The sequence below is a fragment of the Mya arenaria genome, chromosome 7 (assembly GCF_026914265.1).
Source record: "Mya arenaria isolate MELC-2E11 chromosome 7, ASM2691426v1".
Taxonomy (NCBI): Eukaryota; Metazoa; Mollusca; class Bivalvia; order Myida; family Myidae; genus Mya; species Mya arenaria.
In genome coordinates this window covers 1,505,791-1,577,879 of record NC_069128.1, presented here as the reverse complement: position 1 = coordinate 1,577,879, position 72,089 = coordinate 1,505,791, and the positions used below count along the sequence as shown (strand labels likewise).

At 33.3% G+C, this 72,089-nt stretch overlaps 3 protein-coding genes across 3 annotated transcripts; all 3 read left to right on the top strand.

Moving 5' to 3' along the window:
• Positions 1 to 19,430: 19,430 nt before the first annotated feature.
• On the top strand, positions 19,431 to 20,625 carry LOC128240395 (uncharacterized). Its single transcript, XM_052957033.1, has 3 exons — positions 19,431 to 19,592; positions 20,018 to 20,146; positions 20,513 to 20,625. The coding sequence occupies exons 1-3, from the start codon at positions 19,431 to 19,433 to the stop codon at positions 20,558 to 20,560; spliced, it is 339 nt and encodes a 112-aa protein (XP_052812993.1). The 3' UTR covers positions 20,561 to 20,625.
• Positions 20,626 to 39,736: 19,111 nt separating this feature from the next.
• Positions 39,737 to 47,615, top strand: LOC128240394 (uncharacterized). Its single transcript, XM_052957032.1, has 6 exons — positions 39,737 to 39,773; positions 40,328 to 41,668; positions 42,461 to 42,558; positions 42,842 to 42,900; positions 45,769 to 45,966; positions 47,417 to 47,615. Exons 1-6 carry the CDS (start codon positions 39,737 to 39,739, stop codon positions 47,613 to 47,615), a joined length of 1,932 nt encoding a protein of 643 aa, XP_052812992.1.
• A 204-nt stretch (positions 47,616 to 47,819) lies between these two features.
• LOC128240393 (mucin-5AC-like) lies at positions 47,820 to 59,301 on the top strand. Its single transcript, XM_052957031.1, has 3 exons — positions 47,820 to 47,942; positions 57,032 to 57,047; positions 57,842 to 59,301. Exons 1-3 carry the CDS (start codon positions 47,820 to 47,822, stop codon positions 59,299 to 59,301), a joined length of 1,599 nt encoding a protein of 532 aa, XP_052812991.1.
• Positions 59,302 to 72,089: the final 12,788 nt, after the last annotated feature.

Below are 72,089 nucleotides of genomic sequence, written 5' to 3'. Positions count from 1 at the left end.
ATTAAAGCAAATTATAAACAGTCCGTTGTTCAGTTTTTACGCTTCATTGTTTGAACGTACCGTTAACATTAATCGCGTTCAACGATGGGGTCAACCATGATCTTCTTAAAAGATATTTCGTTGATATTATAAAACTGGGCTTCTCCCTGTATTTGTTTGTTGTACTCGAGCATATGTTCAAATTTTACATGTTGCGGTACAATACTTTTTTATAACAATAAATATTTTTGCTGCATGTCATTAGTAACAAAACTATTTTTAAAGTTTGTTAACACTATAATACCTAATTCGTTAAATGTGTGTATTTTCGGTGTAGAAATGGGAGTATTCTTTGCGACTATGACGTCATTTGCAAAGGGGATGTGAACTTGATGAAAATAGCTACAACTACAGCAAACATGGGAAAGGCACATCAATCAATGGACTTTACCTTTTGTCAGAACTGCAGCGTGGTTGTAAATAGAACAGCTATCGCACAAGCTATACATACTGGTGACATTTATATCTTTATAGTCACAGATTACCGTAGAATGTTAACATTAACGAAATATCTAAAGGATTGAACGCAGTTGTGTATATTCGAGTAAACAAAGCAAGTCATTTTAGATAAATGAAATGTACCAATTGCATTAAAGGGGTATTTACGCTAGTATATCCTTTACCAGACCCCGGCGTATATTCGATACGAACAATTCAGCGTTGAAATAATACATAATGGTATATGTAAACATGTACGAAATCATTATTTTAAACTAGACAAGTGTTTTGCTCTATGAGGCAAAGCATCTTACTGTTTTGTCTGTTTTATTGGTACAAAGCTTATTTATAATTATTCTACATCACAATTGTAGCTGACCAAAAGAGAACAACGGATGTGTGTTCAAACTGCATAGATGGCGAAAGATGTGTTATAGATTTACAAAAAGGTGAGGTTCATTGTATAGACCCTTGCAAAGAATTGGACAATGGAGGATGCAAAAACGATGGTGAATGTTACTTTGATAGAAAGGCAAACTCTACAAAATGTAGGTATGTACTAAATATAAACTGCAAATTGATAAAATGCTGGTAAAATAGCACAGTGCTTTAAATTTGTTCATTCTTAGGGGTAAAGACGTGACGTTGTTCAAAATTAAAATTAATTAACTCAATTTATTAGTCAATTTGATATATTTTGCCAAAATGCTGGCTTATTACTTTAGATGCATTGTATACTTCGAAGAAATGGAGCTTGTACTTTCTTTAACGATATTTTAATAATTGTTTATCGATTACACATGCTCAATTCGGTTGCAAATTATTTGAACTTTGGTAAAATAAATCAGTTTTATTAAAGTCTCATATGCAAATATTGTGTTTAGATGCCAAAGTGACAGTGACCATTTTGTTTACTCTGGAGAACATTGTGAAATTGCTGTTGAGAGACTGTCCCTGTCGTCAACGTACATCGCTGCGATTGCTGGTGGATCAGGGGGTGCAATCGTCGTAGTTCTGTCAGTGGTCATTGTTTGTCTTATCCTACGAAAGAAGAAGCAGAAGGATGTTGACAAAAATGAAAGGTAAGAAACAGGTTGACATCACATATGTCAATGATAAATTATGTATCAAACATGTATCATGTTTGGATATTATCACAGTACAAACCCAGCAACAAATAAAATATGATCTCATTTTACGGTAGACCGGTAGACACACGTACTGCCGTAGCAGTCTGCACATCTTTTCTTATATGAAACTATTTTATGCATGCTGTTGAATTGTCGACGGAAATAACAGCCTAGCAAATAGTATCGCCGTAAATGTACATCTTCTACAGTATGAGCATGGAGGAGTTCGGTCGATCTCTTACAAAAGGTGGCCTGCGTCTGTCTTCTGATATGTATCCGAGAAAACGCGAGGACACATTAACGGTTGAAGGGAAAGAACACAAGATCATCACCGACAGCCGGGGAAACGAGGTTATCATTTTATTTTAACAAATGATTTTATGATAAAGATTTTCCCAACACCAAACGTTTATTTTTTAATGAGCAACTGAGTTTTACAGAGTTTATTATTCCAAAAATAGATCATGTGATATACAATAAATAAAAAAAAAACAAGATCTACAAGTTAGAATTAAATAGCACACTTAATGAAGATATTTTTTAAGAGCGATGCGTTATTAGAGTATAAACACAAACAATTGCGTTATTATGATTTTACACCGAGCAACAGTTGCATACAATTTCCAGGAAAACACTCAATGCCATATCGTACAGATGTTAAATGAACACGTCCTCAGAAAGAAATAGTTGCAAAAACTCATAAATCAGTTAGCTTAAATCGAACAATAATCCGCCATTTAGTTCCGGACTGGTCATGGTACTCAATACTAACATGTTAGGTAGGAGTGATGCATTATTAGAGCATATTTCTATCCAAAGTAAAGCACAATAGTATTACAATTTCTGTAAAGCGCGCATGGTACATCCAATGCAACTAGCTCCGCACTGGTCATGTCTATGAACACAATTCCGCAGAAAGTATTTACGTTTGACCCTTATTGGCCTGCATTATCTAAAACTATATTAAAGGCAAAGAAACGATACTGTTTATTACTAGATTAAGATGTAAACCTTTGGATGTCATTATATTGTTTCATCAGATATTTTGTCCGTAGGTGTATATGTACCAGCCGAATCCAGAAGACATTCAACGACAGTCTTCCTCGCGTGTGACGTCATCGGAGAGAGACTACAGCAGGCCAAGGACTGTATCTGTGTATGACTACATCGACACCGAATCAAGGGTAAGACGTACATCAAACAATAGCTTTATAGCTGCACTCTCACAGATATACCGTTTTTACTTCTTTTTTTCGTCTTGGAAAGAGTAAATTCTTGCGTAAATATTTGCAAACCAATGATATTAGATTGCTGACAAAAGATCAGATGGTAGCTCGTCATATTTCCGTTCGAAACTTAATGTTTTATGGCTTAAACCGTTTATAACGGATGAAGAAAAAGTCAGAAAACATCTTTTTTGAACATAATTTTCAAAATATATGATCTAATTTTTTGTCATGAGTCTTATATAACTGGTTTCCATGCATTTTCGCAACGCTTGGCTCGTTCCAAGAAAAAATAAAAAGTTGTCAAAACTTTCAGTCTGTGAGAGTGCAGCTTTAAAATACATTTCATAAAAAATAAGAAAAGAATTTCTGTTGCATACAATGGAACACTTACCACAATATATCTTGATAAAGAGTGTATAATTGATATACATAAAAAATCCTAGTATAAAATGATATTGCCTAAAATGGTATATTTATATAATTGAAAAATACAATATTATGTATAATAAAAATGTATGTATTTAACACGTCTGTAAATAACAATCTCGTCGCTTATTGCTGCTTAAAAATTTGTCTTGAATACCTACACATTACTGCACCCTTTTATAATTGTGTATCTTGTACAAGCAAGTCAATTAGGTTATTTAGTTTGATGCTGTTTGTTTTCAGTGTGAGATTCAACGGCCAATTCTACGCCCAAATGTCAACAGAATATAAACCACTTAAAATCATATTCCATAGAAGCATAATATTCATAGTGCAGGACTACAGTGCAAACATTGTGTATTTAAAAAGTGATAATGATATCACAATTACGTATTGACAACGTATCACATTTGGAACTATAGTCATGTTTTGCATCTGTCATATGTATTATAATCAGGATTTATAGTCAAAGTGAACACATATCTAGTGATCAATATTGATGTAGCAAATAACAGAAATGGCATTAGCAATATTACATATACTCGTATGTTTCATGTTAATATTGAGATAATTAATATATTGATTATTCTGTTGATGTATGTTATTGTTTGATGTGTATTGATGTTATATGAATGTATATCAATATTTTATTAGTAAAATAAAGTTGTCACGCTAGTCGCTAGGTTACCTAGAATGGAGTTAGTCGTAATCACGAGGGGTTAAGACAGTTATACAAGGAATTCATTTTGAGGAAATGCGGGATTTTGAGATAAATGTGCTGTTACGATTATATACAAAAAAAATAATTTTATCATTCCTTGTTTTTATCATTTATCATTTACAAAGGAAAATCCTTTTTGCCTCTCACCAAGAAAGAATATTTCTGTTTAAATTCATTTTATTTATACTTTCGTCAAACCTCAAAATATAATATCAACGATTTTTATAGGCACCAACGTGGGTTGTCAGTTTGGCCAAACGCGTCAACAATTGTACAATTACGGTTAAATCTATGATATATTTTATTACGTTAATTGTTAAGTGCAAGATAGGAACATTGTAAATCCTCCAGGCTTCTTACTTAGTAGTTCATGTATTTTTATTAAATACCGGGTATTTTTTAATTCCATGGATATATTCTTGTTAACGATAGCTCCTGAATTGCAGTTTCAACGAATACATGAACCTGCGACCAAAATGTCAAGATTGCATCTAGTATTATCGATTTTCCGGAAATCCCCGGAGACTTGCGGAATTTCCCGCCAATGTCCGTGTATTAATATTTATGCACATAGACGAAGTGCTCTCCCTAATATTAAGACCTGGCATTGTCCTACAAAAGCTGTCCTGGGTGTACGCTGCTATTAAAAAACGTCATCGAACTTGATTTATAGTGCTTAAATTTTAAACAGTTCTAGATAGGTTCTTTTGAAATTCTGAAAGCCAGAACTACAGGGTAAATTGCTTCAGTAACTGACTGTGAAATGAACGCACATAGACAACATCATGAACATGCACATGTTAGATTACTTGTGCTCCATTACGACTATAAAACACATGTGTCGCAAAGATGTAGAGAGTTGGCTTGAAAAACCTCGTTCACAAAACTGCTAGCCAAATAATCTGAAATGTTGTCTTTTTATAAATAAATAAACATACTAAATTCATAACAATGAAAAGGACAAAGTGTTCTAGACTTAATCATGAATTTTACAACTTTATGTGACCTGGATCTAGTTTTAAATCTACCAAGCCTGTTCAATACTTTGGCGTCTGTGTGACACGATGCAAACAGTGTATAGTAACTGTGAGAATAAACACTAGAAACATATTGACAGGTGAAACCAATAATCGAAAATTCTTTAACCTAGAGTATCCCCAGGAATCAAAAATAGGCAATACCACACCAATATTTAAAAAGGATGATGTGATTGATGCAAAAATAGAGGGAAATCACTCTAATTGGCATTCTAGCCAAAATCTATTTTAACATTTTACTAAACAGATTTACAAAAGGGTCAGCTGAGAAGGAGAAGCTTACTTATAATCAATTCGGTTTCGAAAAGGGAAGTCTATATCGGACTGTATTTCAATTTTTCTTTCAATTATTTCCAAACCTTAAGAAGTTCAGTTGTACTGTGTTTTAAATGGGTTTTAACAATGTTTTGGTGGCATTGATCACGATTCATGAAATTAAAATGTAAGTATCCAGTTTGTTTATGCGCTTAAAGGGATGTTTAATTATTTTAAGTCGTGTATGAGATCCCCGTTTTTCAACGCTTATTCCACTTGGGTGAAACAGGGGTACCCCAGTTCACCTCTATTGGCGATGTTCTGTATTAACGACTTAATGAATAATGTAAATTTAAATTAAGCTGGGTGATTTCACTAGTCTAAGAGATAATGCAAATAATTTTAACATACTTATTTATATTTATTTAACCATAAGCAAACTTAACATTTACATCATCAAACAGATACCTTTTATGGTCAACATTTCATTAGTTCTTGGGATTGGGGTTCTCAATTCTTTATGTAACATATTGTTAGGATCCTGACATTCATAACACATTCAATGGGACAGTGGACCAAAATTTTGTAATATGCACATCTTTCATAGATTTAAACGTCAAAAATAATTTGTAATTTGAAATAACATTTTACTTCGCTTGCTCCAACATAATTTTTAAAGAACTTATATCATGTAAAACTACAAGGTTCAATGTGCAAATTGACAATATTTTTTTTCATTCTTTACAATGTGATATCAATTTATTTCCAAACCTTTTTAATTAGGTATTTGCGGATTTACTTAGCGGTAAATTTCAAGTTATACTATTGATATCGTCATCATGCATAATAACATATCTCTGCAGATTAAGATTTAAACTAGGTCTGACCGTTGATCTATTCTCGCATTAAGGTCACCAGTCACGATGACGTCACCAAGAAGATTTTAACAACGGATGTCACTAACAATATTGTCAAAAAAGCGAAATTATAGATGAGGCAGACACTCATACTTATGTTTCCATAAGACAAGTATTCTTGTGAAAGCTGGATTAAACTAATCCAGCCAATGTCCTACCATATATTTTCATTAGCCGATACCAATGGACTTAGGAGACGCCCGAAAGTGTTAAGTTATTGACGAGGGAATAATTGTTACTTGCTGATTCATTAACAGTAGAGTTGCCTACCCTTCCTCATTTTATACATTTTATATTCATTTGTCAGTCAATTGCGTCGAGGTATAAAGTGTTACGGAATATATACCGCTGTTGCAGACAATATTCATACTCCTGATTTTTTTTCACTTATACAGAGCTCCGCTCAGCAACTTAAGAGTTTCCATTTATATAAAAAAAACACATTCTATTCGCCTCTGTAGAAAGTCATATGTGTTTATCCAAATAAATGGAAATAAAACTAGTTATTTATGTGTGCTGCCATATTTCAGTAATTGTCACGCAAAGAGTACATTCTTAGTTTTGGATTCTTCTTGATTATATCTTCTTCAAACGGAAGGTGGTACATGTATGTTAGAAACTGTTGTGCAATATGTTAGTCCAAATGCCTACACAAATTATAATTAAAGTTATAAACAAACCTCTGACAAAAATCATTAGTTAAGTTGAAATCAATAAGTGTTCATAACTGACAATAGGACAATGAGTTAACTTTGAATAGATTATTTCCATCGTATTCGAATTTTTGTCAGTTTTCGATGAGATAAAGATTAAAATTAAATGCCCACATAAAATGTTTTGAATCTAATTTGGTGTGACGCATAATTAAAACACATTGATTAAAAAACATATCACATATTTACATGTAAGTTATTAAAATGTGTAATAAATCAATTTTATACACTTGAAACATCATTTAAAAACATGGATTATATATGCGATACAATGAACATTTATGTTATTTATAAACTAAAACTTTAAGTATTCAACATCGTGAATGGTTAAACAAATCTAATATCCTGTTTAATTAACTAAATTACAACATTTCTTACACAGAAAAGTAATATAATATTACTATACTTATTTGAGAAAGTGCCTCGTATACATTTTGATAAAGGGCGTTTACATCATGGTACTACGTTGTAGTTCACTCTTTAGGATTGTTCTTATCGATATTTTCCAACATATGCGATAAGAAGAAACTTTACATGGCAATCTATTCTATTAAATAAGGTTTCTATATCGGCCTTTTGCAAGCAGGTTAACAAAGTTATATTCAACATATTACTGATACTGATTTAAATGTACGAAAATTTAGTGATATGGAAGCTCTTATAACGTCAGTTGTTTGAGTAAGTGAACATTCAAAATAAAGGATTGAATACATATGAGTAAAAGTGAGTATATTAAATTCATTACAATAGACATGGACTGATCTGTAGCTTTTTGCATATATACTGAAATCCCATCTTATGGTACGCGAGATTCAAGGAATATGTAGGCAGTATAAGGGACTCACAAAGTCGACACACTGTACTCGAAATAGCTCGTAAATGAGATAGGGCACAACAAATTTGAAGCTTTAATTGAATGGGCCGATGTCTGGCTCTAATTGTTGTAAATATTTTCTGGTACGTAAGATTCTTAATTTTTATCACAATCGGGGCCAATAATGTCTTTGAAAATCATTATGCGCGTTGAATCAGTTTTCACGTGCATATACACTATATAAGGACACCAGGGGTTTCCACACCATTGTTTTGAAATCGTTCAGATAGGTCAGAGATTCTTAAGAAAAAGAAATCTCTAAATAAGTGTTATGGATTATTGAAGACAGGGGACTTACGTTGAACTTTTGAAAACTCTTCTTGTCGGGAAAATTAAACGTTCAAAGAGTATCAGCTAAGTAATATCTGTAAGGTAAGCCCTTTCAGACTTTGGACTATTATTTAAATTCTTGATTGTCACTTTTCTCAATAAAACGTAAACAAGTAACGGATTTAACCTATACCGAAGGGTCCTATTAGTACTTTTAATGACACTCACGACATCAAATCACATTTGTTTTTGTTGCTTGAAAATTAATTAAGTAAATGTTGACAAACTAGTTTAAATCTCCAAGAGAGAAATATGCATCGATCCAAACTTCGCATTATGTTTTAAATCAGCTTTAAATCCATTACGCACCAAGTCTAGACAATTGCCATCAATAGACAGGTTCACATGAAAGAAATGCTAACGACTATTTCTTTATCTTCCTATGTTATCTGAAATGAGACTCTTGTCCGATGAGTGTTAAGTATAAAGCAAATTGCAGTTACGGAAATCACAGAGCAATTTCATTGATAAACATCTGCTTCGACATTCAGTATGTACTCATTTGCTTTGTTGTTGCATTAACACATAAATATACAATTTAAAAATCAATAATGTACAATTATTGAAATAACGTCCAAATATTGTTTGGTGACTATTACATTTAAATCTCAGACGTATATGTATTAGCAGAAGAATAAATGCAGCCGTATGTGACAATTTAAATGTGTGTGTATGTGTGTGTGTGTGTGTGTGTGTGCGTGCGTGCGTGCGTGCGTGCGTGCGTGCGTGCGTGCGTGCGTGCGCGCGCGTGTGTGTGTGTGTTAATAACGTTTCCTGCAATAATTAAGAAAGAGAGTAAGATATTTTCCATTTTCTACGATAAGTACAGTCAAGCAAAGCTGTACAATTGGTAAATTAGGTAAAAGTGATTACATTTGACATTACGACCGTAGTGCATATTACATCCATCTCCATCGAGATATAGTGTTTTGCAATTTGATATTTGTATGCACTTACCTCATACAATTAGGTTTTGAGAATTAACGCAAACTATCTACGGAGTCTGCAATTTATGTTTAAAGCTAACGTGCATGATCATCATTCACACATTTCTTATGTATCATTTTGTATTTTGTTGTTGTCAACGGTCATATTTCATTGTATTTGTGCCATCAAGCACACTTTTCACAACTACAAAGGCCTTTTTATATATTTTTTTTTACTTATTTCATTTTGGAAAAGGATGATGTAAGCTCGCAAATCCAGCTGTGTCTTTGCCCTTCAATTGAGTGATATTTTTATGTTAGTGTAACTAACTAATGTTCTCAGAATAAAAACCTGAAACAACTATTCTTCATGTTCAACCGAGTGTAAATTAATAATCGTTATTTTCAACAATAAACGTAAGCAAACGGTCAACATGGCACACCCATCTTTTCCATTACGATTGCGATTGATTAGATATGCGAACTGCAAACAAGGTAATATTGAGAAATAGAATAAATGATAACGTGAACGGTGTAGGATTGTATGACACTTAAATAACTCTTATTTGGTACACTAATTAGTACAAGTCTTCACTTATATTAACTGAACTACCTTATCTGTAAAGCAGGGAGAACGATAAAGTCATTAGAATGCAATAAGAAAAAGAAAAGTGATACATTATTTATTTATGATATCCCAAATTAAAATATTTGCAACGTAAGATTCTGGTTCTGGCAAGGCAGCGTTTTTGGTTTAATATGAAACGCAATTATTTATCGATAAAGAAAATTATCAAAAAAGAAGACCAATTTATTTTACTATCCCGCAAGTATATTGAAAAGGTATATTTAAGGCAAAATCTGTTGAAACTAGTAAGAATATTAAAATTTATATCATAAATGATTCTAAACTTGGACTAGTAGTTAAAATGTGTTATCAAATTACTTAAAGAAAACATGATAGTAATTTGAATTTTAGAAGTCAACATTTTGGATCAAGTGATGACCTTGAACATTGACTTATCTAAAGGACTGAATGCAGTGCTTCTATTTCTGCATACTCTATCTTTAGGGGCGAAACTGATACTCGCACTGTAACATAATCGCTGTAAAAATAGATAATAAGATAGTTCTCTTGATTTATATTTGTTTGTATTAAATACATTTAAGCTAAATAACTGTCAACTGTGACATAGTGTTGACATGTGTAAGGGTCTTTAGCTCTCCTAACCAGGTGTCACGTGGCTGCGACTTAGTTGTGTTGTAACCATGACTCACTATCTCGTTTTCTGACGTAGATATAGTGGCAACAACGCTGAGAAAACTATTTCGTTGGGACGACATAGTTAGTCGTGTCCATTACATAACTAAGTTGTTACCACCAGATATCTATGTAGTACGTCATGGCCGCGACATATCAAAGTGGCACTCGTATTTAAAATCAATACATACGCATGTATATCAACAAATGCTACATAAGTGAACATAGCGTTGAGATTAAATATGTCACCTCTATATATGCCACCGTATGTTTTGATTTTAGAATGGACTTTTTTGCTCTGATCATGTATTTTTATTTCATACGAACTTTTCATACATTTGTAGAAACTGCATTTGGCTTCCCATTCCTTTCCATTGTGCATATACTTCATATATATATAGTTGCCAGTTTTTATAGGAGTAATTTAACGACTTGTTTGGCATATATTTTCTGATTTTAATTTTTTGTAATAAATATCATTAGTTTATAAACAATTTCAATGCGTTTGCTGTATATCTATATATAAATATCTATAAATAACCATGATATGCATGCACGAATAATCATTGTTTCGTAGTTTTAACAACATTTTCTTCTTATTTCAAAGGTTATATTTTTTCTTAAATGAACTTTTCATTTTCTTACAGAATATTTACCATGCGATTTTGTCAGTTACAGACGTTCTTTATCTTAGGTAAGTCATGTAAAGTACTTGTTCAGGACTTAACCAGAAGTAAAAGGGGCACAAATAGGTTGATGCAAACAAAATATAAAAAATACCGCATTACTATTTATTATCATTTGAATTTAGTGATTCAAACATAAAAAATGATATGTGTACAGAAAAAATATAAAAGCTTTTATAAATTAATTGCTACGTCACAAATTCTCCAGTAAAAAGGCGCCATAGAATGGCTTATTTATTTATGCATCCAATAACCATATGTTTGTACTTAAAATTTTGGTTCGCATTAATCTATATTATGCCTCTTTAATTTAAGAAAACATAATTTGCAACAGTATATGTATAGAAATATACATTTAACGATGAACATGAGACTCTGCTTAAACAACTGTTTACTTATTATGAAACCAGAGAGATTATAAGTCGCTGGGTTAGGTCAAAAGATACCAAAACCTTCCATATTTTAATATTATTTGGTTCCCTCTGGCATAAGCCCCATACAATTCAATAGGATAAGTAAACCGCCAGAATAATCCATTTGAACAGTTACAGGTTCTAGGCTTTATGTACTGTGTACTGTTTGACATCTATTTATGACCATTACTAGTTGTTGACTTGTTTAGGCATAAAGATATGCTATATTTCATTTACATAACCCTGGGTCATGTTTCCATGTATTACAAAACATCATGTACTAACTCTGTGTTGTGACACGCTTTGGCTCCAAAGTAGCCTAGGTCTAATTAGATACGTCTTATTGTTTAAAATTTTAAACATATTAATAATAGTATCATAACGTTTCAGCTTCTGCTTTTTATGGAATATACAGAGTAACTTCATTGCAACATGGAGATGTTTGTACATGCAATACACAAAGCCCTTCAACAAAATCAAGCTCATCCTCTACGTTCCCTTCTACGACTCAAAAGCTTACTACTTCTACAAGCAAAAATGAAACAACTACAACTCTACCAGATACAACTACCACATCACTGACTTCTACTACCACTTTTCCAGATACAACTACTACATCAGCGACTTCTTCTACCACTCTACCAGACACAACTATCACATCACCGACTTCTACCACTCTACCAGATACAACCGCCACATCACCGACTTCTACTACCACTCTAGCAGAAACAACTACCACATCACCGACTTCTACTACCACACTTCCAGATACAACTACCACATCACCGACCTCTACTACCACTCTACCAGATACAACTACCACATCACCGACTTCTTGTACCACTCTTCCAGAAACAACTACCACAGCACCGACTTCTATTACCACTCCATCAGATACAACTACAACAGCAACGACTTCTACTACCACTGAAACAGATACAACTACAACAGCACCGACTTCTACTACCACTCTTCCAGATACAACTACCACATCACCGACTTCTACTACCACTCTACCAGATACAACTACCACATCACCGACTTCTACTACCACTCCACCAGATACAACTACAACAGCACCGACTTATACTACCACTCTTCCAGATACAACAACTACAGCACCGACTTCTACTACAACTCTTTCAGATACAACTACTACAGCACCGACTTCTACTACCACTGAACCAGATACAACTACCACTGCACCGACTTCTACTACCACTCCACCAGATACAACTACCACTGCACCGACTTCTACTACCACTGCACCAGATACAACTACCACTGCACCGACTTCTACTACCACTCCACCAGATACAACTACCACTGCACCGACTTCTACTACCATTGTACCAGATACAACTACAACAGGACCGACTTCTGCTACCATTAATGTAACAACTATTAGAAAAAAAAGAAGCGGGATGCAAACGAGAGAGAACGATCTGGTTTTTGGAGAAATGGGCATTGTGATTGCAATAAACATGCATCTTCAAGTTTCAATATCGGTAAAGAATATTTTACGCATAAATATTTTTGTATTTATATGTAAAAACATTTATATGGGTGAGTATATGAGCGATTTTAAACGTTCTGTCATAAATATTACAAATTCAAACATCTGATTATAAAATACCCAAGACATGACTGTTTGCAATAATTTACAATTTCTTTTAAACGTCTTTCCACAAAAAGAACTGTTTTTGGCGCATAGTCATTTGCTTGACAAATCATGATATTTCCTTAGAAACCACGGGTTTCTTTCCGATTCATTTCGACTACTTTCTTTGTGTCCGTCTTAAACGTTTAATGTTTCAAAACTTAAATGAATCCTCAATTGTTTCTTAATTGTTCCATCAAGATTCCCGGTTCGGAAAACAACTTGTATAATCAGCTAGTCGGAATATTGATATGTTAATTGTGGGTGTCATTTAATAATGTACTTTTGTTGACAAATTTAGTAAACTAAATGCGCATTGCATGTTCTGACTTGTAAACATGTTTTTTACGCAATTGTAGATATATCTCTTTGCATTTTCAGTATTGCTTCCTGAAATTTCATTTGATTAAAGAACCCACATGAAACAGCTAATGCAAATGAACGTCCAAAGACCAAAGCATCAAGCGATGCGGCTCAAATATGTTATAGTGCCCATCTGAATCGTTGTGTTTTGCACTTTAAGTAATTGACACTTGTTATCAATACGTTTTACCGTTTTTGAAATAAATTGAAGTGGCAAACAACTGCAGTAAAATAATAACGTATAGTTTTCGATTTTGTTTTATAATTTGGACAAAAAATACTCCTGGTATAGATACATAATAATTTTCCTTTAAGGTAGTGTAACCGTCTCCATACAGCTGCAATTATCATTAACAAAAGCGACGTTTAATGAATCGATGAAGTTGACATACGAACTTGAATTTAAAGACCTGGTTCGTACAATGCCCTTCTAGCAATGTTTTATCGTGTGCTTATTACTAGAAGCTAACAAGTTTTAGTACGCTCTATCATTAACTAAACCTCATTAATAGGAGAACATAAATATAGTTTGATTTTGAGAATTGTGTATAATAGAGAACACCTACTCTATACAACAGCTAAGTCATACGTTTGAAATGTATAACCTTCAAATGGTAAACATATTAAAGTAAACAATATGATTTGTTAGTAGTACGGATATAAGTTTCTTTTATTATTGATTATTTTCAGCTCACTCAGTTATACAAAAATACGGACAAGTTTCAACGAATAAACATAATAGACGTGAAGTAAGTCCAATATGCTTACAAATATAAACATAACATTAACGAGATACATATTCAAAATTATAAAGCGCTCGATTTATGACACAGTATTAAAGCATGCTTGTAAATTGTAGTATCGTGCCAACGAGGATAACGTTTTTCACCATAGTATGTGACAAAACGTCCGACAAATTCACTTTCAGTCTTTGATTGTAAGAAGCAAGTCGACGGTTTTAAACAGAAACATATACACACAGCGTTTATAAAATGTCTTATTCATGTAACCTGCAATGTAAATGAATTAAACCAATCGTTTGAATCTAAATAAAAGCAGTACATTAATTTGAACAGTACTTATCTACATTTATCTATGTCTTCCCTAATTTGTCATACGTTATAAGCACGAAATTGGAACGAAAAAATGTCATGCAAATTGACATTAAATAAAGTGAATTTTGAACGAATTTTACCGGAAAAGTTTAAATAAAATATCATCAGCCTCGAGTTGAATACGGATCCACGGATCAAACAGCAGTTTCAGTCACACTTCTTTCGGTTGATATAATTTTATACGTATTTTTTACTAAATAGCTACCTGGCCAATGATTCCGAGTCAAAAAAGCATTTATATATTGTTATTAAACTTTATCATAAATCATATCATCATTTTTGAATGAAATATTATAAATGAAGTGAATTACTTAATGAAAGTAACAGTGTAAGTATAAAAATAATATTAAAACATATTTAAAACATAAATGCCTTTTGAAAAATGAAAATATATAGTAAAAAAGCAACATTGAATTTATGGCAATAGCAAAGTTACGACGTAGTGCGCTCAAAATTAAGATTATTTTTTCGGTTTTGTTGCATTTTGTAATTGCGTTCAATGCATTTTTATTTTTATTTTGAGGATTAAATTTTTTTTAAATAAATCATTCAAAAACGTAATTTCACATCACGTATTTCGAAATGGATAAAACAAATACTACTGCAGAGAAAAGCCCAAAAGTCTATCATTTAACCTCTTTTTAAAATTAGAATGCAATACAGACAGGGTCATATGTTAACACTGTAAGGACCACCAGCAGAGAAAGAGTATCTGCAACAAAAATTATGACAACAAAGTTTATCAACTTACCATTTTACAAACTTTGTGATATGGCAATCAGTTATATAATTTATTAAATACAGAATTAGAAGTAATATATAATGTCTAAAGTTCAATACACAAATTCACTAATCTGGTTTTTATAATTGTCTGCATATTTGATCCAACACAGTAAATGAGCACTAATTAAATCCACCAACGCCTTTATTCCCACAAAAGATTGTAATGTAATTCTCACAGAATCATTTAATTAAATATAATCATTAAGACTTTTTCTAGCACTACACAAACTTTTATGAACACTGATTAACTTTTAAAGAAAACGTAGTATTAAACACCAAATCAGTTTACCAAGATTTACCAAATGAACATATTCAAGAGTATTCGGAATGTTCTTTAAAATTCTAGAGACGTATTGTTTATTGTGTATTCATGTTCTGTTCTTGAACAACCCAAACAACTTTTTACAACATGTCAATCAATCTGAACAAAGGTCACCATACAGATGTTCATTAACATTTTACTATTTTTAAAAATACATTTACATATCATGTCAAACACTGATACATACCATGCTGTGTGTGTTTTTCTTTGTAGAAAGGGAAGTATTGTCTGTGACTATGAAGTCATTTGCCAAGGAGACGTAAATCTCACGGATATAAAGAAAACTACAATTGGCATGGCAGATGCAGATCATCATACGAATTTTAATTTTTGCAAGGATTGTGCCCTGGCTGTAAATAGAACGTCTATCGAACACGCTTTGCAGAATGGTAATGTAATTTCTCAGTTGCCGCCGTACAATTATTGAATAATTCTTTAAAATATTCATTTCATATCACATCGTCAAGTTCGCAGTGACGATGGGGGTGTAAGAATAAATAGACTGTTGTTGTCCAATGAGTTGCATATTTCAATGTAAAGTAGAGCAGTATCTAAAATAAAACTATTGGTACAAAATCTGACAAATGAAGAATGCAAAAACAAATTTAATTCGTCAAACACGTTTGAGCTGGCTTATTAGCTTAAAAGATGCATAAAATATTGATTTTAATATATCCCTTGCTATATCCTTGTATTACATTGTGTTATTACAAAACAATTTTAGCGGAGCAAAAGAGGACTTCGACTGCGTGTTCGAACTGTATAATTGGCGAAATATGTGTTCTTAAGTTAGACAAAGGCAATGTTCAGTGTATTGACCCTTGTAAAACAACTAATAACGGCGGATGCATTAACGATGGTGTATGCTACTTCGACAGACGAACAAATTCTACGCAGTGCAGGTAAATATTCTGAACATGCCAATTTAACTCTTTTAATTGCTAAGGAGAGAGACATGAGCCTATATAGTAAGTGCCTATTGATGGAAAGTTATATATCTCGTATATTTATAAGAATGTATCCATTTCTAAAACGCACGCGTGAAATATGATATAATTTACGTGTTCTATAATGTCTTAGTATGCTCGTGAAATAATTGCGTATATTGTCCTACAGTGCATAGGATTAGAGTAAAAGTTTAACAACACATGGATGGAAAATAGACAGAATATAATTTATATATAGTATTGCTTAACTGATTGTTTCGCAGCCCTGGTACGACCAGTGGATTCGTAATTAAAGAAACAGATCATAGTTATGATTGTGCATTAATGTTCTTAGTACAAAAACATATAACGGTATAATATATAATATGTATAATATATTAATAGTTGCGATTTATATTCAAATATTGTGTTTAGATGCCCTAGTAACGATGACCGTTTTGTTTACTCTGGGGAACATTGCGAAACGACTGTTGAGAAAATGTCCCTGTCGTCAACGTACATCGCTGCAATATCTGGTGGAACAGGGGGAGCAATTATCGTAGTTTTGTCAGTGGTCATTGTTTATCTTATCGTAAGAAAAAAGAACCAGAAAAATGTTGACAAAAATGACGAAAATGACAGGTAAGGGACACAGCATTTTAATTAGTGATAAATTATGTATCAAACACGTATTATGTTTTTTGAAACTATCACATACGTATACGTAAATCGTGTTGGAAAATGGAGAACAAACAGAGTAACAAAATAACAAACATCTCATTTTACCCTAGACACATGTAATATCATAGTTTGAGATCAACTAATATTAAACTAGTTTATCTAAGTTGTCGGCGGATATAATTGCATAGCGAAAATTGACGTTGTAAATGTACACCTTCTACAGTACGAACATGGATGAGTTTGGTCGATCTCTAACAAAAGGCGGTCTGCGCCTGTCTTCCGATATGTATCCTAGAAAACGCGAGGACACATTAACGGTTGAAGGGAAAGAACACAAGATCATCACCGACAGCCGGGGAAACGAGGTTATAATTTTCTTTTAATACGTGATATTACGATGAAGATTTTCTCAGCACCAAAACCTATCTATGTTTTTTATCTTTTTATGCGCATCTAAGTTGTAAAGAGTTTATTATTCCCTTAATAAAAATCTTCAAGAGTAATGCATTGTAAGAGTATAATTTATTCTAAAGTAAAGCAAAATAGTATTACAATCTCTGTAAATCACTCATTGTTCATCAAATACAACATGTTTTAAAACCTGAACAATGTCTTTTGTCAACATTCACGTTTCAGTATTGTTTCCTCTACATCGAAGATATTTGCCTTTACATGTACACACAATAATATACAGAGTGCATATACGTATTTCATGTACTTGTAAGATAGACTGCTTTTCTCGGAGCGTGTGCTTCAATAATCTATAATAGTCAGCTGATCATAGGGGGTCAAACGTAAGTTCGTTTTTTTGTGGATTTTTTTTGCACATCTATATTAAGAGGGGCACAGCTCTTATTAGACCACCAGTACCGTTCCACCGTTGAACCAAATGTTAAATAAAAAACTGTTTGGTTTATTTTATCCCTGTATTGTATACTTAATTGCTTCAGTACAGTCTCCATCAATACTTTATATAACTGAATCTTTCTGGAAGCCGCGTCGTGTTGACGTTGCTACATAATTAAGGTATTTGGATCGGCTACTTGGTATAACAAATGCATATGCCGTTCTTGTTATGGTAGAGCTAATGTCGGGCAAGTAATGTTTTTGGGCTTTAATTTGCCTTTTGTTATAATCATTATCCGTTGTTACACCTCTTGTCTTGCTTACACCAATATTTACACACACAAGTGTGATATTTTGATTTTACAACAAGCAAACTACATTAAAATTCAACGAGAAACAATAAAAGTGTTCAAACATGATAATTGTCATATGGCCATATAGAAGCAATGTTAAATGCACACGCCATCGGAAAGAAATAGATGCGATACCTCGTATGATGTCCGTTTTTTGGGTCAATTTGGGCGAAGTTAAAAATTATCATCATTATGTTTGAGTAACAAATTGCCTTTTGTTACTAATATTTAAAATGGTTGCAGCTCGAGTCTTTGCTTACTCTTATACACACACACACACACGCACGCACGCACGCACGCACGCACGCACGCACGCACGCACCCCCCCCCCCCCCCCACACACACACACACAATTAGTTGTGTAATTCTGATTTTACACCGAGCAAAAACTGCATACAATTTCTACGGCCATCACTAAAGGCCATATTGTACCGATGATAAAAGCACGCGTCACCAGAAAGAAGCAGTTGCAAGAACTCATCAATTATTTAGCTATAATAAAAAAATCCGACATTTAGTTACACACTGGTCATGGTACTCAATCAAATTCTGCAAAAAGTAATTAGGTTTGACTCCTGTCGGCTTGCATTATTTTTATTTTATTTTATTAAACAATTTTAAAGGCAAAGACATGATACTGTATTATAATAAATTGAGATATAAACTTTGAATATCATTTTCATGTTTCATCATATATTTATTCCGTAGGTGTATATGTACCAGCCTGATCCAGAAGACATTCGACGACAGCCTTCCTTGCGTGTGACGTCATCGGAGAGAGACTTCAGCATACCAAGGAAAGTCTCGTAAATCGTGTTCGAAAAAAAGAATACAACCACAGTAGTAAAAAAAAACAAAGCATCTCATTTTCCCCTTGTCACCCGTTATATCATAGCATAGTTTGAGACTTACTTATATGAAATTAGTTTAAATACGTTGTTGATTTGTCGACGTATATAATTGCATAGCGAATATTCACGTTGAAAATGTGCTTATTCTCCTACAGAATAAACATTGAGGAGTTCGGTCGATTTCATACAAAAAGCGGCCTGCGTATGTCCTCCGATAAGTATCCGAAAAAACGCGAGGACACATTAACGGTTGAATGGAAAGTACACAAGATAATCAACGACAGCCGGGGAAACGAGGTTATAATTTTCTTTTAACAAGTGATCTTACGCTGAAGATTTTCTCAACACAAAAACCTACCTATTTTTATGAGCATCTGTTTTTACAGAGTTTATTATTCCAAATATTGAGCATACGAGTTAATATAAAACGAAAAAGGAACATCTTAGGTAAGAGTGATGCATTATTAGAGCATATTTCAATCTAAAGTAAATCACAATTGTATTACGATCTCTGTAAAGCACTCGTGGTACAAACAATGCAACTAGTTCCGCACTGGTCATGCCCCTCATTAAAATTCCGTAAAATGTATTTACGTTTGACCCCCATTTGCTTGCCTTATCTAAAACTATATAAAATGTAATGACACGATACTGTTCGTTAGTATATTAAGACACAAACCTTTGGATGTCATTATATTGTTTCATCAGATATTTTTCCGTAGGTGTATATGTACCAGCCGAATCCAGAAGACATTCGACGACAGCCTTCCTCGCGTGTGTCTTCATCGGAGAGAGACTTCAGTAGGCCAAGGACTGTATCTGTGTATGACTACATCGACACCGAATCAAGGGTAAGACGTACATCCAATAATAACTTTAAAATACATTGCAAAAAAATAAGAACAGTATTTCTGTTGCATACAATGGAACATTTACTACAATATATCTTGATAAAGACTGTATAATTGATATACACAAAAATCATAGTATAAAATTGTACTACTTAAAATGGTATATTTATTTAATTGAAATATACAATTTTGTGTATGATAAAAGTGTATGTATTTATTTATAACAATTCAGTGAATTACAATCTCGTCGTTTGTTGTTGCTTATTTGTCTTGAATACCACCTACACATTACTGCACCCTTTTATAATTTTGTATCTTGTTTTAACAAAACAATAAGGTTATTTAGTTTGATGCTGTTTTTTTCAGTGTGAGATTCAACGGCCAATTCTATGCCCAAATGTCAACAGAATATAAACCACTTAAAATCATATTCCATAAAAGCATAATATTCATTCAGTGCAGGACTACATTGCAAACATTGTGTACTTAAAATATATCATACTTAGGTATTGAAAACGTATCACATTTGAAACTATTGTCATTTCTTGCATCTGTCGTATGTATTATAATCAGGATTTATAGTCAAAGTGAACACATATGTAGAGATCATTATTGATATAGTTATTAACAAATATGGCATAAGCAATATTACATTCACTCTTATGATTCATATTAATATTGAAATAATTAACATTTTGATTAATCTGTTGATGTATGTTATTGTTATATGTAATGATGTTGTATGAACGCATATTAATATTTTATTAGTAAATAAAGTTGTCACGCTAGTCGCTAGGTTATCAAGAATGGAGTTAGTCGTAGTCACGAGGTGATTAGACAGTTATACAAGGTGTTCTTTTTGAGGAAATGCGGGATTGTAGGATATATGTGCTGTTACGATTATATACAAAATAAATAATTTAACATTCGTTGTTTTGGTCATTTATCATTAACATAAGAATACCTTTTTTGCTTCTCACCGAGAAAGAATAGTTTTGTTTAGAATATTTTATTTATACTTTTGTCAAAACTCAAGAAAATAATATTAACGATTTTTATAGGCACCAACGTGGCGTGTCAGTTTGGCCAAACGCGATTATATACAAAATAAATAATTTTGCTATTCATCGTTTTTTAATGATTTATCATTAACATAAGAATACCTTTTTTGCTTCTCACCGAGAAAGAATATTTTTGTTTAGAATATTTTATTTATACTTTCGTCAAAACTCAAGAAAATAATATACACGATTTTTATAGGCACCAACGTGGCGTGTCAGTTTGGCCAAACGCGTCAACAATTGTACAATTAACATTAAATCTATGATATATTTCATTACGTTAAGTGTTAGGTGCAAGATGGGAACATTGTTAATCCTCCAGGCGTCTTGAAACTTTATTTAAAAACATGGATTATATATGCAACGCTACAATGAACAATAATGATAAACTAAAAATATGAGTATTCAACATCGTGAATGTTTAATTAATTCTTATATCCGGTTTAATTTATAAAATTACAACAATTCTTAAACAGAAAGGTAATATGATACTATACTAATTTGAGAAAAGTGCCTTGCATACAATTTGATAAATGGGCGTTTACAACTTGGTGCTACATGATAGTTTACTCTTTATGATTGTTGTTATCAACATATGATAATGATTTAAATATACGAACAATTCGTGATAAGGGAGCTCATATAACGTCAGTTAATTGAATAAGAGACATTCGAAATAAAGGAGTAAATATATGAGTAATATTGAGTATATTATTTTAATTACAATATACATGGGCTGAAATCCCATCTTATGATACGCGAGATTCAGGGAATATGTAGGCATTATAAGGGACTCGAAATAGCTCGTTAATGAGATAATGAGATAGGGCACAACAAATTTGAAGTTTTCATCTAATGGACCGATGTCTGGCGCTTATAGTCGTAAATAATATTTGGTACGTAAGATTCTTTAATTGGATCACATTCGGGGCCAAAACTGTCTTTGAGAATCATTATTCGCGTTGAATCAGTTTTGCACGTGCATACAAACTATTAATGGTCAACAGGGGTGTTCCACATCATTGTTTGGAAGTCGTTCAGATAGGTCAGAGATTCTTAAGAAAAAGAAATCCCTAAAAAATTGTTGAGGAGCCAGGCCACTTACGTTGAACTACTAGAACTCTTCTTACCGGGAAAAATTTACGCCCAAAGAGCGTACTGGTCTTGAAATTTAGCACTCTCGATTTCCTACGTTACCCCAACCTCGGTTCATATATGACGTAATTGCGTCACCGCTTCCATTCGCCTACAAGGCTAATTTACACTATAAAATGCCTTGAAAAATGCCTAAAACTGGGGTGTGCGCCGCCGAAGATATCTCAGCATCAATGCACTTGCTGCGGCTGCTACGAAATATTATATTTAGGGGACGCTCTAACCTACAAGATGCACCTGTCGGGTAGCCAGGGATGATATTTTTTCAACGGTTACCAACGCGTCAAAGTATGATCAAATTCGAAACAATTCTAGGTTCCCACGTTAACCGTATGGGCGGGCCCAGGTGACGTTAAGTGACGGAAAGTGACAGCATACCTGTCTGAAGTAAGAACGTAGTCCCCAAGACATTTGCCTTCTAAGAAAAACGCGACCGGTCCCAGCCTTCTAGGTCGTCTAACTTAGCGGATCTAGGATCCCGAGTTAACCGTATTGGCGGGTCCAGATAGCGTTAAGTGATGTTAAGTGACAGCATACCTGTCAACGCAAAAGTGTTCAAAAACGCGATTCGATTTTCCCACGTTAACCGTATGGGAGGGCCCAGGTGACAGCCGGTGACGTAAAGTGACGTCATATCGGTCTGAACTAAGAACCTTGTCACCATGCCAGCCTCCTAACGTGCCCGGTTCCAGCCTTCTACGTAAACGCGAAAGTGTTCTAAAACGCGAAACGAGGTCCCCACGTTAACCGTAGGGGATGGCCCAGGTGACAGCCGGTGACGTCATATCGGTCTGAAGTAAGAACGTAGTCACCATCCAAGCCGCCGTCTTAGACGATCTCGCCTGGTCCCAGCCTTGTACGTCAACTCAAAAGTGTTTAAAAACGCGAAACGAGTTCCCCAAGTTAACCGTTTGGGAGGGCCCAGGTGACAGCCAGTGACGTAAAGCGACGTCATATCGGTCTGAAGTAAAAACGTAGTCACCATGCCAAAAGACGAACGCGCCCGGTCCCAGCATTCTACGTCAACGCGAAAGTGTTCAAAAACGCGATTCGATTTTCCTACGTTAACCGTATGGGAGGGCTCAGGTGACAGCCGGTTACGTTAAGTGACTTCATATCGGTCTGAACTAAGAACGTAGTCACCATGCCAGCCGCCGTCTTAGACGAAAGCGCCCGGTCCCAGCCTTCTACGTCAACGCAAAAGTGTTCAAAAACGCGATTCGATTTTACCACGTTAACCGTATGGGAGGGCCAAGGTGACAGCCGGTGACGTTAAGTGACGTCATATCGGTCTGAACTAAGAACATACTCACCATGCCAGCCGCCGTCTAAGATGAACGCGCCCGGTCCCAGCCTTCTACGTCAACGTTTAAGTGTTCAAAAACGCTAAACGATGTCCACACGATATCAGTCTGAAGTAGGAACGTAGTCACCATGCCATTCGCCGTTTAAGACGAACGCAACCGGTCCCAGCCTTCTACGTCAACGCGAAATTGTTTAAAAACGCGATTCCATTTTCGATTCTACATGGAAAAATTGGTCCCAGCCTGATCACGTGTAGGGATTCTGAGATATCTTCGAGATTTCTAACCTCATTTTAGGGCATTTTATGCTGCATTTTAGCTATAAAATAACCTTATAGACGAATGGAAATGGAAAAAGGGCCACTAGCCCATGACATCCGACATCACTTTAAAATATTCTTGTAATTGAATATATCTTAATCGATTAGAATACGATACATGTTTGTAAGAGTGATATTGTATTAAAGTGATATTTTTGTCATATCCATTTGTGCGATGTTTCGATTGAATTACTAAAAGAATAAAATTTAACCAAAGTCAAGACAGTATGGAATCGTTAAACAAGCCAAGTTAACATGATTGACATGAAAAACAACTTTATTATATTTCTTATCTGAAATCACACTCTTGAGTCTTGAGTGTGTACTTGAAACGGTCTGTTTCCATCCATTTGTGTCAACACATTCATTTTTAACCCTGAATGGACATTTTAAATGTGTTTGCATACCGAAGACATTGTATTCTAATTAAATTGGAAAAAAATAGTTATTTAAATTTTGTCCACTGTCATGATCTTTTTATTCCAATGCCTGTATAACTTTAAAGAACATCTGAAGTTTTAAACCGTTTCTTAATTCTTTTCAACTTACCAGTGGACATTTCTGTCCTATTGTAAACAAAATAAGCAGTGGACTGATAGCATTTAGTCGAAATTGGGTAACACTGCGACATTTGTGGTACATTATAAAGAGTATGGCTGGATCTTGAGCGCGGCACAGCATTTCCTCCATTATAGAATCGAGGAAGTACTGCGCCTCCAAACAATACAACCGTGTTCAAGTGAACGTTAATGAACACGTGTTTACCGAAATATGCATAAGGACATTAACTACAACACAGTGCTCAGTTGTAAAATTCATTCAGCTTACTTACTGTTTTTCTCTGTCTAGTTGTTACTTGGCAATACGTCATACTGTCGGATATTAAAATATTAGTAAAATATATTGGTATGATTTGCTTGCATGTGTATAAATGAACCACGAGCAGAACTCACTATTTGTAAGAAAGCATGTTTTTTTCCTACAGTTCCTCTGAGCAATGGAGTATCTAACTGGCGTGTATAGCATTAAGTTTTGCATCCATCTCGACTGCTAATGGTCGGTTCACGCTGTCTGTTGACTGTTTCTTCGTTGCAAAATTAATTTGTGAACTCGATTGTACTACCTGGTTGTCGAGAATGCTTTGCTAAATATATATGTTGTCCGGTTAGCGCACTCGCTTCTCACCTAGGCGACCCGGGTTCGATTCCCGGATCGGGCGCATGTGAGTTTGGCTCGTGGTCACCAAGCCGGACAAGTGGGTTTTCTCCGGGTTCTCCGGTGTCAGAATGGGCTGACTTTCATATATCTGATTATAATATCGTTATCGTTATTTGTTGATTTCAACACAGCCGTTACGCAATGACTCAATATGGCACACCCTTTTTAGCAAAAAAGGTTGTAATCTGATAAGATACAATCGATGTGTAAACAGGGCAACAAGGAAATCTTGAACAATTTAATAACGTAAATGGATAGCAATTCAATGATAGTTTAGCTGTCAAACTTTTGAAAGTGTATCCATAAATTACAGGAAATAATTACTTAGAGTGACTGTCTGTGAGTACCTTTTTTATTAACATTTAAAGCGTTATAGTTATGGTATCGTTCTATTCTCAAAACTGAATGAAAAATGAATATGTCATGGTCATATATACACCAATAACCTACCAAGAAGTCCACAAACCTTTGATTTATTATAACATAATTCTATAGCAGATAATCAATTTAAACTCTCATTGTGAAATATCATTGTTCGAAAAATCAAGTTGTAATAGAACTGTTAATTGAAACAAATACACAAGTAAGTTTTCCTTAATATTTAATTATTTGTTAATGAATACTTACTATTTTTTTATTGTTTAAGATTAAATATACAGTCCCTTCCCAATCATTGTGGGGGATGTGTATCACACGATACAGTACTTCCAAAGTATTATGTTGTAAACTGTTCCAGGCCTTTAACATGTTACAAACATACAAAATATTCACGCGGTATAAATCAAACATTTTCAAATAAGGGTTCACAATTTCTGCTATTGTGGTAAAACCAGAATTATCAAACGACAATATCGTTTGCCCCAACGTGCAAGTGAAAGTTACTGGCAAATAAACGTGCACATGTAGGCTACTTGTATATCATCATGCACGTGTAGGCTACTTGTATATTAACCGTACATGTGTGGGCTACTTGTATATTAACCGTACATGTGTGGGCTACTTGTATATTACCAAACATGTTTAGGCTACTTGTATATTAACCGTACATGTGTGGGCTACTTGTATATTAACCGTACATGTGTGGGCTACTTGTATATTAACCGTACATGTGTGGGCTACTTGTATATTACCAAACATGTTTAGGCTACTTGTATATTACAGTGTACGTGTGGGCTACTTGTACATAGCCATGTACGTGTATGCTACTTGTATATTAACGCGCGCGTGTAGGCTACTTGTACATTAACTTGTACCTGTAGGATAGATGTATATAAATGTGCATGTGTAAACTACTTGTATATTTAAATGCACGGGTAAGGTACCTGTGATTTACAATGCACGTTTCGGATATGTGTACATACACGGGCATGTACATGCTACTTGTACATTGAAACTCCCGTGTAGACTTTGTATAGATATCATCTTTTGCTTGTAGAATACTTGTACATTAACGAGCACATGTGGAATACGTGTACGTTACCGTGCATGCGTAGTGTACTCGTTCATTCACTTACAAGTGTAAGCTACTTGTTGATAAGTATATAACTCACGAATGGGTAGAATGCCTACGTTTACGGCCGTTAGTGTAGTACGTATAATTTTGTTATGCGTGAACGTATCTAACATAATTAAACATAGGCAAAACATGAATAAAATGTACAAAATAACTAGAATAACTATTTGTAAGTGTGCGTGGAATTCGTGTTTAGACTGACATTCGCAGGTAAGTGTCTTATTACCGGACGAACCAAACTTCCTTTGTTTTGGAATACATTGTGTTATGTATCAAATTTATTTATAAAATCCATTTTGGCAAATTTCTCCTCTTGTACCACAAACTTTAACTTTTTAAATTATAAAACACAATCAATGAGCGCAAACATGCACTTATCTTGCAACGTTAATGTGAAAAGTGTGTATATAAATAAAATGACCATTTTTTTTATCTTGTTTATATTATGGTAATGTTTAGAAGTAGTTCGTCGGATCCAATGTTATGATAAAGCAGATAGTTACACGCTTCTTATAACTATTTTACCACAGTAACAAACGTCGACCCAAATGAAGGCATTATTCAAACATGTGTTCAGTTTACCTACCACACTAAGCATGAATATCTATTAGTTAACAAGTTACATGTAATAATGACTCATTCTGATATAATTGTGAATTGGAAATAGTAATCTATGCTAAATAGCAACCATCAAACCACTCTTGCATCATCGTAGGTAAATATTGTTCAAGTTTCTTTTCCCGGAGAATTGTCAGTGAAATAAAACTGATATTTCACTTAACAAGTAGATGTGTTTCACTGTTATGATATTTTAGCCGAATTTGACTTTCAAATCGACTGTCATGAATAGTTCATATCATTGGTATCCCTTCGTCATTATCAAAAGTTATAATAGTCTTGAAATACAGCTTTTGTTGTTCACTAGTTGAAAAATATTGCGATCTTACACTGAAACAAACAATTATCCTTAATATATTTCCCTTGTTTGCATATAAAGCAAAATGTCCAAAAGAGCTGCGTTACTATTCAAATATATGTCGATGTTTGCTAATTACCAAATACAGGGGTTGTCTTAATAGTACTCTAATTCAATAAGGCACCAACAAATTATTTGTTTTTATATCGACTTAAAATGTGACCTGTTGCAGTGCAATACGAATGTATTTAAAATAAGCTACAGTAACCGCTGGAATAAGATTAATTTGACATACATGAAATAGTTCAGGATGTCCGATTATCGTGATTTCAAATATATAATGAAGCAGGCTATAAAACAAACTTGCAATCAGGCCAAGGGAAGAAATTACCAAAAACCATGTTAACAGTAAAAATAATGTATATAAGTTAAGTGGAAACAAAAGACAGTTAATTTGGCCTTATATACAATGTAATAAAGTTATTATCTTCCATGCTTTTCGATGAAATATGGAGTTTTATCAGTGAAATAACAACGCTAAAATATCAATTTGATATTTCAACTACAAAATAAGGAGTGATAATATCAACTTTCGGAACTACTTTTAAAATTCATTGTAGTTACTCCCTCAAAACAGAACACTTCACTTTGAACCAGAAAATGTTGAAAAATAAAATATAAGCTGCGGGAATCATGAAGCAGTCTGATCGTTAAAATAAAATCTGGGTAATCGGTTCGTTATTAACTAAAATGATGACCAGCTAGCTGACATTATAAAAATAGAGATAAACTGCTGAACAGGTGAAAAATGGCTGAAGAAATATATAAAAAAAGTGAAATGAAAAGGTTTGAAGAGTAAGTTTATTTTTTATGTTTTGTTATAAAGTAATTGTATCAGAACAGTTTGCTGTTTTTAAGCTATTACTTTTGTTTTAGTATTGTAAATGATTACGTGATTGGCCGATCCAAACCAAAAAAAAAGAAAGACCACGGCGTATGACTCAGGCAGATTACCGTTGATTACCGAGTAAGTGCGACTGTAACCTGATGAAGGAAAATCACATAACATATGAGGAATGCCAAAATCATTACAAAATGTCTGGATCATAACTCAATTGCAATAAGAAACATTTTCTGGACATTTTCTTTCATACACAATGCACTGCCAAGTATAAAGCATTCAGGCGTATTAAAGCTGCTTTCTCACAGATTGAACGTTTTGACAACTATTTTTAAAAATAATCTTGGAACGAGCCAATTTCTGCAAAATTCCAAGGAAATCAGTTAAATAACACTGCTGACAAAAGTCAGATCGCATATTTTTATATTTAAGTTCAAAAATTGAAGTTTAATGCTTATTTCCTAAACTGTAAGTAACGGTTTAGGCCATAAAACATTAATTTGCGAACGGAAATATATAAATCTACGATCTGATTTTTTGTCAGCAATCTTATGCTATTGGTTTGCAGATATCTACGCAAAAAAATGCTCTTTCCAAGACAAAAAGAAAATAGTTGTAAAAATGGGAAATCTGTGAGAGTGCAGCTTTAAGTAGTTCAATACAGACCCTACATTACAAACATGAGTTGTATATAATGTACTATTCCCGCCAAACCAAATGCATCAAACAACATGACACTGGACATGTTTATAAAGTTTATGTATACGATTTCTTTCTAAAAATGCGAGACCTTGGCGCACAATCACTGTTGATCGCATCACCCACGCACTTTTTATTCCCTGTATGTATTGATGTATTTAAGCATTGCCTTCAACCTATGTCAATTGTGAACGAAATGAACATACTTATATCAGTGGTTTATACATATACATCTGACTCAAGACTCTGAGCTGACATAACTAAAACAAACGGAGAAATCTTCACACACTTTCCTGCGTTAGATAACTACGCAGAACATAGCAGACCACCATTCATCGCTTAAAGCGCTTTGATTGGAGTAAAGTAAAGAATTTTGGATTCATCCACGATGTATAGCTATGCATTCCCCGGACACTATATGGGAGGGGAACATAGGAAAGACCTTTGAAGTCGGATTGTGGTGATGATCTCACATATCACTTGAATATGTCTAAGAAACACCTACATCTACACGAAATGAACTGTTAAGATTGTAATATATGTATGTTGTTCTCGAGATGTCAACTTGCAAACACATACATCGAACATACATAACTTCCCATTAAGGTAAAACAAATAGGTGGGTTGAGCCTTGCATGTTTGTTTCATATCTATTTAATCCATTATGTTTTTAAGAAATTGATTGTAGTTCGTTTTGAATGTCATTACTTTATATATTCAAAGTTTACAAGGGAATCTCAAAAATGTACTATTATACAATTGTTATCGTATTAGTCGTGAACTATGTTGTCATATTGAAAAAATATATTATTGACGGAGGCGCCAACTGTTTTATTATACGATATGATGCCGCATTATCTATTATCACGTCATGTTTTAAACTGGTTTCGGTCTATAAATAGGCCGGTCAATATGGCGTTCGTAAAGTGATTTTTCCTGCCATATTAGGTAGTCATATGACAAACTGAATCCGGTCCATAAAAAGACAGGTAGGTCAATATGGCAATAGTGCAGTAATTATGATCGAATGAATTATCAAATATTTTGCAAGTAGTACTGATCGAAATAATTTTCAGATATTTTGCAAATAGCAGTGAAGGAATGAGATGTCAGACACTTTTAACGTATTATGAATTATATATAAAACAAGGATATCCTATCTTATTTTAAGGCAATGTAGAAAAAGTACATATATCTTAACGAGAAAAGACACACATCGATTAAACATCCAAGTATGTTGAATCCCAATGATTATTTATGGTTTTATAGACCTGCAACCAACATATCAACAGTTTTCCCTGGTAAAATTCCATGCCATTCGCCTTCGAACAAAAAAAGGTGTTTATCCCAACCCATGGAAATAAAACTACACGTGCATGCATGTTTGTCAGAGTATAAATAATGTTTCGCCAAAACTATAATGTTTCGCCAAAACTATATGTGTAAGTTTTACATTTTACCATAAATATATATCTTTATCTAATCAAATAAATGCATATAGAAATGGAATGGACGATAAGACATGAACATCAAATATAATTTTGTCAAAACAGCCGTGTGATGTGACGATGGAAATGGCATAACAAAGCCATAAACATAATCCAGAAAAAATCAAATATGAATATATCTTAATCAAAGGGAATATGATAAATGCATGTAAGAATGGAGATGACGATAGGGCCTGATCATCATTTTTTGTCAAAATCAGCCGTGTGATGTGACGATTGAAATGGCTAAACAAAGCCATAAACAAAAAAGCAAAGTCCCTGAAAAATTCAAACATTAAACAAAGTCAGGTGACATAAATTATCTGCAGAAATAGAACTCATGAGTGTTAACTTAAAAAAATATTTTTGCCATTCCAATCCCCGTTTCGACAGCTTAACACCATCAAAGGTGTTTATGTGAATATAGTATGTGAATATCTTATGTTTTGTTCTGACATGAAACGATCGGACGAATCGTCTGTATGTTTGTTACATTATAATTCTATAAAAATGTTATAAAGTTGATACTGAGAGCAAAGATGTTTCTTCGAAACTTAGCAGGATCGCGGTTACTTTTGGTTTTTGACACGATACCTGCGCACCGTAATTAAACTTAACTTAGGAAATGACTTGCGATCATCCAGGTTAAACAATGTCAACAAAACTTGTACAGCAGATACGTTAAGTTACTTAATTATGAACACATGGCTGCCATCTACTTTTGGGTGATTGTCTAAAATAAAGCGAACTTTTAGGTGATGTCCTTTGTAGAAGAGATATCCATTTAATTTAGGGCTTAAATTACATGGTTCTTCACGATAATCAACTATTTATGATGTTTGGTATCTTTACTTAAACCACACAAACGGCAAGTACCGTAAAAGACAATCTTCTTTCATGTCAAAAAAATAGCTCATCGAACTAATGTTTTTTTGGTCTCAAATACCCGACTATAAATAAACATTCTTTTATCTTGTATTTTGTATCTTTTTATCGAATAAGGTTTCGATCCGATTGGATAGTGCCGCATTTGTTACAGGTCAACAAAGGAATATTGAGCATGATACTGAAAATTAAAAAATAAAAATATACAAGCACATCACGCTACAGACGTCTGTTGTTTAAATTAGTGTACGTTCAAAATACAGGAGCTTATTTAAATGAGTAACAGTGAGTTGAGTTTTATCATTATTAATATACCAATGAAGTTCTCGCTTAAGTTGTTATTGGCACTCACAATGTCGGTGTTAATGATATACGTTTTGTTTTATTGTGCGTCAGCATGTTCGCTGTAAAAGGATTAAGAAAATGTAACTCTCCATTATTGTAAACGTTTGCCACTTTTGGGTGTGTTCGCTTTTGTTTGATGGCCTTAGTTGGTCGCCAGTAGCTCTTACTGTTCAAAATTTGACATGTCATAATTTTAATACGTGTAAGTTACTAATTGCATGGTAACATTGACAACATTGTACAAAACAGTTACTACATCCGAACCCTCGTGCTGTAACAATGCATTTCTCGCGCTTTGCGCGTTATGTATGATTTTAACCCCGAGAAATGGGTGCATACATTGTTGCTGTTTCTTAAAGTAAAATAAGGTTTCTTAAGGTGGCGACATTTTCAGAAGACTAGTGTACATTAATCAACGATGTCTTGAGAAAGTAAATAAGGTATTTCATGTCTAGGTACCACAGAGGGACATTACAGAATAGATTTGGAGAAAATGAGCATGACATAGTCATCGTTTACAAAAACAGTAGGTGTTAATGAAATAGGATAAGGGAACTTGTGGGTACCATTCTAATAATTTATATTTTGTATTTTTGATATTTTATGAGGTTAGATATAGGCAATAATTATAAAGCTGTAGCAGATTGTTCAATTTCGGTATAAACCGCTTATGCATTTTTAAAGTATTAAAGTCACAAATAATTTAAACATTCCATGAACCAGAATTTTATACCTAGTGAAAACGCATACTGTTGGTATTATTTGGAAATATTTTGTTAAAAGGTAAACAAAACAACCCGTCATGTTTATGTTTACACATGGTATGTCGTAGTGGCAAAATATTGTTTTTCAGCAGCAGTTGATAATATTTAAAAAAAAAAAGTTACAATTTTTAGTAAGTACCTAATAAGGACTAAATAAATGGTTATTGGAAAGTTTATTAGATGAAACTAAATACTAGCAATTAGTTTTTAGTGGTCTACAATCTTGTGAAAACTCATCTTCTTGGATAGCCACTGTCTACATCTACCGCTTCATTTGATTTAAATCGATAACGCATTGGTCAAAATATATATGACGACCAAATATTGTTGAAAGTTTAATTCATAATGCAATCACTTCTAAAAGTGAGTTTTTTTACTGATGATTGAATGCAACAATGCGCCAAATATGTATAAGATATAATTTTCACAAAACAATAAAATAAAAAAAACAATTATTGCCCGTTAATAAGTCGGAAATAGACATGTCACTTTGTCCTCTGTATGACTCATTTTTGCGGACGACTTCATATACTTACTTAAAATCGTTATAAACAAGCAATATCACAAAAAGAGGCGATATAATACAAATAATAAGTGTTTCTTTCAATATAAGATGACAATGATTAAACAGGTAAAAACAGGCAAATCTCCATAAACCAACCTAATGCATGTTCTTATTTTTGAGTAAGTGATACTTTTGTAAAGCCTCCTGTCTGCGTACACACACAAAATATGTTTGGTATACAATTGCCAATATGTGTTTTTGAACAAAACCATAACGCAAAAGGTTCCATCTGCCGTCCGAAATATATGTGTGGTAAATACAAACGAATAATGTATCATGACATTTAAGTAGTTCTTAATGTAGTCTATCCCCTTACTTAGTCAAATAAAATTAAAGTTCAAAACATCACCCAGACTTCACGATCTTGTTTTAAGCCAAAGATTCCCTTATCTGAAATAGGACACTTGAGTGGGTACTTGAAAACGATTTTTTCCCGTCTCATGCGAGATTTGTCAGCCTTGCACAATCAACGGTGTTTAGGTGTATCTATCTAAAAATATGTGATAGTGGTTTTGTTTTATGGCATAAAACGATAGGGTGATCGCCTGTGTGCCTGTTAAATAATGAGTAAGAATTATTGCTACATGGTGTTCACTGACTGCGAATGTATCGACATTTTTAAAATATATCAATAAAATGTTTCAAACATATCAAATGCTTATTTATAAGTTATTTAACCATGTCATAACTCATTCTATTCCCATGGAACATAAGTTTAAACATTATTATTGTGTATTATATATGCAACGCTTCAATAATAGCAACTGGTTAATATAAACTGAAAGTTTATGTATTCATTATTGAGCAAGGTTAATCAATTCCATTATTAACTTTAAATGCAGTATAGAATGGGCTTTAATAACATAGTTTCCGTGGTTGTAACGTTTAAGTATTGTTCTTATCGTTATAAATCAACTTAACTGATAAGAAGAAACTTCACGAGATAATATTTTTGTGATCAAAAAAGGTTTCTGTATGACTCGATATCGGCGCATTTCAAACAGATCAACAAGGCAATCATCACACTGATAATGATTTAAATATTGCACGACATTGTACCCGTCATAGCGTTATTCTTTAAGAACGTGTACATTCGAATAACCGGAACTTATTTATATAGTAAAAGTGAGTAAATTTCATTCAATACTGTTTAAAGATTGCACATTGGCTGAAATTTCCACTTTTAGTATGCGAGATTCTTATGCTTATTTACGCAGTATTCGGGACACACGATGTCGACACACAGCACTCAAAATAGCTCGTTAATAGTATTCGGTAGCTGTTCGGTATAAGCTATAATTTGAATCACAATCGGGGCCAAACAGGTCTTTTAAATTACTTTTGTGCGTTGAATAAGTTAAGAATATGTATACAAATCCTATCGTCCAGATAGGTAAGAGAAACTTAAGTAATATCTAAATAACAATTATGCATTATAAAAAAGGGCCATTAGCGCTTGACTTCTGAAAACGCTGAAGATTTTCTTGAAACTGATATGTCTTAATCGAACAGAATACGAAAGATTTGTGTAAAGAATGTCGCGTATAAAAATGATATTGTTGTAAAATTATTTTATGCGATGTATTCATTGAATGCCTAAACTAATAGGATATAACCAAAGTCCAGACAATATCCGATCAAGAGACAAGCCAAGCTGACTTTGAAGACATGACAATAACTATTTTTAAGACATAAAACAACAATTTTTTATCTTCCTTATCGTAAATGAGACTCTTGAATCTTACGTGTTTTCTTGAAACGTCTTTTTCCATTCTACCCTTGACAGGTTTGCGTCAACAAAGGCGTGGACATGAATTGTTATCAGTATTATTTTTATCATTTTGATTTTAATTTGACGTTTGTTTTTATAGTGCATGTGCCGACAAGAATGAAAAACCAAATAGCAATTATGCCAATTATTCAACAGTTTCATTGATGTGTTTAGAGTATTATCTTAAATTAAAATTAGTGTTATAAAAGTAATTACAACAAGCAGAAGTGTAAATAATATTTAACTATTGTATGACTGACGAGTTTACCGAGCGAGATATTAAAATTAGCAAAGAGATCGAAAGGCATCACATTTTAACAAATACTTTATAGAAAATTGAACATTTGCTCTCAATTGTGATGAACAAGTAAACGCAGTTATAAATGTTATTTATTTTAATATTAACCAAAATGCACGGAATGTGCGTTTAGTAAACTTTTTAATCGGTACGCAGTATTCTTTTCGAATTTAAGTGTATTAGGCCTTTTTTTAATGAATTGGTTAACGGATCCGCCGCCCAATTATTTCGTAAACTCCAAAAAAAATGAAAAAAAGTAAATGATTTTTTTTTTGGTAATATTTTTTTTTAAATATTGAAAAAAGTAAATCAGCTGTGTTTTTTTTTGCCCACATGAAATGATGTAAAACCTGTTGCCTGTTCCTTTGCAACATAAGGATGCAGTTTTAAAAGTTGTTTTCAAAATGGCGGCCTCAATCGAGCTGAGATCATACAAAAATATAAATTCTCATTTTCAACATACCATCTGCATTTTAACTATTTTTTGTATGACTGACATCAAGGCTAATACATCTGTATCAATGGTAACAAATCACATATAAACCAGAGTAATTGATAAAATTTTGTTATAGTTGCAGAGAAATATCTTTAACTTCAAAGAATTCATTACTAAATATAAAGTCATTTTTATTATTTACATTTCCATATTCCATTTAATAAATAATTGAGTCAGTGAAATTTGTAACATTGTGCTTTTTCTGTTGAGAAGAAGTAGTGTCCACAAGACAAAAAAATAAAAAAGTTGTCAAAACGTTCAATCTGTGAGAGTGCAGCTTTAAAATGTGACATTATTTAAGGTGGAAGTGTATAAAATGCTTATTTTATGATTACATTAATTTGAATTTGAAATTGGTAGGAGAGAAAATTGGACTGTAAAGCCAAACATATGTGTATGACAAAGTGAGCATTTGAACATATCAATATTCATTATAATATTTAGGCATTGAAGACATTGTGTTGCATAGAAATCAAAACATACTTAAGCATTTCAAATGTCAATCATATGTATCTATGAACATGTCTTTCCTGTTTGTTGTTATTTTGATCTTTTGGTTTTGGGTTTTGTCACAAACGCTATGAAAAATACATGTTCATGTATTGTAAAATAATTAGAATGAGTATGAAATCCTTTTTTTTTCGAACCACCCGTCCAACATTTTCCCAAAACAATCCGTTAACCAATTAATAAAAAAATGGCCTTATCAACATGGATACTACGGCTTGGTTCTCCACTGTGTTGTACTGTTTCGCATTAAGGTGTTTTATGCACTTAAAATTGAAGCGTTGTAAAGACCTGCCGAAAAAGACTATAAAGTATATATATTTGACTTTGGGTATTGAATGTTCGAAGGCAATGGAACATGCCCCTTTCAATGAGCCAAACAATATATCTTTAAATGTGCCACACTTTTGTGTTGCTCCCATACATGACCAACTGCTGAATATAGCGGCGTTCAGAACTCTACACGGACTGCGTCATTCGTGATGGAATCTAAAGCAATCGATCAACAGCCGAGTGTAACTTTCGGATTATAAACGGAATTAGTCATTTTAATTGCAAATTTAATGCAATCGAACAACGACAGAATGTAATTTTTTCACGTATTATAAACAGACTTCGTCATCAGCTGTGATGAACGCAAGTGAACATGTTACGAATGTAACTTAGCTTACGTACACTAAAACACATATTTCGCAATTTTTATTTTGAAAGTTTTCTTGTCAACGATCATCATTTTTACAATTTCCAATGACTACATTCATATTATAAAAAGGAACAACACACCAGATGGTCCTTGAATCGGCTACTGAATTATTTCATAAACTCAAACCTAGAACTACCAGAACGAAAGGTCGAATTTCCTGTATGCCTAAAACATTTTAATATTGTATAAATAATATACCGTGTATCCTGAAAGCAGAAGGTTCGAAAAAAATTGAAAACCTAGCGGTACCTCCCTTACTTTTGTTGTTGCTATGATTCATGCGTCCCGTTATTTGGTCCTACCTGTCAAGGGGGGGGGGGAGCCGGAATATCGTAACATCGATACGTCCATCAATGAAATATAGTCTGCTTATCCACGCTTGTTCATGTAATTAATTTGATTTTGGGAAGCTGCATGTATCGTGAGCGGAAAAAAAATCTCGCAAACTAGCGTAAATGAAGCAATGATGTAAACTTGAAAATCAAAAATGATACTGAGACACTTATTTCTACTATGCCATAAATGTATAAGTACTCAAAGTATGTCTGATTTTAGTTGAACTAAAGAACAAAATTAAAATGTATTTGACTGTATGATTTTATTTTTCGAAAAAAATAAATGAAATATTAGTCATAAGCAAGCGCCATCCTGCATTAAGGTACAAATATATATGGTGTCTTCAGCTTGATCTATAGTAAAATAAAAAAAATATAAGTCATTCTCCTAACTGAAGTAGTTTTACCAATACATTTAATGTCATGACTTAATAATATCTAAACTGCCTTTTTTGCTTTGATTTTATCTAACGTTATTAAAGTGATCATGTGCAAGAGGGGACACTTAACCTTAGACAATTACTTAACTTACTTGAGATACTTTATGAATACCGGACCAGACTGGTAATCAATATTATTAATCTTAACTGAATGTATAAACGGATGTAACTAATCAGACTACTTGTAAGTAATGACCAACAGAGTGAATAAAGTCAATGACATATAAACATAACATTTACATAAGGAATATATTTAATACCATCTACGAATCGAAATTTAAAACAAATGCCGACATGACTCAGTAAAAAGACCAACCTGCTCGTATATGTACAGCGGATACGATAATGATTACTGTGATGGCTGCCATCTACTTTGGAATTATTGCCTAAAATAAACCTGACTTATAGGTTATGTCATTTGAACAAAGAGATATATGCCGTAGATGACTTATATTTTTTTCAATAAGATAATTTATGATGGATATGAAGTTTGGTTATAACCACAGAGAGACATACTAGAATAGATTAGGAGAAAATTAGCACGACACAGTTATCGTTTACAATACCATTTATAAATGGCGTATATAAAAGAGGATTAGGGAATTTGTATGGGTACCGTTCTGAAAATTTGCTAGTTTGTATTTTTGATATTATATGAGATAACACTGATGAACAAATGAACTTAACATTATATAGCTGTAGCAGTATGTTCAATGCTATATTTGAAGTTTTAAAGTCAGAACTAATCATTTACCAGATATTTCTTATTTATTTTGAGTTTTGATTTTTGACCCTGCAGATGAACAATACTAGTAAATATCAACTAAAATTTTATAGATCCAACATTGTGCGTGGTTATTCGATTCCAGTATCCGCTTTAAATATAGTATATCTTAACTTAATTGCTTAAGTGATCCAATATCAAACTTAAATCACCATTAGGCATTCGGTGTTACAGAGCTTCATTCAACAATTTCACTTGACATTCGTCTCCCTGAGACAAATAAATAGGCCTATACCAACCCATGGAGCTAGCTAGCACGATGGTTATGCACGTTTGTCATGTTTTATAGAGTGTTTCATCAAGGGTTTATGAGCTAGCTCCGCGTTTTTAAATGGAAATATTCTTATCGAATGGAATACAATATGTATGTATGAAGAAAGGCATTTTATTAAAGTAATATTTTTGTCAAAATCAGTTTTGCAATGTTTCGGCTCAATGGGTAAAAGAATAAAATATAATCAAAGTCTAGACAAAATGCGATCATTAGACAGGTTTAAGTTGACATGAAAGAAATGCGAACAACTATTTATTTATCTTATCGGTATTTTCCATCCCGATCTTGACAGTTTGACGTTAAAACAGCGCTGAAATGAATCGTTAAAATTATTTTAAGACTTGAATTGTATTTTGACATCTTCTGACAGAGACTGTGCTGACCTGAATCAAAAAAGCAAAGTTACGGAAATCACATAGCAATTTCATTGATAAACAGTGGTAACTAAAGCATTTACTTCGACAATCAGTGTGTACTCCTTGGCTTCGCTGTTACATATACAATGAAATCACACACACACGCACGCACGCACGCACGCACGCACGCACGCACACACAAAACTTAAAAGAAGAAATTATATATATATATTGAATAAAATGTCCCAATATTGTTTGCTTCTCTGGTGATTTCATAACATAATTAGTTATAAAACGTGCGTGTTGATTTGATTTTATAAATTAATTAAGGTGTTTGCTATTTAAATACATATTTATAAATAGCCAGGATATGCATGCACGAATAGCTATTGTTTCGTAGTTTTAACAATATTTTCTTCCTTATATAAAATGCTGGTTCAAAACATATATATTTTCTAAAATGAACATTTGATTTTCTTACAGAATTTTGACAATGCGCTTGTGTAACTTGCAGACGTACGTCATTCTAGGTAAACCATGTAAAGTACTTGTTTTTGACCATGCCATAAGTTAAAGGGGCACGTATAGGTTAATGCGCAAAAATTTAAAAATACCACCTTATTAATTATTATCATTTGACTTTAGTGATAAAACATAAAACATGATATATGTACATAAAAAAGATATATGCCTTTATAAATTAATTGGTTAAAGCCAAAAGGTACTGACACCTTCCATATTTTAATGTTATTTGGTTCCCTCTGGCATAAGCAATTCAATAGGATAAGTAGCCTGCCAGAATGATCCAATTTAAAAGTTACATGTTCTAGGCTATATGCACTTTGTTTTGTTATTTGACATTCATTTATGACTAATACTATTTGTTGACTTGTTTAGGGGTTAATATGTGCTTTATTTCATTTACCTAACTTTGGGCCATGTATCCATGTATTATCATACATCACTTTCTAACTCATTATTGTTACGCGCATTAAGCCTCAAAGTAGCCTAGATCTAATAAGTTACGTTTTTTTGTATAAAATCACATTATGAACATATTTGTAATAGTATGATAACGTTTCAGCTTTTGCATTTAATGGAATACACAGAGTTACTTCATTGCAACATGGAGATGTTTGTACATGCATTAAACAACAAAGCCCTTCAACAACAACAAGATCATCATCTTCATCCTCAACAACGACTCAAACGCCAGAAACCACTACAATAGACTCGACCTCTACAGCCGTTATTGAGCCAGTTACCACTACAACAGACTCGACTTCTACAGCCGTTATTGAGCCAGTTACCACTACAATAGACTCGACCTCTACAGCCGTTATTGAGCCAGTTACCACTACAACAGACTCGACTTCTACAGCCGTTATTGAGCCAGTTACCACTACAACAGACTCGACTTCTACAGCCGTTATTGAGCCAGTTACCACTACAACAGACTCGACTTCTACAACCGTTATTGAGCTAGTTACCACTACAACAGACTCGACTTCTACAGCCGTTATTGAGCCAGTTACCACTACAACAGACTCGACTTCTACAGCCGTTATTGAGCCAGTTACCACTACAACAGACTCGACTTCTACAGCCGTTATTGAGCCAGTTACCACTACAACATACTCGACTTCTACAGCCGTTATTGAGCCAGTTACCACTACAACAGACTCGACTTCTACAACCGTTATTGAGCCAGTTACCACTACAACAGACTCGACTTCTACAACCGTTATTGAGCCAGTTACCACTACAACAGACTCGACTTCTACAGCCGTTATTGAGCCAGTTACTACTACAACAGACTCGACTTCTACAGCCGTTATTGAGCCAGTTACCACTACAACAGACTCGACTTCTACAACCGTTATTGAGCCAGTTACCACTACAACAGACTCGACTTCTACAGCCGTTATTGAGCCAGTTACCACTACAACAGACTCGACTTCTACAGCCGTTATTGAGCCAGTTACCACTACAACAGACTCGACTTCTACAGCCGTTATTGAGCCAGTTACCACTACAACAGACTCGACTTCTACAACCGTTATTGAGCCAGTTACCACTACAACAGACTCGACTTCTACAGCCGTTATTGAGCCAGTTACCACTACAACAGACTCGACTTCTACAACCGTTATTGAGCCAGTTACCACTACACCAGAAACCACTACAACAGACTCGACTTCTACAACCGTTATTGAGCCGGGAACCACTACAACAGACTCGACTTCTACAACCGTTATTGAGCCGGGAATGACTACACCAGAAACAACTACAACAAAACCAACTTCTACAAATGATGCCGTTCAAAATAGAAGAAAGCGGGAGGCAAACGAGAAAGAACTATCTGGTTTCTGGAGAAATGGGCATTGTGATTGCAATAAAAGTGCATCATCAACATTCAGCCTTGGTAAAGTATATGTTTCGTTTAAATATTGTTACTTTTTATTAGTGTTAATATATGAGCCGCATCTTGCGATTTTAAGCCTTCTGACAAAATAATTAAAAATCAAAACAAGAATTTGTCAATGAGTTACAATTTCTTTTAAACGTGTTTTCCGCAAAAGAATTGTTATTGGCGCATAACCATGTTCTTGTCAATTTAAGTTCTTAAGTCGGGTTTCCTTAACAGCCAAGGGTTTCGTTCCAACTGTTTTCGACTGCATTCTTATTGTACGCTTGAAATGTTCAATATTAAAAAGAACATCTTAAATGAATCATCATCTCTATTACTGGTGTTCTTTCGAGACTCCTTATAAGGAAAACAACTTGAATAATCAGCTAGTTGGAATGTTGGTATGTTAATTGCGCATGCCATTTAACAATGTACTCCTGTTATGAAATCACGTGTGTTTTGACAAATTGACGAAAACAAAAATCGCCTGGGATATTATTACTTGTAAACAGACATCTAAGACAATTGCAGAGTAGTCATCATGGCATGTTCAGCATTGCTCCCTGAAATGTCAATTAATTAAGATATCCAAATAAAACTATTAATGCAAATGCATGTCCAAACACTAACAATTGTTTGGCTTATGCACTTTAAGAAATTGACAATATTTATCAATTCGTTGTAGCATTTTGTTTTTTGATAAAAGTGGTAAAAATCTGCAGTAAAATAGTAACGGTTAGTATTCGATTTTGTTTTATGATATTAACATAAAGTACTCATGGTAATGTATAATAATTCATACTCCAGGTAGTGTTACCGTTTCCATACAGCTGCAAATATCATTACAAACAGATTCGTTTAATGAATCGTTGGAAGGAACATACGAACTGGAATTTAAAGACAAGGTAAGCCCTATTAGCAATTTTCTTATCGTGCGATTATTGCCAGAAGGAAACAACTTTTAGTATGTTCATTAGCCAAACCTCAATATTTGGAGAACATAAATTTGGTATGATTTTGACCATGTGTATAATAATGAACACATACATTATACAACAAATAAGTACTACGTTTGAAATGCATAACCTTGAAATGTTAAACTTATTTAAGTAAACAAAGTGATTTGTTGTTAGAAGTTACAATGAAATTAGTACGGATATAAGTTTCTTTCATTTACGATTATTTCAGCTTACTCGATTTTACACCTCTACAGATAAATTTCAACGAATAAACATAATAGATGTGAAGTAAGTTCACTATTCTTATAAATATAAACATAAAGGTTAATTAAACTGATACATATTCAAAATTCTGCTTAAGTTGTCCATATATTGTACAGTAAGCATGCTTTTGAAATGTAGCATCGTGTCCAGGAGGTAATTGTTGTTGTTTTTCAAATGTAGTTTGTAACAACACGTCCGACAAATACACTTTGTATTTGATGGTAAGCAGCAAGTTAGCGGTGTAAACATAAATTCATAAAATCAGCTTTATGACAAGCTCAAGTCATGTAAAGTCATGCCTTAAGAAAGTTACGTAAAATGCTTATTTCGTAATGGCGTAATGCGCGCTTATTTTATATATTTTTTTCGGTTTTATTCCATTTTGTAATTGCTATCAATAATTGTTATATCAAATACGATTACATCACTAAAACATAATAATTATGGGGCTTTTACATTAATTTCATCGGGATACCTTATACCTATTTCATAATGGATTAAACAAACATAACAGCAGGAAAAAGTCAAAAAGTATTCATATAAATAGTCAATTTAACTTTTGCTTTAAATTGTAAAGCCTAACAAACGCGTTAATTTCTTGGTACTGAGAAAAACAACAAAACATGTTTTTACTTATTATTATACAGACTCTGTGGTAATTTCAGTTATGTTACATAGTTTATACAAAACATAGAATAATGAATAATGGCATAAGTTAACAACATATTGTTACTGATCCTGGATATTTTGTATTACCACATATTTGAGCAACACAGTATTTGAGCTCAAATTAAATCCATCAAAACGTTTAGAGACACACAAGGTTGTAATGTAAGCTTTAAGGCTTTTCCTAGCACTGGGAAAACCTTTATTGACACTGGTAAACTTTTAAAGGAAACTTAGTACGTAACACCAAATATTAAGTTTACCCTGGTATTCCAAATGAACATATACATGTATATTCAAAAAATTCTCTCAAATTCTGTCGATATTTTGTTTATTCTTAAATGTGAATACTTTAAATACATGAACAATTCTGGAACATTCTAAAACAAACTCTTTACAATTACAAACAATGATAACCTAGGTCACCATGCAGATGTGCAGTAAAATGAAGTACTAATATACTAATACTAATACATGTAACAATGCATACTTGTCATTTTGATATTTTTATGTCAAAAAATTACATACTATGCTTTTGTTTTATCGGTGCAGAAACGGAAGTATTGTCTGTTCCTTTGAAGTCATTTGCAATGGGGACGTGGATTTCCAGCAGATAAATACAACTGTATTAGAGATGGCAGATCAACAACTTAACTTTTCATTTTGCAAGAACTGCACCATGAATGTAGATACAGCGGCTATCGCAAAAGCTCTACAGACTGGTAATATATTTTGTCAATTGTCCTCGCACAATAATTGTATGATTTTTAGATAAAACGAAACAAACATGTTACATTAAAAATATATTTACATCTCAACTTCCATTTCTTAAATGATCTGCCTTTCGGCAATTGCGTTCATCAATCGCAACATCTTCCGATGTGTTCGGATCGCAATTCATCGCATTACAATTTACATCAAAACTATTGATTTTATTAATGTTTGTATTGTGGCAGCAGGTCCCGTAAAATAAAAATTAACATTTTAGAAATGTATTATATTACAAATGTATTGTTGCCATTAGTGTTTCAATTTAACGTTTAAAGGTGATTTCAAGTGGTTGATCTTTTCCCGTGTCATTTGAAAAAAATTACCGGTTAAATTCGGGTCGTTCTTTTTACAGAATGGGTAAGAACGGATTACCGAAAGGTTTTCTCAAAATAAATGGAGTATACTTTTTAACAATTCTTGAATGAAATCATGAACTATTGGTGTAAATATAAGTAATGAACTGAGCTGGTCAATTGAGCTGGTCAAAGAATGCGTGGAGTCCTTCGGTCTCCACACACTTTGACCAACCCAATTGCGTTCATATCCCGATAATGACATCAACCCCGCAATTCATCCCTTAAATCACTACGTCAAGTTTGCAGTTACACCGTAAAGACGATAGGTGTAAAAGTATGAATAATGTATTGACTTTGAATTCCTTTGCCATATTCTGGTATCTCATTGTGGTGTTTATAATATAAAAACTTATGCAAAACTCATTAATATATTTTTTACAAAATAATTTTAGCGGAGCAAAAGAGGACTTCGAGTGCTTGTTCGAACTGTATTATTGGCGAAAGATGTGTTCTAAAGCTAGACAAGGGTAATGTTCAGTGTATTGACCCTTGCAAAATAACGGATAACGGAGGATGCATAAACGATGGTGTGTGCTTCTTTGATAGACAGACAAATTCCACAAAATGCAGGTAAATTACATGACCATTCCATTTCAACTCCATTTCAACTTGTTTAATATCTGAATTAAAAGGCATATGCATATAAAATGAATGAATCAATTGATAAAAATTGATATATATCTCGCATATCCATTAATTAATTAGAAAATATCACCTGTTTAACGCACGCGTTAGATATGGCATAACAACAATAAGTTAAAGTGTTTTGTATTGTTTGTAAAATAACCGTGTAGAGTGATAAATCGACACATTTCGTCCGATAAAGGTGAGTTTTGAAAACAAAATCGAAACTGCTCAAGTTTATTGTCATATGGATGTAAAAAACAACAGAAATAAATAAAAGTAAGGTAATTTTAAGTCAAACAGATAACACACAAAACGAACTATCGTTTCAAGTAAATGCGTGGGTAACGCACATGACACAGCCAATGGATGCTTAATAAAAAAAATCAATATATTTGACTGTGCAATGACTTGTTTTTATAATATTTCCTAAACTCATACTGTCTATATGATTTATATTCAATATTGTGATTAGATGCCAAGGGGACAGTGACCGTTTTGTTTACTCTGGAGAACATTGCGAGATTCCTGTTGAGAAACTGTCCCTTTCGTCAACATACATCGCGGCAATCGCTGGTGGAACAGGGGGAGCAATCATCGTAGTTCTATTAGTGGTCATTGTTTGCCTTATCGTAAGGAACAGGAAACAGAAGGATGTTGACAAAAATCACAGGCAAGAGACAGGTTTAAACGACAAATCAATGATAAGTAATATATCAATCTAGCATTATGTTTGAGAATTAACACATAATTATAAGTTAATCTTGTCAGAAAAAATGGAGTTCATACACAAAAATAAATAGCACACTAAGTATCTTAGTTTTCACAAGACACAAGTATAACCATAGCATTAAGTCATGTCCCAAAGATTTGTTCATCCCGACCCAAGCAATGGGTCGTTTGCGGAAACGAGGTTAACCGCATTTGGCAGAACACCCGGCGCGATGGTTTGGATTAATTAACCATACACGAGCGGACATGTTGGATGTATTTTCTCCCATCTGAATAAAACAAAATATTGCAAAAATGTATTTTAATATTCTTTTACATACGGGCATTCCTCGACAAGATAAGGAATGTGCACATGGCAAATTATTTAGATTTTCTTAACTTGGATGGGAGAAGTTCTTTTTTCCCACCTCATATTAGTAGATCAATTTATTTTAGCCATGCTCTAAATTCTTGTCTTGCCCACGGGCAAAGATAAAACATGTACCCGTATATAACTCCTTTTTAATGGTCATCACATTGTAATTACGTCCCTTGTTGAAGACTGTCTTCTGTAGCATCATGGAAACATTGTCTTGTGGCAATATTTCGAATGATAATTAATTATTTCTCGCTTCAAATGTCGCCATTAAAAAGTGTCTACGCACCTTTCAAGAAATAATTCTTCTATCACTCCTCAAAACTATTTAAAGACTGATTTGACTATTAACATTAACACTCTCAACAGTCTGAATCACTGCGCGCCTATCTATGCCAACAACGAATTATCACATATCGATACGCACTATTTTCACTACGCCCAAAAGTGTTCCAGCAAAAAATTACGTTTTTTCTAAATTTGGTTTAACTGAGATGGGAGAAAAGGCATCTACCATATCCGCTCGTGTAAGATCGGTTCATCCCAACACTTGCGCAGGATGTTTTGCGGAAACTCGGTAAACCTCGTTTCCGCAAAACACCCTACGCTCGGGTCAGGATGTACCTTTATTTTACACTCTCGGCCTTGGACTATACTTATAATCTGATTTTAAACTAATTAATGCAAATTTTGGCGTATATCTGGCCCCAATATCGCGAAAAAACTTAGGTCAATTGTCAATCACAATCTCAACTCATTCTACCTTAAAACATGAAAATTCATTTATAATAAATTGATATATATATTTTACACATTACAAGAGCGCATACTATCATATAATATGTTCTTTATTACCTTTGGTCAAGATTGGAATGAAAAAATAGTCCACAACCAAAAATGTATTTGAGTACAATTCATTATTTTGACAGTTTGCGGTAAAATCAGCTGAGTAATATATTTGACTTAAGTATTTTTTGTGATACTGGGCCAGGGCATCGCAAATATTGACGTTATAAATGTATATCCCTTTTTATAGTATAAGCATCGAGGAGTTCAGTCGATCTCCTGCAAAGGGCGGCATGTGTCTTTCTACCGAGGTGTATCCGTCAACGAAACGCGACGACACATTGACGGGCGAATGGAAAGAACACAAAATCATCACCAACAGCCTGGGAAACGAGGTTATATTGTTGAATAAAACAAGTGATCTAACCTTGGAGGGTTTCTCAACATAACATGTTTTGTTTGTTGTTTATGGCCAGAAATGAGTATCCAACTTTATTGTTCTCATTAAGTATAATCTATGTTATAATACATATTAAATTTCCTTGAACGCAGCAACCAAGACTGCTAACATAAATTCCAGATAACCTTTGTACTAAATAAAGATTATACCTTTGGATGCAATGTTTTGGTTTCATCAGATCTTTCTTCCGCAGATGTATATGTACCAGCCGAATCCAAACGACATTCGAAGACATCCTTCCTCACGTATGTCGTCATCGGAGAGTGACTACAGAAGACCAAGGACTGTGTACGACCATATCGACACCGAATCAAAGGTAAGTCGGACAACCAACGGAAGTTTTGAAATACAGTTTCGAAAATAAAATAAGCAATCAGTTTATTGCATACACTGTTACATTTTTTACAATAACATTTGATTTATACTGTATAGGTGAAATAAACAGATAATACTAGTAACGAAAAAGTAATTCTTTGATTAATATTTTATTAAGTTGATATCAATACAATCTTGTATATAATAACAAAACAAAATGTATACAAGTTTTATTGAATTTCAAATTCGTTATGTGTTATTGCTTAAAATAAGTACGATATGTCTGATTATTACTGTGCACTTTTAGCAACTTGCATACATAATAAAGTACTGTGTTTTGCAAAGCATGTTACGTAACTCAGTTATAATTTCGTAATGTGACATTTGATATGTGTTTTCTTTCAGTATGAGATTCTGCGGCCAACTCTACGCCCAAATATCAACAGAATATGAACCACTTCAAATCATCGTTTTACACCAGCATAATTTTTAATTGATATTTCTTGGCTGCATTGTAAACATGTTGTATTTCGATGTTTAAAGTGACATCAAACTATATTGAAAACGCATCACATTTTAAACGTTTTGACATCGTTGTACATTCTGTTTGTTGTAGAAAGTTCAAAGTGAACACACTAGTGATCGATATTGATATAGTAATGTACGAGAATGTAATTCATAATAGTGCATGTACTTTAGGGATTCAAAATTATCTAAAGAAAGGTAATCTAGTGTTGTAATTTTATTTTAGATAATTTTGATGAAAAATCAAGAGGGGAATAAAACCGATCTTTTTAATTGTGATAACAAATGACTGTCAGTTGCTTTAAATAGTAAGGAGCAGTCGTTTAGGAAATAGTTGCTCTTTGAGAAAAAGTACAATACTGATAATTATGTCTAGCATTTCAATATTGATATAAATCGAAATTTAAGTCGAATTATAACAATATTGTATCAGGTAGGTTTATAGTGCATAATTAAATACACCAAAATGAACGCTTTCAGATAGATCAGATATGTATCAATTATTATTGATGAGTTTTATAAATAGTTTAAGTTATGACCATGTTTATAAATATACTAGAGTATATACATTTATATTAAATACTATAAACTATTTTTTATTCGGAGTAAGTTAACACACAACAATCAGATCATATCGTTGACAAATATGCATTCTTGTTCCCTCATACGTGATTCTTATATTCTATATGTATGTATATTTAAAACCTTAGTCTAAATCTGACATTCATTTTTATAATTTTAGAGTTATTTGTAATGGAATAGTAAAATAATAACGTTCACTTTTTATTAACACATCTGAAACAATCAGTATTGTGCGAACGTTATATCGTGATATATATATATATATATATATATATATATATATATATATATATATATATATATATATATATATATATATATATATATATATATATATATTTATATATATATATATATATATATATATATATATATATATATATTTATATATATATATATATATTTATATATACACCAGAGATATAATCCAATTTTAATATACTTTTGTCTGTTTCAAATATGTATGTAATAAACTTTCTTCTTATCTCTACTATGCACAAAACAAAATCCCCATGACATGTTTGATAAGGAGATTGTGCAGCTGATTTGTTTTAATGGATACATTTGTGGTCTGTAGTATTTCTGACATGATTTGAGATCTATTTTTGCTTCAATCGTTTCTTAGAATTAACATTCATAACTTCATATTAACATGCGAGCTTATGCGTGGTCTGTGCTCACCTGACCGTAACGACCTTTAACCAGAAGGGTTCTGAGAGTGTCATTCATTCAGTTATTCAGTGCACGTTAAGCAGACTAGTAAATCCTTATTGAAATTCGGAACCAACACTTTTTTTAACTCTTTGTTGTTGTTGTTGCTGTTGTTTTTGTTGTTTTATCATGCTGCTTAAGACCATTAAATTCAAATACTTGAATAATGATTTACTACTTATGTGTTATGTTTCGTTTTGCTATTGTAAATGCTTGTATATCAGTTACTGTCAATTGCGCTGATCTGAGTGTCTCATATTGTTATTGTGTGCGCGCTTACTCTTAGTTTGGAGATGTAGTAAATTGTATTAGTAATAAAACTCTCAATACCCCTCTTATGTGTTGGTCGTTTGTTTAATTCCAAATTAAATATATTAGCACATCACAACATATTTCACCTTTAAAGTAAACGACACAGCCGTAAACATCGTTATAACATGGTACAAGAGCCTGGAAATCTTTATATAATACTCTGTGTTACCGCTTTTGTTACGTTCAGCAAAACACGACGTCCAACCCCGCTTCCAGATGCTTAGTGAATTAAGAGTCATAAAAGCAAACGTTGAGTGTATCTATCATCTAAACATAGATATAACAATGCATTTTGCCCGGCCACTATATGGGGTTGGAGTACAGGAATGACCTTTGTCGTCTGACAGTACGGATATGAAATTTCTAATGAAATTTAAAGGTCGTAATGAACGTTTTGGTATATGTTCATTGTCTGCGTGATAAAATTGCAACCAAGACTTTACTTCGCATTGGGTTCAAGTACTAGGTACAGGGGGTAAGCCTTTCATATCTCCTATAGCCATTCAGATTTAAAGGCATTAGTTATAGTTGTTTTCGAATTTCAATGCCACATATTTAATAGTCAGAGTACTTAGCTCCACAAACAGCGTGTTTGCTTTTTCTTTATATTTTAAGTTATTGGTAGAATTCAAAATAGTTCAGACATATTTTTCCAGGACTAATGATCGAGTAAAATGTCAGGCTTTTTGCTAGAAGTAGTAATCGAATGAAATGACATCTTTCAAATACGAATGACCAAATAAATTGTCAGTTGTTTTTTGCAAGAAGTTATCATGGTTTTTTCAAGTAATATTGATGTAAATAATTGTACTCAAAACGAGAATATCCTTAATAAATTTAAGGCAAATATATCTTGACAGTTTATCCTGACAAAAAAACCGTGTCATTCGCCTTTAACAACGCAGTTCGGTGACGCCATTTTGTATCCAAGAATTTGCTTGTAATCAAGTCCGAAATAATGACTTTGAAACGGATATGACATCAGAAAATTAAAAAAAATATTGGTATGACGTCAAAATGATTTGTGACGTAATTTTGCAAAAAAGAGGGACATTACATATTATATTTGTAGAAGATTAGCATGATTATTTAAAACACCAGTAGGCGTTTATGATTAAGGATTATGGGTACCGTTCTGATAGTTTTCCATATTGTATTTTTGTCACTTAATCTGTTTTGTATGCAATTACCAATATGTTTTTTTTTATACAAAACCATAACGCAAAAGGTTCCATCTGCCGTCTAAAATATATGTGTGATAAATACAAACGTATAATGTGTCAGGCCATTTGAGTAGTTCTTTATGTAGTCCGTCCCCTTCACTTGGTCAAATATAATTCAAATTTTAAACAACACCCTGACAGCGCGACCATTTTCTAATCCAAGGATTCCCTTATCTGAAATGGGACACTTGAGTGTGTACTTTGAAACGATCCTTTCCCGTCCCATGCGAGATTTGTCAGCCTTGCGCAATCAAAGGTGTTTAGGTGTATCTATCTAAACATGTGATTTTTTTTCTGACATGAAACAATAATCTGAATCGCCTGTATGACTGTTCAATAATGATTTAAAAATTGCACGATATTGTACCTGTCATAGCGTTATTCTTTAGGAACGTGTACATTCGAATAACAGGAGTATATTTCATTCAATACTTTTTGTACGCGAGATTCAGGGCGTATTTAGGTAGTACTCGGGACACACGATGTCGACACACAATATTCAGTATAGCTCTTAAATTGTATTCGGTATTAAGCTACTTAATTATTTAAAACACAATCGGGGCCAAACCTGTCTCTAAAACTACTATTATGCGTTGAATCAGTTAAGAATAAGTATACCAGGGGTGGTCCACTTAGTTGTAGCCACTAGCGCTTGACTTCTGAAATCTGAAAACCCTATTAAGTTTTTCTTAAAACTGTATATATCTTAATCCTACAGCACACAAAAGATGTGTGTATAAAAGGTCCTGTATAAAAATGACATATTTGTCCAATTCATTTGTACGATGTATTCATTGAATGCCTAAAATAATAGAATATAACCAAAGTCTAGACAATATGCGACCAAGAAACAAGCCAAGTTTACATAAAAGACATGAAAACAACCATTTTAAGACATAAAACAACTATTTTCTTGAAATGGTCTTTTTCCATCCTAATATTGACAGGTTTGTGTCAACAAAGGCGCTGACATGAATTGTTATCAGTATTTTATCATTTTCATTTTAATTTTACATTTGTTTTGATAGTGCATGTGCCGACAAGAAATAAAAAGCAAATGGCAATTACGCCTTTTATTCAACAGTTTCATTGTTGTGTTTAGAGTATTATCTAAAATTGAAGTAAATGTTATAAAAGTAATTACAACAAGCAGAAGTGTAAATAATATTTAACTATTGTATGGCTGACGAGTTCACTGAGCGAGCTATTGAACTTGGCAAAGAGATTGATAGGCATCACATCCTTACAAATACTTTATAAAAAATTGAGCATTTGTGCTCAATAGTGACGAAAGCAGTTAAACATGTAATCTATTTTTATATTAACCAAAATGCACGGAATGTGCGTTCAGTAAACTATTCAATCGGTACGCATTATTCTTTTTGATTTAAGCGCATAATCAGCATGGAAACTACGGCTTGGTTCTCCGTTGAGTTGTAGTGTTTGGCATTAAGGTGTTTAATGCACTTAAAATTGAAGCGTTGTTAAGATCTGCTGGAAAAGGCAACATATATTTGACTTTGGCTGTCGAAAGTTCGAAGGCAATGGAACAAGCCCCTTCCAATGAGCCCAACACTATAACTTTAAATGTGCCACACTCTTGTGTTGCTCCCGTACATGACAATTTGCTGAATATAGCGTCGTTAAGAACTATAAACGGAATTCGTCACTCGCGTTGGAACCTAACGCAATCGATCAACAGCCGAGTGTATCATTTTTTCGGATTATAAACGGAATTCGTCATTTGTAATTCACATTTAATGCAATCGATCAACGACCGAATGTAAATTTGTAACGATTTATAAACAGACTTCGTCAAATTCACTTCACCACACAAACGGCAAGTACTTTACATGGCAATCTTCTTTTATGTCGAAAAATAGCCCATCGAGGTAATGTGTTTTTTGTACTTGTATAACCGACTTTAAAATAACATTCTTTTATCTTCTATCTTGTATTTTTTTATTCGACTCGATAAGAAAATGACGAATTGCGAACAGGTTAATAATATTATATTGAGCATGAAACTAATAATAAATTAAATTTACGAGCTTTCACGCTATCATAACATCAGTTATTTTAGATAGTGGGGATTCGGAACACAGGAGCTAGCTTATATGAGTAACAGTGAGTTTTATCAATTTCTAGAAAAGAGATTACTAAAGGTATGGAATGAAGTTTCCGCTTAAATAGTACACTTGACCATCAATGTATGTACACAGTACGCACTAGTAAATATTAAATGTTATTTGGTACGTAGGTCACTTTATTTGTATCACAACCAGTGCTAAATATTTCTTTGATCAAAGAATGAAAAGCATTGGAGAAAGATAATTTGATCATTTCAATCTGACTCGAGTACAATGATAATAATTGATCATTTCACTCGGGACTTCTGTTTCCATCTTTTATAAGATTTTGCGTCCCTTGACTTGAAAAAGAACATGTATGTTACAAGTGGAATTTACATGTTTATTGTCGTCTGTAGAGTAGTAATAGACATACTAGTATTGGCCGAATTGTCAATATCAAATTATGCGATATGTTTAATAAACATTTTGCGATTGACAATAACTATTTAAAAAAAAGAAACTGAAATAAAAAAAAAACGCCTTATTGCCCGTTAATGAGGCCCACTAAATAGAAAATGACATGTCACTTAATCCTCTGCATGACTCATTTTTGCGGATGACAAAGATGACAATAATTGAACCAGTAAAAACAGGAAAATCTCCATAAACCAACTGAATGCATGTTCTTATTTTTGAGTAAGTGATACTTTTGTAAAGCCTCCTGTCTGCGTACACACACAAAATCTGTTTGGTATGCAATTGCCAATATGTCTTTTTTAAAACAAAACCATAACGCAAAAGGTTCCATCTGCCGTCCCAAATATATGTGTGGTTAATACAAACGTATAATGTATTATGACATTTGAATAGTTCTTAATGTAGTCTGTCCCCTTACGTAGTCAAAATGATTAAAGTTTTTAAACATCACCCAGACACCGCAATCTTTTTGTAAGCCAAGGATTCCCTTATCTGAAATGGGACACTTGAGTGTGTACTTTGAACGATCTTTTTCCCATCCCGTCAGAGTTTTGTCAGCCTTACGCAATGAAACACTATAACTTTAAATGTGCCAAACTCTTGCGTTGCTCCCGTGCATGACAATTTGCTGAATGTAGCGTCTTTAAGAACTATAAACGGAATGCGTCATTCGCGTTGGAACCTAACGCAATCGATCATCAGCCGACTGTATCTTTGTTTCGGATTATAAACGGAATTTGTCATTTGTAATGCAAATTTAATGCAATCGATCAACGACCGAATGTAATTTCTCGAATTATGAACAGAACACGTCATATTTACTTTACCACACAAACGGCAAGTACTTGAAATGGCAATCTTCTTTTATGTTGAAAAATAGCTAATCGAGGTAATGTGGTTTTCTGTTCTTGTATACCAGACTTTAAAATAACATTCTTGTATCTGCTATCTTGTATATTGTTTTATCGCCTAAGGTTTCAACCCGATAATGACGCATTGCGAACAGGTTAACAATGTAATATTGAGCATAAAACCGATAGAATCAGTTATTTTAGATAGTGTTGATTCGGATCACAGGAGCTAGTTTATACGAGTAACAGTGAGTAGAGTTTTATCAATTTCTAGGAAAGATATTACTAAAGGTATGGGATGAAGTTCCCGCTTAAGTAGTACACGTGAACACCAATGTATGTACACAATACGCATTAGTAAATATTAAAATGATAATTGGTGCATAGAGGCCACGGAAAGGTCATGTCATCAAACAAAATTTGCTCCATCAGGGAAATATGTTAAAAAACACACACACACACGAGAAATGCATGAAATAAAAATAAATGTTGTTGAATTCAGTGTACGATCGTTTTAAAGATCGTGGATATATTTTCTGTGACATTCGTGAAATATAATACGAGCTTACACTGAATTCAACAAATATCTTCTTTATGATAATTTATGTTAATAGTATTTGTTCTCTGTTAAAAAGTATTACGAAAATCTAACTTGCCGTTATTGAAAAGAGTTCCTCAAATGTAACCAATACATTCAATATCTGCTATTAAGCAATGTGTCATTCGATATTATACTTGCCTCCGGAAATGGTTAACTGCGAAAATATCACAAAATTCACTAATTTATGACTGTACTATTTATACCATACATGGGATGTTTTCGCTTTTCATGTGATGACCATAGTTGTTCGCCTGTTGCTATTTCTATTCGAAACTTTACATGTCATAATTCAATATGAGTTCGCTACTAATTGCTTGGTAACTTTGACAAGATAGTTTAAAACAGTTTTTAAATCCGAACCTTCGTACTGTAACAATGTTTTGATTGAGCTTTTCGAGGGTTTTGTATGATTTAATAACGAACCCGGGAAAAGGTGCATTGTTATTTGTTTCTTAAAGTATAATAAGATTTCTCAAGATGGCGTCATTTTTAGAAGACTAGTGAACACAATCAACGATGTCTTAAAGGACATTTGCTTAAGAAAGTAAATTAGGTAGTTCATATCTAGCTATGCCGTTGATGACTTTTTCACAAACTTTCATGCGAATAAAGCATATCGATACAAACATGATTATGACTTTAATCACAATGGTGCATTCAATCAACTAGTCAACAATTTCTCTTGACATTCGCCTTGAAACAAATTCATATGCTTATCACAACCCATGGAGCTAGCACGATATTAATGCACGTTTGTCATGTTATATGGAGTGCTTTATCAAGGGTTTTGAGCTAGTTCCGCGTTTTTAAATGAAAATATCTTCCTCAAATGAAATACATTTAACGTTTGTAGAAAGTTATTTTATTATAAATATATATTAAAATAATATTTTGTCAAAATCAGTTTTGCAGTGATCTGGTTTAATGGTCAAATTAATAAACTTTAATCAGAGTCTAGACAAATTCCGATCATTAAACAAGATTAATTGACACGAACGAAATGCCAACACCTATTTATTTATATTCCTTATCTAAAATGAGGCTAATAGTTAATATGTAAATAGTTAATACGGTATTTTCCTTCCCAATTTTGATAGTTTGACTTCAACAAATGCGCTGACATGAATCAATAAAGTTATTCTAAATTTTGAATTTTATTTGGACATTTTACTGGCGGTGATTGTACTGACAGGATCAATAAAGCATATTGCAGTTACGGGAATCACAGAGCAATCTCATCAATAAAAAGAGGTAACTTAAGCATCTACTTCGACATTCAGTATGTATTACTTTGCTTCGGTTTAACACTCAAAATGAAAACACACGCGCCCACAAACAAACATGCAAACACATGCATACACATACGAACTCGCGTGCACACACACACACACACACGCACACACGCACGCACGCACGCACGCACGCAGGCACGCACGCACACACACACACACACACAAACGTACAGTCAAGCGCACATACACTGACTTCTCTGGTGAATTCAAAATATAACCAGTTATAAAACGCACGTGGGGATTTTATCTGAAAAAGATGAAGGTGCTTGCAGCTTATACAAATATAAATAAACAAACAGGACATGCATGCACGAATAGAAATCGTTTCGTAATTTTAACATTTCCTTCCTCATATAGAAAAGCTGGTTCAAAACATATATGTTTTCTTAAATGCACATTTGATTTTCTTGCAGATTATTGACAATGCGCTTGTGTAACTTGCAGACGTACTTCATCTTAGGTAAACCAAGTACTTTTTTAGGACTATACCAAATGTAAAGGGGAACAAATAGGTTAATTAAAATACTTTGATGTTACCACATTATTGTGTATAAACATTCAATTTTCAAAACATAAAATATGATATAGGTACAGACAATAGATATAAGCCTTTATAATTTCAGATCTCAATTCTTTGCTACGTCAAAAATTATCCAGTAAAACGGCGCCAAACCATCGCTTTATTATTTATGCATAGACAAACCATATGTTTTGCTATTTAAAAACTTGTTTTCCGCATTAATTTTTATTGTGTACGTTTAATTAAAGAAAAAGTTATATTGTAACAGTATATGTTATTAAACGGCTAACTAAGAATATAAGCTTCTTCTTTAACAACTGTTGACTTATAATTATATTAGTAAATAAAAATCAAGAGATTACATGTTGTTAGTTTAGTGCCAAAACGTATGAAACCATTCCATATTTAAATGTTATTTGGTTCGCTCTGGCAAAAAAGCCCTACAGTTCAATAGGATTAATAACCCGCTATAAAGATCCATTTGAAAATTCACATGTTTTAACTTCTAGGCTTTGCACATTGTATTCCTTGACAATTATTTATGACTAAAGCGAGTTTTTGACTTGTTAAGGGATAGCTATATGCTATATTTCACTTACTTTACTTTGGGCCATGTATAACCATATATCCTTTTCTAACTCGTTAATATAACACGCATTTAGCTCCAACGTAGGCGAGGTCAAATAAGTTACGTTTATTGTATAAAATCACATATTGGTATCATTACGTTTCAGTTTCTGCTTTCTATGGAATATACAGAGTAACTTCATTGCAACATGGAGATGTTTGTACATGCAATTCACAAAGCCCTTCACCAAAATCAAGCTCATCATCTACATCCCCAACTGCGGTTCAAACGCTGACTACTTCAACAGTTAAAAGTAATCTAGAAACGGATACCATTCTTTCAGAGACAACAACAACAAAATCAACATCTACAACCAATAATGAATTATCTACTCCTTTAGAAGTAGCAACTACAACATCAGAACCGACTGATACAACCGATAATGGAACATACATCATTCCATCAGATACAACTACCATTGCACCGAATTCTACAACCAATCAAGGAACAATTACCACTTCATCAGATACAAAAACAATAGTTCCAACTTCTAAAACCGATAATGGAACAATTACCGCTCCATCAGATACAGCTACAGTACCGACTACTACAACCGATAAAAGAACAAATACCACTCCATCAGATACAACTACCACAGTGGCGACTACTACAACCGATAAAAGAACAAATACCACTCCATCAGATACAACTACCACAGTGGCGACTACTACAACCGATAAAAGAACAAATACCACTCCATCAGATACAACTACCACAGTGGCGACTAGTTCAACCGATACAGGAACAAATACCACTCCAACAGATACAGCTACAGTACCGACTTTTACAACCGATGATGGACTTAATACCACTCCATCAGATACAACTATCACAGTGGCGACTACTTTAACAGATCAAGGAACAAATATTACTTCCTCAGATACAACTATCACAGTGGTGACTTCTTCAACCGATCAAGGAACAAATACCACTCCATCAGATACAACTACCACAGTGGCGACTTCTTCAACCGATCAAGGAACAAATACCACTCCATCAGATACAACTACCACAGTGGCGACTTCTTCAACCGATCAAGGAACAAATACCACTCCATCAGATACAACTACCACAGTGGCGACTTCTACAACCGATCAAGGAACAAATACCGCTCCATCAGATGCAACTACCACAGTGGCGACTTCTTCAACCGTTCAAGGAACAAATACCACTCCATCAGATACAACTATCACAGTTGTGACTTCTTCAACCGATCAAGAAACAAATATCACTCCATCCGATACAACTACCACAGTTGCGACTTCTTTAACAGATAAAGGAACAAATACCACCCCACCAGATACAACTACCACAGTTGCGACTTCTTTAACAGATAAAGGAACAAATACCACCCCACCAGATACAACTACCACAGTTGCGACTTCTTTAACAGATAAAGGAGCAAATACCACCCCACCAGCTACAGCTACAACAATTTCGACATCTGGTGCAATAAAAAGAAGGAAGCGGGATGCAAACGAGAGCGAACGATCTGGTTTCTGGAGAAATGGGCATTGTGATTGCAATAAAAATGTGTCTTCCAGTTTCAGTGTTGGTAAGAAATAGTTTACGCATAAATATTGTTGTATATAACATGTAAAAACATTAATATGGGTGAATATATGAGCAACATAGCTCGATTTAAAACGTTCAGATTTACTTATTACTTAAAAGATCTGAATTATAAAATACCCACAACATTTGTTTTGCAATGTTGGCAATTTCTTTTAAACTTATTTCCGATTCATTTCGACTACTTTCTTTGTGTCCGTCTCAAATGTTTACTGTTTCCAAACTAAAATGAATCCTCAATCTTTTCTTTAATAATGATCAATCAAGATTCTTTGTACAAAAAACAAATTTCATAATCTGCTAGTCGGAATATTGATATGTTAATTGTGCATGTCATTTAATATTGTACTTTTGTTATCACATCACGTGTGTGTTGATAAATTCAGATAAACAATTGCGCATTGCATGTTCTTGCTAGTAAACAGGTATCTTACGCGATTGAAGAGATATCATTATTACATTTTCAGTATTGCTTCCTGAAATTTCATTTAATTAAAGTACCAAAATGAAACAACTAATTCAAATAAACTTCTAATGAACAAAACATCAAGCGATGCGGCTCATATATGTTCTAGTGCCCATCAGTGTTTTGCACTTTAAGTAATTGACAATTGTTATCAATACGCTTATCCGTTTTTGAAATAAACTGAATTGGTAAAAACTGAAATGGATAATAACGTACAATATTTGATTATTTTTCATATTAACAAAACATACTCCTGGTATAGATGCATAATTATACTTTTCCTCTAAGGTAGTGTCACCGTCTCCATACAGCTGCAATTATCATTAAAACATGCGATGTTTAATGAATCGATAAAGGGAACATACGAACTGGAATTTAAAGACAAGGTAAATACAATGCCCTATTAGCAAGTTCGCTTTCATCAATAACCAAACTCAAATATTGGCAGAACATAAATATGATATGCTGTTGAGCATGTGTGTAATAATAAACACATACATTATACAACAGATAAGTTTGAAATTTATAACCTTGAAATGTTAAACTTATTAAAGTAAACAATCTGATTTTTTATGAGAATTTACAATGAAAACCTGATACATATTCAAAATTCTGCTAAGGCTGTCGATATATATACAGTAAGCATGCTTTTGAAATATAGTATCGAGCCAACGAGGGTAACGTTATCACAATAAATATGTGACAACACGTCCGACAAATTTTAAGTCGACGATTTTAAAGATAATCATAAACATCTTTTATAAAGTCATGTAACCTGCAATGCGAATGAATCAAAATAATCGTTACAATCTAAATTAAGGCAATATCTTATAAAAACGGTACTACATATATAAATGTCTTGAATAATATGCCAAACGTTAAAGACACGAAGTGGGCACAAAATAATGTAATTCAAATTTAACATTAAATAAGGTGTCTTTTAAACGAGTTTTACCAGAAAGGTATACATAAGCCTCGAGTGAAATACGAATCAATAGATCAAATCGCAGTTTTAATCACAATTCATTCAGCAAATACGGTTTTGTACTCTTTTTATTGTTATATAGCTACGAATGAACTATTAGCAATGATGTTTGGTGACATATCGAAGATTAATTGTGTCAATACTTATTATTTTATTACCTCACCTTTTTTGAATATAATTTATTTATGTCTTAAGTGAAATATTTCATGAAAGTAACAGGGTAAGTATGGTTATTTTGTTTAGAACATATTTAAAGTAAAAACTCCTTTTAAAAAATGAAAATCAATACTTCATAAAGCAACAGAGATATCTTAGCATTATAAGGGCCACGTGATATGCACATTTGTAATTACATAGTGAGCGGTAAATTTAGATCGTTGTTTTCAGATCTGTTGCATTTTGTAATTGCGTTAAATGCATTTTTCCTATCTTTCTTGAAGTTAAAGGTTAAAAAAAATGTAAAGAAAATAAGTGATTTTGACATACATTCAAAAGATGTTTACATCTCTAAAACATACTGGGACTTTTACCTTCAATTACACATTTCACGTTGGATTAAACAAATACAATTGCAGGGAAAAGACAAGAACTCTTCAGTTTAACTTTTAAAAGCCAAAGAGACAAGTTTACTTTTCTAACAATTGTAGATTTTTTTGTGGTAATTTCAATCAGTCGTGTGAACTATTAACCACAAATAAAAATCAATAATATTTCAAAATTTACAACACATATTCACTGATCCTGGTAATTTTAAATGTCCTCATATATGATCGAACATAGTATTTGTGCACTAATTAAATACATAAACATGTTATATACTTTTAACATAATCATTTATTTAAATATAGGCTATACGATTTTATCAAGCACTGGGAAATATTTAATTAAACTGTTTAAGGAAACTAACTACTAAACTCCAAATATCAATGTTACCCTAATATACCAAATAAACATGTACAAGTATTCGAACTTTTTCTCACATTCTTAAGATAAAGCGTGCATTCTAAAATTTGATTACATGGAATACATAAAACTTTCTAGAACATCTAAAATTACTATACAATTACATTTAACAATGCATACTTGTCAAATGTGATATATTTATGTCAAACACTAATACATACTAAAGAGATGTGTGTTTGTTTATCGGTGCAGAAAGGGAAGTATTGTCTGTGACTATGAAGTCATTTGCAAAGGAGATGTGGATTTACAGCAGATAAATTCAACTACAAAAGAGATGGCCGATCAACCACTTAACTTTTCATTTTGCAAGAACTGCACAGTGGATGTAGATATAGCGGCTATCGCACACTTTTTACAGGCTGGTAATGTAGTTTGTCAATTGTCGCCATACAATGATTGAATTATTCTGAAATAAAACAATACAAATATGTTCATTGTATATCATATCGTCAGGTTCGCAGTTACACTGCGGAGACGATGGCTATGTAGGAATAAATAGACCGTTAGTGTCAAAGAAGTTGCATATTGATATACAGATAAAAACAGTGTCTAAAACAAGTATATTGATACAGAACCTGCTCTGAAGACAGCAAAATAAAGGAATCAGTCTTAAAAATAGTTTTGGGCTTGTTTATTAGCTTGATATTATGCATAGTAGCTTGCTTATTACCTTGAAATTATGCATAATTAAGTTATTTCTAATGTATTCCTTGTCATATTCTGGTATCTCTTTGTATTGTTTAAATATGAAAACTTATGCAAAACTCATTCATTCTACAAAAATATTCTAGCGGAGCAAAGGAGGACTTCGAGTGCGTGTTCGAACTGTATAATTGGCGAAAGATGTGTTCTAAATTTGGACAAAGGTTCTGTTCAGTGTATTGACCCTTGCAATACAAAGGATAACGGAGGATGTATAAACGATGGTGTATGCTACTTTGACAGGCAAACAAATTCCACGCAGTGCAGGTAAATATTCTGAACATGACATTCCAAGTTCATTGAACCCGTTCAATTTCTGGATTTCAAAAGCATGTGTGTATAATGTTTATGAATCAATTGCTATAAATTGATATCCATTCGTATATCCATTCGGAAATATCGCCTGCTTTACGCATGCGTTCAATATAATATAAAAACGCTAATTTCTGTGTTCTGTAATTTCTTAGTATGATCGTGAATAAAAACAGCGTAGATGGACACATCGGCACATTTTGTCCACTAAACGAACACTATGAGAACAACATCGAAACTGCAGTGACTAGAATTAAAGTTTTCTGGCATCTGGATAGAAAAACGACTGACAATAAATAACAAATAAGGTCCGATTTCGTAAATCAGATAACACACAAAGCGACATATCGTTTCAAGTAAATGCTTTGGTAACAGACTTGTCACGGCCAATGGATTCTTAATAAAAAAACATGACTGTTTAATCTCTGTGTATCCTTAACTCATACTATATTATTTATATTTATATAATATGATTAGATGCCCAAGTAGCGGTGACCGTTTTGTTTACTCTGGAGAACATTGCGAGATTCCTGTTGAGAAACTGTCCCTGTCGTCGACATACATCGCTGCAATAGCGGGTGGAATAGGGGGAGCAATCATCGTAGTACTGTCAGTGGTCATTATTTGCATTATCGTAAGGAAAATGAAACAGAAGAATGTTGACAAAAATGACAGGTAAGGGACAGGTTTAAACGACAATAAATAATAAATAATATATTAATCTATCATTTTGTTTGAAAATTATCACACAATTATACGTTGATCGCGTTAGTAAAATGGAGTTAATAAAGCATAATTCATAACATAGTATCTCGTTCTACACGTTATACCACAACATTCTTTCATGGCCGAAAGAGAAACATAATTATGCTCATCCCAACCAACGCTAAATGTGTTTTTCGGAGATGAGGTTTACCGAGTTTGGCAGAACACCCTACACCGGACATGTTAGATATTTTTCTCCAACCTTAATTAAACAAAATATTGAAAAAATGTATTTTAATCCATTCATATGAACAATTAATTAACATATTTTACGGATAACTGGTCCCAATATCACGAACATAATTAAATCGAATCTCAATCTTAATCTCAACTCATTTTACCTTATAACAATAAGAGTTCTGATATTTTACACCTTATAAGAGCGCATTCTATCAAAGAATATGTTGATTAAACCATGTGGTCAAGATTTTAATGAAATATTATTCCACAGCAAAAAGTATTTGAGTATTCATTAATCAATAGAATTTTCTGCTCAAGATTTTTTTCTTTGAAACTTGACAATCTTTAATCATCCCATTGCGCTAACAGGTATGTTTTAAAAAGTATAAACACATGCAAAGTTTTGACTGACACTAAGGTTTTATGTGGTTTAATGAGTTGGGTAAGATATTTGACATAAGTATTTTCGTGACATTGGGGCCAGAGCATCGCGAACAATTACGTGGTAAATGTATTTCTCCATTTAAAGTATAAGCATCGAGGAGTTAAATCGATTTCCTACAAAGGGCGGCGTGCGTCTTTCTTACGATGGGTATCCGTCAACAAAACGCGAGGACACATTAACGGTTGAAGGGAAAGAACACAAGATCATCACCAACAGCCTGGGAAACGAGGTTATATTGTTTATTATAATAATAAAACAAGTGATCTAACTGTGACGGTTTTCTAAACACAAATATTTTTGTCTGTTATTATAGCCGGAAATGAGCAACCGACTTTATTATTCTCATTCAGTATAAGTTATAATACAAATTCAGCGAACTCAGCGAAACCAAGACTGCTAACATATATTTCATATATCTCCCAGAATAAGTTGTGCACTAAGTAAAGATTAAACCTTTGGTTTCATTAGATTTTTCTTCCGCAGATGTATATGTACCAGCCGAATCCAAGCGACATTCGACGACATCCTTCCTCACGTTTGTCGTCATTGGAGGGTGACTACAGCAGACCAAGGACTGCATCTGTGTATGACTACATCGACACTCAATCAACGGTAAGTCTGACAACCGACAGATGTTTTGAAAGACAGAAAATTGAACACTCAGTTTATTTCTTACACTGTTAAACATTTTACACATTAACATTTGATTTAGACTGTACACTTGATAAGAACAGATAATGCTACTAACGAAATTGTAATGCTTAAAATAAATTTTTTTAGTTGATATGAACACAATCTTGTATATAATAAGAAAACAAAATGTATACATGTTTATTAAAATTGTGTTGGATTTCAAATTCGTTTTGTGTTACTGCTTTAAATAAGTCCGATATGTCTGACCCTTACTGTGCACTTTTAGCAACTTGCATACATTATAAAGTACTGTGTCTTGCAAAGCATGTTACGTAACTCAGCTTGTCAAGGAGACTATTAAATTTGTAATGTGAAATTTATTATGTGTTTTTTTTATTCAGTTTGAGATTCTGCGGCCAACTCTACGCCCAAATATCAACAGAATATGAACCACTTCAAATCATGTCTTTACACCAGCATAATTTCTAATTGATATTTCTTGGCTCCATTGTAAACATGTTGTATTTCAAAGTTTTACAGTAACATCAAACTATGTTGCTAGCGTATCACATTTAAATTGGTCGATATTGCTGTACATTATTTTTGAATCTTATTGTATTAAGATAAACGTGAACACACTAGTGATCAATATTGATATAGTGATATACCAGAATGTAATTCATAATAGTGCATGTACTATAATGCCTAATTCAAAATTATCTAAAGATAAGTAATATAGTGTTGTAAATTTATCGTAGATAATTTGGTTAAAAAATCAAGAGGGGAAGTGAATCGATCTTTATAATTGTGATAACAAATGCTCGTCAGTCACTTGAAATAGTTAGAAGCAGTACTTAATGAAATACTTGATGATTACTATGTCGAGCATTTCAGTCTTGATATAAATCGATTTTTAAGTCAAATTATAACAATATTATATCAGAATAAGTAGGTTCATAGTGAATGATTAAATAAACCAAATTGTGTTCTTTAATATAGATCGGATACGTATCAATTATTATTGAAGAGTTTTATAAATAGTGGAAGTTATGACTGTGTTTAAAAACTAGAGTATAGACATATATATTTAATATTATAAACTATTTTGTTATTCGGAGTAAGTTGTACAGCTGATACTACGTTTTAATGGATACACCTGTGGTTTGTATCAATTCTAGCACGATTTGAGATCTGTTTTAGTCGTATTTGTTTCGTTGAATTAACGTTCATAATTTCATATAAACATGCGAGCCTATGTGCGGTCTGTGCTCACCTGACCGTAACGACCTTTGACTAGGCGGGTTCTGAGAGTGCCATTCATTACGTTACTCTGTGCGCACTGAGCCAACTGGTAATTTCTTATTAAAATTCGGACCCAACCACTCCCTTATTCTTTCTCTTTTTTATTTTGTTGTTTTATCATGCTGCTTAGGACGATAATGTTCATTCATGCATTCACTCATTCTTGCTTTATGACTTACCATTAATATAGTATGTATTGTTTGCTATGAAAATGCTTGTATATCAGTTACTGTCAATTGCGCTGATCTGAGTGTCTCGTATTGTTATTATGTGCGCGTTTACTCTTAGTTTGAAGCTGTAGTTAAGTGTACTAGTAATAAATAATCTCAATATCCCTAATATTAGTTGGTTGTTTGTTTATTTCAAAATTAAATATATTAGCACATCATCACATCTTTAACCTCTTAAAGTTAACGACAAAGCAGTTAACATCGTTATAACAAGAGCCTTGAAATCGGCCTGTTTCACATTTCAAAATAACTTTTTTTTATAATACTTTGTGTTATTGCCTTGGTACGTTCAGCAAAAAAACGACGTCCAACCCCACCTCCAGATGCTTAGTGAATTCAGAGTCATAAAAACAAACGGCGAATGTATCTATCATGTAAACATATATATAACAATGCATTTTGCCCGGCCACTAAATGGGAGTGGAATACAATAATGACCTTTGTCGTCTGACTGTACGGATACGAAACTTCTAATGAAATTTAAAGATTGTAATGAACGTTTTGGTATATGTTCATTGTCTTCGTGATGAAATTGGAACGAATACTTTACTTCGCATTGGGTTTAAGAACTATGTACAGGGGTGAGCCTTTCATATCCCCTAAAGCCATTCAGCTTTAAAGACATTGCTTGTAGTTGTTTTCGAATGTCAATGCCACATATATAATGTTTAGAGTTCTAAGCTCCACTAACAGCGTGTTTGCTTTTTCTTTATATTTTAAGTTATTGGCAGAATTTTAAATCTTACAGACATATTTTTCCAGTACTAATGATCGAATGAAATATCAAGTCTTTTGCTAGAAGTAGCAATCGAATGAATTGTAAGACATCTTTGAAATACGAATGACCAAATAAATAGTCAGTTGTTGTCTTTGCAAGAAGTTATCATGATTTTTTTTCAAGTAATATTGATGTTAATTAATGTACTCAAAACGAGAACATCCTTAATAAATTTAAGGCAATATGGAAACATAGTACATATATCTTGAAGAGAAGACACACACCTATTCAAACTATAGGCATTGTTGAATTCCCTTTTTATAGAGCTCCACAAAACAACTCAACATATTATCCTGATAAAAACACGTGTCATTCGCCTTTAACGAATGAGCATCGCCCCAAATTAATTCATATCCGCAGAGATATGTTTTTTCAATTGCTTTCAATTTTGGTTATTTATTCAACACAGTCCGGTGACGCCATATTGTATCCAAGAATGTGCATGTAATCAAGTCCGAAATAATGACTTGAAACGGATATGATAAAATAATTTTAATAAAATATTGGTATGACGTCAAAATGATTTGTGACGTAATTTTGCGAAAAAGAGGGACATAACATATCGTATCTGGAGAAAATTAGCATGTTAATTTACAATACCAGTAGGCGTTTATGAAAAAGGATTTTGGGTACCGTTCTGATAATTTTCCATTTCGTATTTTTATCACTAAATCTGTTTGGGATGCTATTGCCAATAAGTTTTTTTTTTAAACAAAACCAGAATGCAAAAGGTTCCATCTGCAGTCTAAACTATATGTGCGATAAATACAACGTTTAATGTATCAGGCCATTTGAGTAGTTCTTAATGTAGTCCGTTCCCTTCACTTAGTCAAATTTAATTACAATTTTAAACAACACCCTGACAGTGCGATCTTTTTTAATCCAAGGATTCCCTAATCTGAAATGGGACCCTTGAGTGTGTACTTTAAAACGATATGTTTCCCGTCTCATGCGAGATTTGTCAGCCTTGCGCAATCAAAGGTGTCTTAAAATATGTGATTATGTTTTTTTCAGACATGAAACAATAGGCTGAATCGCCTGTATGACTGTTCAATAATGAGTAAGAATTATTACTATATGGTGTTCACTGACTGCGAATATATCGACAGTTGCTTTAAACCTAGCAATAATAAGTTTGAAACATATCACATGCTTTCTTATAAGTTAATTTATCGTATCATAACTCATTCTATTCCCATGGAACGTAAGTTTAAACATTAATGTATTATAAATGTAACGCTTCAATCATAGCAACTGGTAAATATAAACATAAATTTTATGTATTCATTATTGAGCATGGTTAATTCCATTATCTGCTTCAATGCAGTACAGGATAGGCTTTAATAACATGGTTTTCCGAAGTTGTAACGTTTTTAGTATTGTTCTGATCGTTATTAATCAACTCAACTGATAAGACGAAACTTGGTAATCTTTTGGTTATCAAATAAAAAAGGTTTCTATATGACTCGGCGCATTGCAAACAGATCAGTAAGGCAATCATCACACTGATAATGATTTAAAAATCGCACGACGCATTTTACCTGTCATAGCGTTATTCTTTAAGAACGTGTACATTCGAATAACAGGAGCTTATTTATATAGTAAAAGTGAGTATATTTCATTCAATATTTTTTTTAATGATTGCACAATTTCAGAAATTTTCTTTTTTTGTACGCGAGATTCAGTGCGTATTTAGGCAATACTTGGGACACACGATGTCGACACACAATACTCAAAATAGCTCTTAAATAGTATTCGGTATTAAGCTACTTCATTATTTTAAATACAATCGTGGCCAAACATGTCTTTTAAACAACATTGGTGCGTTGACTTAGTTAAGAATATGTATACCAGGGGTGCTCCACACCATTGTAGTTTCAGAATCGTCCAGATAGGTCAGAGCAACTTAAGTAATCTGTAAATAATAACTATGCATTGTAAAAGAACAGGGTCAGTAGCGCTTGACTTCTGAAATCTGAAAACCCTTTTAAGTTCTTCTTGAAACTGTATGTATCTTAATCTAATAGAAACGAAAGATGTGTGTAAGAAAGGTCATGTATAAAAATGATATTTTTGTCATATTCTTTTCTACGATATATCCTTTGAATGCCTAAAATAACAGAATATAGCCAAAGTCTACAAAATATGCGATAAAGAAACAAGCCATGTTGACAAAAAAGACATGAAAACAACTATTTTCTTGAAACGGTCTTTTTCCATCCTACTCTTGAAAGGTTTGTGTCGACAAAGGCGCTGACATGAATAGTTATCAGTATTTTATCATTTTCATTTTAATTTGACATTTGTTTTGATAGTGCATGTGCCGACAAGAAACAAAAAGCAAATGGCAATTAAAGTAAATGTTAAAAATGTATTTACAACAAGCAGAAGTTTAAATAATATTTTACTATTTTATATATATGACGAGTTCAGCGAGCGAGCTATTAAACTTCGAAAACGATCGATAGGCATTACATCCTTACAGATACTTATAGAAAATTAAGCATGTGCGCTCAATGATGAGGAATTGGTAAACGCAGTTAAAAATGTTATTTATTTTTGTATTGACCAAAATGCACGGAATGTGCGTTCAGTAAACTATTCGGTAAACTTAATCGGTACGCATTATTCTTTTTGAATTTAAGCGAAAGCAATGGAACAAGCCCCTTCTATTGAGCCAAACACTATAACTTTAAATGTGCCACACTCTTGTATTGCTCCCGTGCATGACAATTTGCTGAATGTAGGGTCGTTAAGAACTATAAACGGAATGCGTCATTCGCGTTGGAACCTAACGCAATCGATCAACAGCCAAGTGTATCTTTGTTGCGGATTATAAACGGAATTCGTCATTTGTAATTCACATTTAATGATATTGATCAACGACCGAATGTAAATTTGTCACAAATTATAAACAGACTTCGTCATATTTACTTTACCACACAAACGGCAATTACTTAACGTGGCAATCTTCTTTTATGTCGAAAAATAGCTCCTCGAGGTAATGTGTTTTTTGTTCTCGTATACCCGACTGTAAAATAACATTGTTATATCTTCAATCTTGATTTTTTTATCGCCTATGCTTTCGACCTGATAAGATAATGACGCATTGCGAACAGGTTAACAATGTAATATTGAGCATAAAACCGATAATAATTTAAATTTACGAGCTTTCAAGCTATCATAACATCAGTTATTTTAGATAGTGTGGATTCGGATCACAGGAGCTATTTTGTATGAGTAACAGTGAGTAGATTTTTATCAATTTCTAGAAAAGAGATTTATAAAGGTATGGGATGAAGTTGCCGCTTAAGTAGTACACGTGACCACCAATGTATGTACACAGTACGCACTAGTAAATATTAAATGGTATTTGGTACGTAGGTCACTTTATTTGTATCACAATCAGGGCTAATTATTTTTTTTATCAAATAATGAAAAGCATTGGAGAATGATAAATTGATATTTCAGTCTGACTCAAGTAAAATGATAACAATTTATCATTTCACTCGGGACTACTGTTTCCATCATTTATAAGATTTGACTTGAAAAAGTACAGCGTATGTAACAAGTGGAATTTACATGTTTATTGTCGTCTGTAGTGTCGTAATAGACATATTGGCCGAATTGCCAATATCAAATTATGCAATATCTTTAATAAAACAAACATTTTGCGATTGACAATACCTATTTAAAAAAAGAATGAACTACCTATTTTATGTATGGACTATTTCATGGAACATACTGTTACAATTAACCCGCTTGATAGGTATCATTTAAAATTTACTTGGCCACACGTGCTATTAATAGAGTTGTAGATCATTTATTCTTACAAACTTTGACCGCGTACATGTATACTCAAGCCTTTGACTAGTCCTTCAATGGTTTACCTTCATCAATTCAGTTTTCTACGGCCTAGCTCAGAAAAGGCTCGTCCAACAGCTCAACGCTAAAGGAGTTCCGCCTTAGCAAATAGTTCAGGTTATCGGCTATAACAACCTGGAAAATTATCGCAGATTGAAAACCAACCAGGCCATGATGATTTCCGACATGTTGTTTAAATAACCTCCGAAGTCTGCGCTCCTTCCTTCTCAAAATCATATTCGGGCTCATGGGGTTTTCGTAAACCCAAAATTTAACAGAAACGTGACATTCAACTTAAATTGATATGAAACTAATTCGCTATCGCATCAACAAATCACCTTTCAGCTGCAGAGCATGAATCCCCCCTGACACAATACCGTAAGATCTAGAGCCGGAGAGCGACAATAAATATATATATACTCTAAGAGAAACACTAGACAAAGACCTCCGTTGATTTTACGCATACATCCTATAATAAGTCCATATTTGTTAATTTAAATATGTTCAAGTTGTTCTCGAATGTACAAAAAATGTCACTTGCTCCAGGTCCATTAAACTGTATTTATATAAACTATATAAACAAAATTTCGACATGCTTTTGATTAAAAACTTGTTTTGTGCCTCAATAAATGTCAATAGTCATAGGTTTCGTTGATGGTAGTAGGGTTTTATTTATACATAATTTCAATTGCAACAATCATTTATATAAAGAATGGAACATGTTGTTAGTGGACGGACTGCTCGCGCGAATGGGACTAACCTTGACACAGCGGTTTTTCTACAGTTACTTCCCTTTGCATAGAGGCCACGGAAAGTGACTGTCGTCAAACAAAGTTTGTCCATCAGGTAAATATGTTGAAAAAACACACACACGAGAAATGCATGAAATAAAAATAAATGTTGTTGAATTCAGTGTACGATCGTTTTAAAGATCGTGGATATATTTTCTGTGACATTCGTGAAATATAATACGAGCTTACACTGAATTCAACAAATATCTTCTATATGATAATTTATGATAATGGTATTCGTTTTGTTTGCTTGTTTGCTGGTATTACGAAAATACAATATTTGCTATTAAGCAATGTGTCATTCGATATAGTACTTGCCTCCGGAATGGTTTACTGTTCACCAATTTATAACTGTACTATTTATAC

Excerpts from the sequence above, each read along its gene's own strand:
- LOC128240393 (XM_052957031.1), top strand. The coding sequence starts at position 47,820 with ATGTATATGTACCAGCCGAATCCAAACGACATTCGAAGACATCCTTCC.
- LOC128240395 (XM_052957033.1), top strand. The coding sequence starts at position 19,431 with ATGTGCTTATTCTCCTACAGAATAAACATTGAGGAGTTCGGTCGATTT. Across the intron at positions 19,593-20,017 it reads ACGACAGCCGGGGAAACGAG|GTGTATATGTACCAGCCGAA; the intron begins GTTATAATTTTC and ends ATTTTTCCGTAG. Across the intron at positions 20,147-20,512 it reads ACATCGACACCGAATCAAGG|TGTGAGATTCAACGGCCAAT; the intron begins GTAAGACGTACA and ends TGTTTTTTTCAG.
- LOC128240394 (XM_052957032.1), top strand. The coding sequence starts at position 39,737 with ATGCGCTTGTGTAACTTGCAGACGTACGTCATTCTAG. Across the intron at positions 42,559-42,841 it reads AACTGGAATTTAAAGACAAG|CTTACTCGATTTTACACCTC; the intron begins GTAAGCCCTATT and ends CGATTATTTCAG. Across the intron at positions 45,967-47,416 it reads GATGTTGACAAAAATCACAG|TATAAGCATCGAGGAGTTCA; the intron begins GCAAGAGACAGG and ends CCCTTTTTATAG.